The 70557-nt window shown below is 41.6% G+C and overlaps 7 protein-coding genes across 12 annotated transcripts in view; 5 read left to right on the top strand and 2 right to left on the bottom strand.

The window, feature by feature from the left end:
- The window catches only part of LOC8059875 (putative F-box/FBD/LRR-repeat protein At4g03220), a 14280-nt gene extending 9996 nt beyond the window's left edge, over positions 1 to 4284 (top strand). The window contains exons 5-8 of one of the 6 annotated variants that reach the window (XR_002450567.1): positions 21 to 165; positions 2256 to 2335; positions 2501 to 2612; positions 3508 to 3592. Coding sequence is in view for 1 of the 6 variants with exons in the window: in XM_021454900.1 (XP_021310575.1) it covers positions 3508 to 3616; positions 4084 to 4085 (111 nt within the window). In the remaining 5 variants the exon portion in view is untranslated. Of the gene's footprint in view, positions 1 to 20; positions 365 to 538; positions 2073 to 2255; positions 2417 to 2500; positions 2613 to 3507; positions 3617 to 4083 lie in introns of those variants that run through there. The other 5 variants (XR_002450565.1, XR_002450566.1, XR_002450563.1 and 2 more) reach the window with 5 other exon arrangements.
- On the top strand, positions 8299 to 17312 carry LOC8059873. Its single transcript, XM_021452548.1, has 4 exons — positions 8299 to 8471; positions 9534 to 10728; positions 11360 to 11542; positions 16739 to 17312. Exons 1-4 carry the CDS (start codon positions 8299 to 8301, stop codon positions 17024 to 17026), a joined length of 1839 nt encoding a protein of 612 aa, XP_021308223.1. The 3' UTR covers positions 17027 to 17312.
- Positions 21247 to 22771, top strand: LOC8059872 (putative F-box/LRR-repeat protein At3g18150). Its single transcript, XM_021452546.1, has 4 exons — positions 21247 to 22080; positions 22241 to 22378; positions 22509 to 22586; positions 22718 to 22771. Exons 1-4 carry the CDS (start codon positions 21247 to 21249, stop codon positions 22769 to 22771), a joined length of 1104 nt encoding a protein of 367 aa, XP_021308221.1.
- On the top strand, positions 25113 to 29066 carry LOC8059871 (putative F-box/FBD/LRR-repeat protein At4g03220). The gene is made up of 3 exons (XM_021452148.1): positions 25113 to 26274; positions 26771 to 26950; positions 28469 to 29066. The coding sequence occupies exons 1-3, from the start codon at positions 25162 to 25164 to the stop codon at positions 28781 to 28783; spliced, it is 1608 nt and encodes a 535-aa protein (XP_021307823.1). The 5' UTR covers positions 25113 to 25161; the 3' UTR covers positions 28784 to 29066.
- On the top strand, positions 29318 to 30490 carry LOC8084277 (F-box/LRR-repeat protein At3g03360). The gene is made up of 2 exons (XM_021452545.1): positions 29318 to 30178; positions 30305 to 30490. The coding sequence occupies exons 1-2, from the start codon at positions 29318 to 29320 to the stop codon at positions 30488 to 30490; spliced, it is 1047 nt and encodes a 348-aa protein (XP_021308220.1).
- LOC8084276 (L-ascorbate oxidase homolog) lies at positions 31842 to 34591 on the bottom strand. The gene is made up of 4 exons (XM_002459229.2): positions 34135 to 34591; positions 32717 to 33954; positions 32522 to 32600; positions 31842 to 32383 (listed from the first exon to the last, which is right to left on the bottom strand). Exons 1-4 carry the CDS (start codon positions 34273 to 34275, stop codon positions 32180 to 32182), a joined length of 1662 nt encoding a protein of 553 aa, XP_002459274.2. The 5' UTR covers positions 34276 to 34591; the 3' UTR covers positions 31842 to 32179.
- LOC8059870 (transcription factor HHO2) lies at positions 44626 to 46799 on the bottom strand. The gene is made up of 5 exons (XM_002459227.2): positions 46433 to 46799; positions 46142 to 46311; positions 45622 to 46024; positions 45402 to 45478; positions 44626 to 45279 (listed from the first exon to the last, which is right to left on the bottom strand). The coding sequence occupies exons 1-5, from the start codon at positions 46737 to 46739 to the stop codon at positions 45055 to 45057; spliced, it is 1182 nt and encodes a 393-aa protein (XP_002459272.2). The 5' UTR covers positions 46740 to 46799; the 3' UTR covers positions 44626 to 45054.

The raw sequence follows: 70557 nt of genomic DNA, 5'->3' as shown, positions 1-70557 counted from the left end.
ATTTTGACATCATCTTACAGGAATGCACCCTCACTGTTGTTGGTTGACCAATTTGGAAATATTTGGGTTGCAAGCACTTGGCGGTTTCATTATGGAGTGATTTCATGAGTAGGATGAATCTGATGCGCATGCAGCCTCATCCATGATCTCTCCTCCGGCTTAGAGGTTGGTCCCTGAAGCCCTTAACTGAATTGACAAGCTTATTGTCTAGCCATAATTTTGAGGACAACATGAGGGACTGCCCCCTACTGGACTTCATTAAAATTTAATGACAATGTTTGCCAAGTACATACTTCAGGAAACAAAGAAATTAAGCAAAATTACACATAGCTATCTAGCTATAATTGAAACCATAGCAATTTAATCCGAGTCATTACACACTAGATGTCCTATTAGACCCCCAAAGTCCCTAAGTTGGCTTTCTCGCATTATTAAATCAGTGAAATATAGGTCACTGCTGCAGTATGGACATTCATCATTGACGTAGAGCAACACATTAAGTATTGCACTCTCCCTTGCTTCACAACTATGATGACAGGGTCTACTAACGACTATTAACAATGGTGGAGAAGTCGATGGGTCACATCCCCTCATAGTCACATGCAGCTTTGCCTGATATCCTTCCATAGTAAGTGTTGGCAAATCATTAGCATAATTCCAATCATACCCCAATTGATGCATTGTCTAGTTTAGAATGGCTTCAAAACTGCACCCTCATAAGTGTTGGCAGAAAAAAAAGATGTGAGAACTAAACTTTCCAATAGTACTAAACAACAAATCTCAATATTATGAGTTCGGCTTCGACTATACCACATCATCTCGGTTGTTTTGAGCAATCCTTGCACAAAAGCTCACAACATCATCACACGAGTCCTCATTTAGAGCTTGTATCAGCATAGAGGTGAATGTGGGTATGGAAAACCCAATATTCGCAAGCTTATGTAAACATACCTTTATAGCTTGTTTTTCTGCAATAAACTTCTAGAGTGTTGTTCTTTCTGTATCTAAGATTTGTACAACACCTGTGCAACTATTTGTGGGGATGCAGAATCCAATTCGACATTGGAAGAATAATAGGCACACTAATGGTTTCAACATCCAACGCTTCAACATCAAAATGTTTGAGTGTCTCTTCAAGCTAAACAATTGGGTCAATTACCTATGGTACATTTAAGAATCACATATGTATACAAATCAGAAAATTAATTTATATAAGGGTATTTGACACATTATTTTACTGAAAACATATTGAGTTGCTTACTATGCCTGGATGATTCAACAATGTTACGAAACTAAGCCTACATCAGCTTCCAAATAAGAAAAGCAACAATGACCATAGCCATAAATACAAGCATGGCATCTTTTCAAGACCAAGGAGCCTCCCTAATGGCGTCTTGGTGACATTGTGTCCTTCCTCCCCACCAGCAACAGCGCCCGCACGCAGGTGGCACTACTACACAAAACTTTACTTTGGCAGGCACTATAAGAAATCCTTTAATCTATGACGGATTTCTCGTGACAGATTTAGAAAATGTCACTAACAAGAGTTTGCAGGGATTTGCTAGCATTGGATATCCAACCCAGGGCCTGAAACCTGCTTGCATATAAAGGCGTCAAAAACCCCTGACCCGAGCTGCCTCCTCTCCACCAGCCACTGCCCCTACCTCTCCCTAACTGAGTTGCCTCCTCTTCTCGAGCCACTGCCCCCATCCTGTCTGGTGCTTTCGACCCTACCTCAAGGCTCGGCGCAGAAAAGGCCAGTGCATAGCATGGAGGAGGCCGAGGGCAGCGCCCTCTACCCCAGCCCTCAGAAGGAGAGGAGGCCGGCGCGCGGCATGTGGGGGAGGCCGATGGTGGCGCTGCACCCCAGCTCCTCTCCCCACCTGTGTCGTCATGCACCTGCGTGCCCTCACATCCATGCCCAAGGTCGCTAGCACTGAAACACTAGGCGAGAGGCAATGAAAGTGCAGCTGCGACACACTTAGCTGGATCTAACTGGTGACGGCGACTCCTCTGATCTAGTTTGGCCCTGGCTGGCCCCTCCATCTCTCTTCTTGGCCAACGGCTCCCAGGTGAGTAGCACTTCCTTCTGCTTCTCTTGCAATTGATTTTTTTGGGTTAGATTTGAGCAGTGGTGCTTGGGACTAGGTTGGATTTGTTGCAGGAGCACCATAGGAGGTGGAATCGAAAAGGCATCTTGGTGCTGTCTGTTAGGCGCCAATAATTTAATATTTATCTATTTTTTTGTTTTTCAGGAAGAGTTGAGATTAGATGAGACAGTAGATTTCAGCACAGAAGGTCTATATGAGAGTAGTACTAGGTTAGAAGTACAAATGTGAGTTATAGAGATTACTGCTGCTAGAAACAAGAATAACCATTCTGGTTTCATTTAATCTATAATGTCCAGTTGTAGAGATGGCCACACTTCTACCGTTGGATGGGTATTCCTTTTCTGCAATGAACATTCAGACATTCAGTTAAGAAATCCATTAAATTACAGGTTTTGTATTGAGCAGCATGAGCATCACTTTATCCAGCATTCTGCTAACAGCACGAGCAGCAGCATAGACTGACAACCATCTCCAGAGAAGATTCTTGCACTGCTGAATCAGGTTTAGTGCTCTTTACACCGACAGAAAATGATTGTTTGTGCTGTGCAATTTACAGATCAGCTTCTTTAATTAGTTTTTACTAAATTTGCCTCACTAGATCAAGCATTAAATCTGATAAGTGTTAGCTGAAAAGATGAAATTTAGAGCTGCACATGAATGATATGTTATGAACGAGGTGGGTATTTTGGATAGATAACTAGGACTTATGCTTTGCCAAGAGCTTGAGAGATTGAGGGAGACTAGAATTGTTTCTTCATAATTCATTGCTTGGTTATATCAATAGAGTCTACAGATATTTATGTCCCATCTACTTCACCTCTTTTACTAAATAACCTATCTGGGACTAATATAAATTGCAAAATACAAAGATAACTAAACTTATAAAGATAAATGGGCCGAACTTTCAGCCCATGGGCCCTGGCAGCCTCTTGGCTGCCCATGACATGATAGCTTTCCTGGTATTTGCATGTTGACAGGAAATGCAGTTCACTGCAGTTTTGAGTTCATGTTCTGCAGTTTTCATTGAGTGAATTCTGGTTCTGCAGTTTGTTTCAGGTTTCAGGAATTTAGCAGACAGTTCAGTCAATGTTCAGAGTTTCAGTTTCTGAATTTTGTGGAGTTAGTTCAGCACTGTTAGTGCATCACTTTACATAGGTTTCATTTTGTGAATTTTCAGATTTGATGGCCATTTATTCTTTTTATACAAATGTCAGTTTTCAGAGTTTCAATTTTTTATTTATATGAAGCTCTATTGTTTTATTGTTTGCCATGTGTTGGTTCCTCTAGACTTATTGACCACAATATTCAGTGTACATGCAAATATGGTCCATGTGCCTTACATATAGTTATTGTATTGTTTATTTGTGTTACCATTAGTCCTTGCTGCAATTTTCAGGAGACAATAGAAAGATCAAGAACCAAATGCACCAAGTTTATTCAAGGACAGATAGTGTGCTACTCCGGCAAGAAAATAAGGATACACCTCTGCTATACAGTTTGCCACTGTAAGCATTCAAATACTGTTCTAGAGCCCTGCACACATCTGTGAATGCTTGTTGTGAATCAATGTATTTCTAAACCTTTGCCCTTCTAAGACCTATTAAACTTTGGATATATAGCACGCACTCACATGATACTAAAGATATTACTTTTGGATTACATAAATACATCTGCTACAATCTAGATAGATAATATGCATTCAGTTTACTGCTTAGTTTTGCGAAGAACCGAGCAGCACTATACTGCTATTCATTTTCTAATTTCAGTACTTACACAACTCTGAATCTGCTTTAGTCTTTAGTTGTCCGTGTATTGATTTCAGTACTTACATTGCTGTGAGATAGCTTTAGTTTTCTGTCTAAAACTAAAGCTGATTCATAGCCCGTCTAAGTAGCCTGATTGGAAAATCTAACATATTAACAATGCTCTGTTCTTAGTTTCTTACTAATATCATGCCAACTTTGCTTTTCAGGAACTCAGAGATGTTAGGGAGCACCCTGTAAGCATCAAGCTCATCAAGATGCTAAAGGATGCCTGATTTGAAGTTTATAAACATAAATCACATCTTTCCACCGTACTTGTATTGGATCATGTACATTGTATTTTAAGCATATATAAGTTCATATATGTTGAATCCATCATATATATATGAATAAAAAATGTCTATTTTGTACGATTTGTGTATCTTGAGATGAATTTTGTTGTATTATGATGTGTCAAACATGTGGTGGCTAGTTGTGAAGTTAGATGGGTTTAAAAATTGAAAATTGGATGAAAACTGGCTAAAAATGGTCAATCTTTGATGTTGGCTTTTAATAAATGGGCTGGACATCCACGTCATCATCCATCTAAGCATCTAAGATGATGTGGCAATTCATCCATGACGATTATTTTTGTCAGAGAAAATGGGTTTGGGTTAGGCTAACTAGGCCTCGGGCTCTATCTTGACGGTTTAAGATCCTCACAGATTCTGTTAATAAGTGATGGTTTTCATTAAACCGTCATGGAGGATAATCCATGACACTTAATCCATGACGATCTCTGAAACCGTCACAGATGTTGTATAGTGACGGTTTTTTGATGATATGTGACAAAATTTAACAGGTTTCTTTGTTAGAGTGGCTTCAAAACTTCACCCTGGTAAGTGTTGGCAGAAAAAATAGATGTGAGAACTAAACTTTCCAATAGTACAAATCTCGATATTATGAGTTCTGACTTTGACTATACCACATCATCTTGGTTGTTTTGACAAATCCTTGCATAAAAGCTCACAACATCATCACACGAGTCCTCATTTAGAGCTGGTATCAGCATAGAGTTGAATGTACGTAGGTATGGAAAACCCAATATTTGCAAGCTTATTTAAACATACTTTGTAGCTTGTTTTTCTGCAATAAACTTCTGGAGTGTTGTTCTTTTCGTAGACCGTGTTTAGTTTCTGAAGGGAAAAATTTCATGACACTGTAGCACTTTTGTTTGTTTGTGGTAATTATTGTCCAACCATGGACTAACTAGGCTCAAAAGATTTGTCTCGTAAATTCTAACCAAACTGTGCAATTAGTTTTTATTTTTGTCTATATTTAATACTTCATGCATGCGTCTAAAGATTCGATGTGACGGGGAATCTTGAAAAGTTTTGGGTTTTAGGGTAAAAGTAAACAAGGCCTAAGATTTGTATAGCACCTGTGCCGCTATTTGTGGGGATGCAGAATCCAATTCGACATTGGAAGAATAATGGCTCATTAGGTACACTAATGGTGTCAACATCCAACGCTTCAACATCAAAATATTTGAGTGTCTCTTCAAGCTAAACAATTGGGTCAATTACCTATGCTACATTTAAGAATCACATATGTGTACAAATCAGAAAATTAATTTATATAAGGGTATTTGACACTTATTTTATTGAAAACATATTGAGTTGCTATTCCTGGATGATTGAACAAGGTGATAGGTGGCGACGTTGGATATAATCCTAGACAACATACATAGTCATCGAAACCTATGGCTTTAGACAGAGGGAGATGACGTCCAACCATCTCTGCTCACTAAAGACATTGTATCAAAATTCATGTATATAAAATCTTTAAATACATATCATTTATATAGAATAAATATATCAATAAAGTTAATATATAAAAATTTTAAATGCAGACCATATTTATAGAGATTTAATTTAAAGTCTAATAGTAAGTCCACATGCTCTTCACCTATAGCAAATTCAGTGGTTGTTTGACCACTTGCAACAAGGTTCACCGACTGCTCTACGAAAAGCCTACATCAGCTTCCAAATAAGAAAAGCAACAATGACCACAGCCATAAATACAAGCATGACATCTTTTCAAGACCAAGGAGCCTCCCTAATGGCGTCTTGGTGACATTGTTTCCTTCCTCCCCACCAGCGACAACGCCCACACATAGGTGCCACTACTACACAAAACTTTACTTTGGCAAGCAAAAATACTTAATCGAGGCAGTTTTTTCAATCGCCTCAGACATAAAGGTCATGGTTAATCATGACATTAACCGAGGTGGTTGCCTGCTCGCCTTAATAAATCAAATTAAAAATCAAAAAAAAGGAAAACCGATGGATAAGCCTGTCAGTCCATCCATAGGCCTGCCGAGCCTATCCACGCACCGCTGCCATCGCTTGCCAGATCCGCGCACCCACCACCAGATCAGGGCATTTGATCGTGAGATCTAAGCATTGGCCGCCGGATTTGGGTAGTCGCTTGCTGGATCTGTGCACCAGCTCCATAAGGCCACTACTCATAGTAGGGTTGCCAGAGGAGAGGGAGAGACACTACACCACAACACTTTTATAGCGTCAGACATCTGACGCAAAATCTTTTTTTTTGCAGTTAGATGATCTGACGCTAAACATTGCCCAGAGACCATCAGACGCTAAATCTGAATTTAGCGTGCTATTGTCTGACGCTGTAGGTACTTATATTCAGAGTCTAACTATCTGACGCTAAAAGAAGGTACACCGTCCACCTCTCTGACGCTAAAAGAAGGTACACCGTCCACTCTGGTCTGACGCAATAAGTCTTTAGCGTCAGGACTTACTGCGTTAGCTCAGGACTGACGCTATATCTTTTTGCATCAGATCGTGTGAGGCTGTAACGGCTTTTCGCGTCAGACGGTTCGGCGCCTATGTTGGTGTTGTGGTGTAGTGAGAGTTGAGGCGCTGCTCCTCTTCTAGGACTGCTTCTCCTCGCCAAAGCTTCGCCACCGAGACTGCGCTGCTCAATGGAGAGGGAGGGCTAGAGGATGCCAACGCTAGATCTGGGACTATGACCTCACCGGAGGAGGGATTGTGCACCCCGTGTCGTGTCCTTGTCGAAGGAGGCGTTGTGCCACGCCCTTGCTGGAGGAGGGCCGCGTACCCCGTGCCACGCCGCGTCACCACCGGAGTGGAGAGGGATTGCAGAGGCAGGAGGCACACTGAGTGGAAAGGGAGGGAAAGGTTCATGGCTTTCTGCGCGCCGCCTAGGGAGAGTGAGCTACTAACGCTATGTTATATATCAGCCCAATAGATAATGGGTATGGGCTTTCTCTGTACTAGCTAGGACCTGGGCCACTATTTACCGAGACATGCCTTATAATGTCATCATCCGGTTAATGTATTAACCAAAGTGATTGTGTTAGGAAAACTGCCTCGATTAATAAAGAGTAAATTGCAGGGCCGGTCCTTAAAGTATTATATGGTTTTCATCTAGGTCCTCAAACTATGAAATCGCACGTCTGACTCCCTAATGTATTTAAGTGATCTCATCTAGGTCCCCAAACTACGAAATCGTACGTCTAACTCCCTAATGTATTTAAGTGATCTCATCTAGGTCCAAAATACACATAAGGAGGGTTAGAAGCTGACATAGTCATCCATATGGATATGATTTAAGCACATGACCCCTGATTTAAGCCCACGCATGCGGCCGCCGGCTCTCCCCTGCTCACCATCACAGCGCCCGGGGCATACGACCTGGTCATGTAGGCGGCAATGGCAGCTGGTTACGTTGCCGAGCAGGGTGAGGTAGACATGGGAGGGGAGGGGCTTGGTCTGCGGTCATCGGTGTTACACTCACTCGCGTAACCAGCCGTCATTGTAACCTACATGACCAGGTCGTATGTCGCGGGCGCTGTGATGGTGAGCAAGGGCGAGCCAACGGCTGCACGCGTGGACTTAAATCAGGGGTCATGTGCTAAAATAATATTCATGTGGATGACCAATATGTGTATTTTGGACCTAGATGAGATCACTTAAATACATTAGGGAGTTAGACGTGTGATTTCGTAGTTTGGGGACATAGATGAAATCACTTAAATACATTAGGGAGCCAAACGTGCGATTTCGTAGTTTGAGGACCTGGATGAAAACCACGTAATACTTTAAGGACCGGCCGTGTAATTTACTCATTAATAAATACTACTAACCGAGGCGGTCACGTTAGGTTGCCCACCTCGGTAAATCGATTTTGCGAGGCAGTTGACCGTGATCGCTTTGATTAATAAAAAATGATTGTCTTGGTTAATCTAGGCATTAACCAAAGTGGTTTAAAATCTTGCCCGCCTCCGAGCCCAATTTCAAAATGCCCCGTAAAATCTTTTGCGTGTAACAATGTGCTCTCCTCCTGGTGGTGCCACTTATGGCGCTCCTCTTCTCTCGACCTTGACCTCGGAGCGCATGGCCACTGCAGCGTCGCTGCCCCGCCAGCGATATCTCACGTATCCTCTCTGCACGCCCAGGCCCCGCACCCACCGCTTCTCGGACCCCAAGAACTACTTCGGCTATATAGACATGCCCAACGCAAGCACCTTGGACATGCCCCGTCTCTACCACGCCAGGACTGTAGGACTGTAGGAGCTTGACTTCCACCATGCCAGCCATCCTTATTTTGTCGCCGCCGTCTCTACCTGCATCAGTGTACCACTTCTCGTCAACCATTCGTGTTGCCAGCTTTGGCGGCTTTCGGTTTCCCAGATGGAGACAATGGCAGCACCATCGGGTTGCACTTGCCGGTGTTCTAGAGCAGCTAAGCCTAAGGCCTTGTTTGGATGTTGTCGGATTCACCTCAATCCACATGTGTTGGAGTGGATTGGGGTGGAATTTAGTTCAAGTTCTAGGTCTCTTGCTCGCTGCCTGCCCTGTCCTGCAGAGTTTGTTGCTAGATGGTAGAATTGGCTGCTCCCGTGTCGAAATTGTGTCCCCCAAGCTTAGAGCCTTAGACGCATCAGCATGTGTTCTGGCATCGGGTTACAACAGCTCTTCATCCAGGATGCCCCCTGTATAGAAAGGTTAAAATCCGTAGAGCTTGAATCCCCAATATGTACAAAGTAGAAATCCATGATGACTTTTGAGGATCTACACATGAAGTTTCATATCTGATGTACATGTTGTACATCTAGTATACCCTCTAGTGGAGGATTTCATAGCGTTGTTTTCAAGAATGCCACATCAAATAAAATAAAATAAAATTTGAATGAAACAACCACTCTCAATGCCACATCTAATTTTTGAATGTCAACATTGGCTTAAGTAGGACAAAGTCATCATAAACTAAATTACTCTATAAGTTTCATATATAGAAATATAGCATTCCACGTCTTCGTTTTTATAAATGTTTGATAAGGTTTTTTTTCTCTCGTTACAATGCAAGTTTTTTTTTGAACATAAACGCAAGTATTTTGCTAGTAACTAAAACCTACGTTATGTGGCATCAAATTTGTTGTGGCTTAAAATAATTCAGTTGTGCAACGTGCACGAACCGTAGAGGCCCACTAAAAAAGAACTCTAACACCATCTCTTCCAGTCTCGAACCCAATGCAAAATTCGCTCATGGGCCGTCGTCTTCGTATTTGGGCCGTTCAGATTTGATCGACGGCCCATTATCTCCTCACTCCTTTTTCTTTTGCGCTCAGAATTGCGGCAGAGCAGTTTCGCGTTCGCCTCGATCGGCCGCCCAAAATCCCAAAAATCGCCACGCTCCTCTCCATGGCGCAGCAGAGCGGCGCCGCCGTTGCAAAGAAGCTATGCTCCTCCGCCGCCGCCGCCGATGCCTACACCGGTGAGGACTGGATCAGCGCGCTCCCCGACGATCTGCTGGTGCTCATCCTCCTCCGCCTAGACACCACCGCCGAGGCCGTGCGGACCAGCGTCCTCTCGCACCGCTGGCGGCCCGTGTGGAAGCTCCTCCCGGAGCTCCGCTTCGACAACGCCCCCGACTTGGTCCGGATCCGCGAGCTGATCGACGTCCCCGTCCCCGGTCCAGAGGCTCCGGAGCTGCGCTTCATGTCCGTCACGACTGAAGGCGCCGACCCCGAATCCGCGGCGGCCTGGCTGCCCGCCGCCGCACGCCGCGTGACCGGGGACCTCGTCTTCGTCAACTATGACGTCGAGGGCGAGGCGGAGGAGCAGGAGCAGGAGAGGGGCGTCGTCCAGCTGCCCTGCTTCACCAAGGCCAGAGGGATTGAGCTCGACCTAGGGTTCCTGGAGCTCGCGCTGCCATCCGATGGCACCTTCACCCGGCTCACCGAGCTCTTCTTCTTTCGAGTCTTATTCCAAGGCCCCTGTCAGGTCGGCGATGTGGTCTCCTCACCTCGCTGCCCTAGCTTACGAAGGCTTGGTGTCCAGGTGTGCCGCGGCACAGGTGATGGGCTCATCATCCGCTCCGAGTCTCTCCATCGGATCCATCTGGCTCACCTTATTGGCTTCCGGCGGCTCACAGTAGAGACCCCTGCTCTAAAGAGGTTAGCCATGGGTTTTTGCCTTGAAAGCTATTATTCTCAGGAAGATTATGAGAATGACGGTGGCGGTGGTGGTGACGCTGATGCGGATGTTGCTGCGGTTGGCGACGGTGGTGCTGACGATGCTGCCCAGGGTAATGATAATGATCCAATTGTTCACATCACAGCGCCACAGCTTGTGTCCCTAGGTTGGGATGATAGGTATGATCCACAATATGTGCATTTTGGCAATGTGGAACAACTACAACAGCTGAGCAGCTATCTATATGTATACTTGCAACAAAACAATCAACTGAATCACAACTGCCTAAGGCTGCTACAACGATTTCAGGTCATCAAAAAACTTACTCTCAAGCTTGTTTTTCAAAAGGTGAGTCAATGGAGTATTGGAGTTCTTTTAAAATATATGTCTTTTAAAAGGGCTACATGGTATAGACATTATTTCAAAACATTAAAATGACTTATGTTGTGTTCACTCTCTAGCACAAACAATTCTTCTAGTTGAGTAAGGAGCTAGATGTTTTGAAATTACTAAATTGCAACATTTGGGGCTAGAAAGAATTGTCATGATAGTGGTACTATTTTGAAATTGTCATGCTTGAGGGGAATACACATAGTTTCATTTTGATAAACTAGTATGCTATACTTATTTAGTGTTTCATACATCTCAATGGTGGTGTAAACTTCAAGGGAACATGAACTATTTTAGTGGTTAAAACTTGAGCAATTATGATTTGTATGTACTCGAACAATATGTATTATTAGTATCAATATTTTGCATCTGGTAAGTGACTTCACACTAAACCATGTCTATATAGAGGTTGAGCATATATTCAGTCTAGATGTGCAATTGCTAATTTTGCATATAGGAAGTGTCAGGTTATAAGATCCATTTGTGTGTGGCTATCAGTTATTTGAAAATTGGATTCCTCTTTTCTTTTTCTTACCTTGACTTTACATATGAGCTCTAATTTTTCTGGTAATTTCTTATGGATTGATAGGACTTGGCACATGACTTACAATATGTGATGGAAGACATAACAATGCTCCCTAAAATTATGTCATTGAAACTACGAGTATTCAACCGAAGACATGCTTTCGGAGCTTCTTGTTTCCATCTGCTCAGGATGTGTACCAGTATACAAAGTTTGACATTTCAGTTTCATGAGACACCAAGCTTGGAGGTAAAGCTCTATTTGTTTGCTTAATTAGTTTCTAGGAAGTTACAAGCAACATTGCATTTGCTTATCATCATCATGTGTTAGGCCGTATGGCCATTCCTTTTCCTCTTAATGAAAAAACGGGCTATATTTGCCCGCTCGAGAAAAAAATCATCCTGGTCGGTCCCAATTGTTCGATTAGGAGGTCTGACTCGACCAGCTCGACTAGAAAGTTGGTCATCCGATTAGCCGATGACTAATCACGATTAGTCGTCTGACCAGGACATAGACGACTAGTTTGGTTACTTTATTTTTGGGCCTATTTAACAAGGACATGGACTTTGGTTATGTAATATGCTGGCTTCTATGGTCTGCTAAATATTAGTTATTTGCTATTGCAGCAGTGCTGCTATTAAGGTGTGTCAAGATCAAGACTGCATTAGTGTTACTGCTTGCTAATTATGACATTTCAGGCTTCCAGCAGCAAGTCAGCAAAGAAATAGAGTTTGAGACATGAATACGGACCTCTTTACAGTGCAGAAAAGAGAGGAAAACAACTCCCACAAATAAGTCACCAGCTAAACACTAATGCAGTCTTGATGCTTCATTTATTGTGTATAATATAGTATATAGAGAGAGGTATATATAGGTATATGTCCTTATATACATGGACAACTAGGGTCAATTAATCGATCTGGTCGACGACTAATCACGATTAATCGTCTGGTCGGTCCAGGTCGACCATGTTCGACCAGCCGACCTGAAAACATTGCCAAGAGGTTTTATTGGTTACCTGAAAACATTGTAAGCTTTACTTGGAGTGAAAGGGCTTGGCCCCTAAATGTAGCCCCAACTATGTTTGACCTCTTCATCTATGTGTAGATTCTCCAGAAGGTCCATTCATTCAGTTGCTCGCAAGCTTGAGGAGAAATGAGGAAATTGAAGAGAGCAGAATTTGGTTGTTCCATGTAGAACTTGAAGCTGCAATTAGGTTTCTTGGCAAAAGAGAGAAGCTGAGGGTAGATAACGTTTGTGTGCCAAAGGTCTTCCTTGAAAAGCATAGTATCCTTTGTTCACTGAGTAGCGTGCTATATTAAAGAAATCATTCTTCAATTTAAGAACATATTTCCACTAGAAAGAAGAAAGAACCTGAGGGATTCTTGGCATGGGGAGGAGTATTGTTTGAAAAATATAGTAAGTGAGGGTGACCCAAGATATGGCCTAATTGTAGAACTTGTCTAAAAACTTTAGGAGGAGGGCATTGTTTCCATATGTCAGACAAATGATCCCCAACCTTGGCCCCATCCTCCTTGGCTCTATAGGCTGCCTCCCGAGCATGATCTTGCTTGATGAATTTCAACACCACTCCATAGTGCATGTTTTATATAGTTTTCAATTTGATCTATGATATGACCATAGGAGGTAGCTTGAGTGTGCAAATATAGAAGATGGACATAGAAGAGAAGACTAAATTTACTAAGATTATTAGTCTATCATGGTAGGATAAGAACCAACTCATACCCATTAATCAATTCTCAATTTTGCTTAGGAGTGGATTGAAATTCTAAAAAGGCCTAGAAGCCCCAAGGGGCACACCTAATTCAGTTAAGGACATGCATCTAGTGGAACACCCAAAAGTTCTAGCAAGGTGTGGGAATTTCTCAACTCATAGATTAATGGGTACTAAAAGGACTTTTTGAAGTAGACATGGAGATGAGATAAGTAAGAGAAGGATCTTAGAAGGCATTTGAGACTGAACGTCTGCCATTAGCTGGGAGAATGAGAAGGTTGTCATATGCATATTGGATGATTAGAAAGTCACCTCCAAAATGATTTCCTAGGGGGTGTTTGAGAAGGACCATTTGTGTAGCTTTATTAATTATGCTTTGGGGAAGGTCAGCTACAAGGACAAAAAAAACTTGATCCGCGGTGGCTAGACAACCCCTAGGTATTCCATCTTAAGAAGAAGATCTTCTCATGTAGATCAAGAAATCCCTTGAACCCCTACCCACTGATACATAGTGGCACCATAGCCCCGTGAGATGAGCTAGGCATAGACCTATGCTTTGGATGTGAGACAGACGAGGGAGGTTTTTTGCCCATTTGGTCTCTACATCTGAAGCCTCATATAAAGTGTGACCCCTTAGGACTCAAACTCTGACCGCCCCAAGGGGGAGGTACTAAGCCTACAGCTACAAAGACAAAGAGAAGAGGAGATATGGGATATCCTTACATGACACCCCTTTTACATGGGAAGGTAGAACTAGATAAACCATTGAGGAGGATGGAGGAGGTCCCAGACTCTAGGATGCTTTGAATCCAACTAATACACTTGGAAGGGAAACCTTTGTGTTGTAGCTTCATGTATTGTGATGTGACACGCCATCTTGAGCTTCTTCGACCAGTGGGGCTTGACGTCTGTAGGAAAGTTGCCCGAGTAGTAGCGGTAGTATTTCAGCCAGCTCGGAAGACAGTCGACCACCATTGACACTGAAGAAGCAGGTTGTTCGAATAATACACTGTGCTCTTGAGAAAAAAAATTCTTTTTCTGATGAAGTGTGCTCATTTTACTTTTCTAAAAAGTGTAGGTTTTGAAAAAAGCAAGCATATTCACCGTAAGGTAAAGTGTGCCCATTTAGTCCCCGAGCCTGGTAGTAGGTGACGTAGACACGTGGTGTTAGGGTCCAAAAAGCAAAGTCCACGTAGAAATTCTGATACTGAGATGCATTGCTAGGCGTACCATACCGATGTAGTCCCTAGGCTTGCTGGAAAGCGAAGTATGAGCCTTGTAGCAAGGTCTAAAAATGAAAATCACCTCTCAGTGTATATGAGTCTAATTCATATGTAACCGAGGAGAGCAGTCTCCAAGTTGTGATCAAAGAGTGATCGGAGCAATCCTCGAGCACAGCATAGGGAGTGATTGATAATGGTTGGGAATGTAAACGTGCTCGATGGTTGGCATAGCCCCCGAGCATAGCATAGGGACTGGTCGACGAGTCCCCGAGCATGGTTGGGAACGTAAACATATTCAATGATCACAGCATTCCTCGAGCATAGCGTAGGGAATGGTCGATGAGTCCCCGAGTGTAGCTTGTTGACTGGGCCAAGCTCCTAAAAAATAAATATAGAGAATAGGTAGTACATAACGTATAAATAAACTCTAGAGAAAAAAAATCAGCACTGACATAAGTTTTTAGCTTTTTTGTTATATTAAAATTAGCATGAGTAGTTAATTCATCCTAGAGCTTACACTAGCTCTGGTCTGACCAATAATCTGGAGCATGAGGCGCTGAGCACTCGGAACGCAAAGGGCGGATCTCGTGCACGTGTGGGAGGAGTCGAAGACAATGCTGGCTCTAGAAAACTTGTGTAGGAGAAAAAACTAGATGACTAATCAAAAAGTTGTTTGAAGGATAATGATGTCAAGGACATTATGAAGAATATTATGCCAAAAATAAATAAAATAATAGAAGTGCACTTATCTTTAGATAGAAATCTGGTCGTGGTGACAAAATTGTCTAGTCTTTGAGCTTTCCGACGTGTTGGCATGACGGTGGTCGCGGTTGTCATAGCGCCATTTCTCATAGTGATTATTATTATGACGCGGTAGGTGGTCAGAGCAAGTAGACTAAACAACTTGGTCGATAGCCTGAGCAAGTCGGTGTCATTGATCTGCCTCCCTTTGTAGCAGAGAAGCGGGTGACGTGTTGTCGGCGTGGTAGAAGATATTGCTGGAGTGGTCGGAGCCGTAGCCAGCATGGTTGGAGCCACAGCCGACATTGGTGAAGAAGTGATTGACGCAAATCAGATCTGCACCTCCTCCATGGTCGTGATAGTGAAGCTGTTGAAGCCGATGGTCCAGGTGATCTGGTCGATGGCAAACGTGAGGTCGTCCGCCACGGCCATGAAATCATGGATGATGACCATCTAATTTGCTTGGGAAGCTGTACGCACACCCTCTATCTGGCATGCCACTGTCGATAAAATATGGTCGGCAGTCTATCTAGAGGTATGCCCAAGGTAGTAGATTATCGACAGACAAGTGCACAAACTACGAACTCGATGGTGACGCAAGACAGACAAGGATTTTCTCTAGGTTCGGCCACCGTGAGGACATAATACCTACGTCTTGCATCTGATTGTATTAATGATATGGGATGTAATGTGTATGATCTGTCCTCTAGGAGACCCCTGCCCCTTTTTATATACTATGAAGGGATAGAGTTACAAATAAAGTATCATATTTGGTACAATATCTTCTTGTAGCCTTGTGGTGCACGCCGACCAGCATTGTGCGCTGCACGTCTTCATCTTGTGGGTCGGGCCACCTCTAATGGTGCGGCCCATGTCGAGCCATGAGGGTATAGGGGTTTATATCCTCACACTTGGTGTTCTAGTTTGTCAAAACCTTTCGGAAAATCAAGTTTGAGGATTACAATGTCTATCTTAGAGTGGTGGCATAGGTGTAGAAATTGATAGGCTCGCAAGACAGTCATGGATTCTCCTCGCCCTAATAAAACCATACCAATGCTGATGCACTAGGGAATGAATCACTAACTATAATATGATAGAGAGATGCTTGGTGATGCTCTTGAGAGAGCAATTGATTACAAAGATAGCTCTATTGTCATCAACAGTTGATGGGTTGTTGCTTACCTTTTGATGGAACAAATGTTATCTGAGCACATTCCTAAGACAATGAGACCATTGATATGCATATGACCATGTATATTTCCACTTTGGCACATTGGCTTGTGATTTATTCATCCTATTGATAATTTAATTCTTAATGCTTCCAACTTGATCAATATCAATGCATAGTGATTTTGTCTTTGTCCATTCTTGACTCATTATTCAAACTTGATCAATGCCAATCAATTATCAATCATTTATCATGCAAAGCAATGCACTACTAAGACCAAACCTATCCAATACTCTTCCTCCTTTTGCTTATCAAATATTCTTGCTTCTTCATTTGAGATATGATGTGAGTTTCATATGAACATTTATAGCGAGGCCTATTCACAAACTCATCAAACTCATTAGACCTTTAATTATTTTATTCAATCACTAAGCTAACTATGGGCCTATATGCACTTTCATTATAGAAATTTATTGATGGTATATCTACCTATGTAGAAATTTGTATATTTATTTTACTTATTATTTCCATCCTGATTATATTTGCAAATATATCTAACAGTAATAGTTTGCTCTTAGGTACAACATTTTTGTCCCTCAGGTTGTCTTTGTGAGCAACCAACCGAGTGGAAGACCGAGAAGCTCACTCTTATGGACCTTGAAGAAGTAGTAATCATTAACACCAATGGAACTGACCATGAAATTGCTATTTTTGAACGACTATTTGATTGGGCGGTCAAGCTTAAAATGCTAAGATTCAAGTATCATTCAAACACTGAAAGCAAAGTTAATGAAGTGCATCAAAGGTTGCAAAGACTTGCTAGGCTAGAAACATGCATAATTTTCGAAGAATTGGCCGAGCAATAGGTTGTCTGCTCGAACCAAATGTCCTAGACACCGGATTGTTATTCGAACCTTTTGTTTGTCAGATCCTGGAATTAACTACTATTGAATAATTTTTGTGGTTATCAACAGTTAGTTGCTAGTTGGTTAGGTGCTTGGTTGTCTAAACAAGCAGTGTGCAACTCTAACATGTGTTTAATCGCTTGAGAGTCATCCAGTGCACTGTGATTCTGATGCTTGGGATGGCAAGTGTCGAGGACTTGTGGTGCATGTAACTCAGCTCATCGAGATTGAGTCTTTTGGTTGTAATGGTTGATATTTATTTTAGACATTGAGTCAAGAAAGGTTACCATGTTTTGCAGCACACAATTGAGTGCGCATGTGTCATTCCATTGTGTTTGTGCATGTGATTTCGAGTTCGCTAATGGATTTGTCATGCCATCTCTCTAGTGAATTCTGACTAGTAGTATGCCTCACCAGTTATGGAATCCATCATCTCTTGGTACTACTGGTGGAATCATGATCGAGCGATCAAGTGGACACTAATAATAGCACCAAAAGACTCATTAGATAAGAAAAAGTAGCAACCTGTGATGGCAAGGATAGCAACAACTCATCATCCAGTGTGAGACCAGTGAAATTGATGTTTTGGGGGAACTACTTGATCCTTTTCAAATCCAACTACTCTAAATGGTTGCTACTAATAAAGGTCAAGCTCCAAGCAAGAGGGCTTTGGTATCATCGAGAAGGGCAATGTAGAGTTTACAAATGACCAGATGGCATTGGAGTTTTTGGGTGACAGTGGCATCTCTCAAGAGCTAGTGGTTCATGGGTACCAAGAAGCTAATGCATGAGGCCTAGGATGTCACAATGATCTAGTGCTCGGATGTGAAGCATGTCTAGACGAGTGCGTAATCATGGATCATGGAGTTCTGGACAATCTCGTTCAAGGAGGGTGAGTTCGTTGTTGACTTCTCGATACATCAGTGCAGGCTTGTCATAAACTTTGAAAGCCCTAGTTTGGTTTTGGTAATTGAGTGACAACTACTAGAGTAATGTTTTCAATGGATATGATTGAGCTATGTCTACACAAGGAGTTGAGCAAGACTAGGAGCATGGTAAAAGTTATCATAACCATGATGTAAGTCCTCAACCTTGGAGAGAAGAGAAAGAAATGGAGTTACGAGCAAGCCCAAAGGTAAAGGTATATGAGTAGAACTTTGTTTTTGTTGATCAATGTGCAATAGAGTGCATGATCGGGTTTAGGATGGATAGTTGTACTTAAGAGGAAAACTCTAAAGTGGTTATGGTTGTCTAGTGCCACTTGGTGATATGCATGTGTATTAGACAAAGTGACAGGGTGAGGAAGAAAGTGAAAATGCTATGAAAATGTTTGAAAAATCTAACTCATGTGCTTAAGGTGTTTGTGGTCCTTTTGGGACACATCTGGAATTAGCACATTTGAAAAGTTGTTTGAGAGAAGGGCCTAGCACAAGGTTTTTACACTCTTTGGTGTGGTGCCCCTTAAGGCAATGCACCATATTTATCTAAATAGGTCACCAGGGCAAATGTGGCAGCTACTGGTGAGGTTTGGGAGTTTTGAAAAGGAACCTCTAGATAAATCTTTTGCCACCAGATTTCTTTAGTGCACCTCTCCTGTGCTATTGAAAATTTGTCTCTTCATGTCCATTTGTCCAGGCTTCTTTTCCTTAATCTATTGAGCTTCTTGCTTATCTTCTATAGTCTTTAGTAGTCCACTTTGGTCTTCCTTGAGGTGTTGATTCCTTCATTTTTGCTATAGCCTAGCTCAAGTCCATCTTTGCATTCTTAGGACTAACATAGATTTATACTAAACATGTGTTGACACATCCACTACATCTTTAAAGATGTCAAGTTACCTCCATAACCATGTTTTTGGTTGCTTTATCTTTCATCTCATACATCTGATAGTGACAGAACAATAGTTCCTTCAACACGAACAAGACATTCAAGTATAAAAGACGAATTGCACAAAAATGGCCTTTCGTGATGGGCCTTATACCCGTCGGTTTAGACATTTGGCCCTAAAAAGCATAACCCTAGACACTTCACTCCCACTCCTATCGAATCCACAGCCGCCTCCACTCCACTCCAGTGCCACCCCAACCCCACATCCTCCTCCACTTCGCTTCAGCATGGCGGTGACAACAACCATGGAGGAGCAACAATTTATCACGAGCGCGTGCATTAGAGTGAGCAGCGTGCAACAGAACCCGCGGCTCCAGCTGGCCTGCTGATGCAAGGTACGACCATGTTTCTCAGGTATGCATACAACACCATTCCCAACACACCCATGTCTACTATTGTGCCCCTCGCCTCTATCATCATCGTGCTACCTCTAGCTGATGGAGTCGATCGCATCAGCATTCTCTCAACGTGCTGCTCCGAAATATTATGTCGCACGTCCCCACCAAGGATGCTGCGTGCACCACTATGCACCACTATGTCCTCAACATGTTCATCATCTAGGAATGCAACCTCCACTTCTTGATCGACCCTAGCCCCATCCTGGAGGTTCTCACCCTCACCACAAATTAGACAGGGGCTTGAGTCCGGCTGATCAACTGCATTATGTGGCTCGTGAAGGTAACCTTGTCTGCCCAAGTGGAGATCACTATGGTGGACGCTCATCATCTAGAGAGGCTGCTCATGTGGATGAAAACTGGCATACAGGGTGAGAGATGCTCAAAGATCAAGATTGGCCATGCAACCAACATTGGCAGCCTAGATTCCAATAGGAGATTAACAACACCATCCTCAAGGTCCTAGTTTTAGCTTTACCTTGTATATCACTAGTATAGAAAAGCTCTATGCTGGCGGTGGCGATTTTGTTACATGTGGTTTCAATTAAAGAATGCCAGTGTAAAGAAATCGGCGGGTCCAACTCAAGAACCGCCAGTGGAAACACATTTTCACTAACGGTTTTCTTAAATTAACCGCCAGTGTAAATAGATTTGCATAGACAGTTTTCCTATCAAAACCGTCACTAAAAATCATGTATTTCTACAGGCGGCTTTCTTAAGAAACGGACACTAACCGCCTGTAGAAATAAATTGAAATTGATTTTTTTTGAGTTTTTCAAAATGACCTCGTATGAAAAAATTATCAAAATAAAAGTTATAGATCTCGATAAATTAATTACTGTTAAAAAAGCTTTCCAATCGTGGCATCTCCAATTTTTCATCAAAGACCTATCTGGATCTAAATCACCCTTTGCAAATATCAACGCAACCACATAGTGCATTGCCGGTTAGGTCAATTCTGGTGAAATAATGTATAGCATCTTCCCACCAATGAAAAACATTTCTTTTGCACTTCAAATCCCTGGATTGGTAGATTTATTTATTACCTTTTTTTTACCGGTCCCTAAAAGTTGCGGTCTGAATTTGGTCTGGTGTCACTTTTGCTATCAGTGTATCTTCAATTCGTACAGCTTGTGCATCAAAGATCATAGAATTTACTTTATCGCAAAAAAAATAATCATATAATTTATTTGAGTTACAATATGTAACAAGGGTGTCAAGGATACATGCCAAATTCAACAAGGTTTTGGGCTTCGTTTTCCTATGAAAAGCTTACACGAATTTGGAGCACACAGGGGGTGGTCATTCACTTAAGTACTCCAACAGAACATGGGTTCTAGTTTCTTGACTTCTTCGATAAGCCTTACAGCCAGTACTAGAGCTGGCTACCTTTCTGAAAGAATAATGCCTTGTTTAGTTCTAAAAAATTTTAGGAAATCAATACTGTAGCACTTTCGTTTGTATTTGACAAATATTGTCCAATCATGGACTAACTAGGACCAAAAGATTCGTTTCGTCAATTCCGACCAAACTGTGCAATTAATTTTTATTTTTGTCTATATTTAATACTCCATGCATGCGTCTAAAGATACGATGTGATAGGAAATCTGAAAAATTTTGCAAAACTTTTTAGAAAGTAAACAAGGCCTAAGAAAATTAACGTAATTTGTCACTGGAAACCCATTGTTTAACGCTGGCTATACCTTTCTGACGAAACTGAATGAGTTGAAGAACTGTCATTTTATACTGACGAGTGACGAAGCTGAACAATCTAAAATCAGCATGCGCAGCCCTTAGCCCTATCTATCTATACGGGCGTCCGAGATCGTAGGCCATTGCACGCGTCGAATTCCCGATCTTCACTCCACCAGCACCAGCCGCCGCCGCGCCGCCATCCCTGCCATGGGGATGGTCACCAGAGCCAAGAAGCGGAGGCTGGAAGAGGAAGATCTCCTCGCCGACCGGATCAGCAGCCTCCCCGATGGCGTCCTCGCTGACATCGTGTCCCTTCTCCCCACCAAAGACGGCGCCCGTACGCAGCTGCTCTCCTCCCGCTGGCGCCACCTGTGGCGCTCCGCTCCTCTCAACCTCGACCTCCAGAGCGACTTCGTTGGCATCCTCGCCAGCGATCTCTCTCGCGTCCTCTCCGCGCACCCTGGCCCTGGCCGCCGTTTCGCCATGCCTCGCCGCTACAGCATGGATTATCCCACCACGGCGACCCTGGATGTCTGGCTCCGGTCACCCGCCATTGACAGTCTGCCACTGCCGTCACCATCAGTAGTACACCGCTTCTCGTCCACCCTCTGCGTCGCCCGCTTCTTTGGCTGCAGTTTCACAATCCCAGGTGGAAACGACGATGCCAGCACGCTCCAACTCCAATTGCCGCTTCTCAAGCAGCTCACCTTTTCCCAAGTCAGCATCCCGGAGAGCTGTCTGCACGCCTTCCTCGCCGGCTGCCCTGTCCTGGAGAGCTTGGCGCTACTTCACAGCAGCGGTTTTCCTCGGCTGCGTATCGCGTCCAGTAGCATCAGAAGTATCGGTGTGCATCCCCGTTATTATGTTCATCGGGGTTCTATACAGCAGCTCATCATCGAGGACGCCCCGTGTCTAGAAAGATTACTATATTTTGGAGGAATTGAAATTAGCATCTCGGTAATGTCTGCACCAAGATTGGCTATTTTTGGGAACCTCCTTGATGGCTTTCCCAAGCTTCAGTTCGGGGCCACGGTTTTTAAGGTACATTTTTTTTTTTCTCATCTTCCATTGCATGGTTTTTCAGGTACATACATGTATCATGCATCCTCGGTCACTTTCACCTTCACGAGGGATCCAAATTTAACCCTTTTTTGCCTATATCATAAATCATGATGTGTTAATTCTTGCATGCTTAACTCAGGGATCAACCATTGTTAGCATGTCAGGAGGGGTGGTGAGCAGTGTGAAGGTTCTTGCCTTATTTGATATCAAACTTTGCGTAGATGCGGTTATTAACTTATTGCAGTGCTTTCCCCACTTGCAGAAGTTGTACATCCAGGTGAGTCTCCTACGTACTCTCCTTACCAGAGTGTGTGCATATGCATTCTTTTGTCTCTTGTACGACATCAATATTAATTAATGTTCTATTCGACACTATGCTATTTCTACGTTCACTTTGCCTTTTTCAGATAACAAGAGATTCGAGGAAAGATTGCTTTACATACGAGAACCTTACTAGTACCCTTGACATCAGCCTCAAGAAAATTGTGCTAAGAAATTACCGAGGCAACAAGTCACATATTAACTTGGCTAGCTTCTTTATATCAAACGCACGAGCGCTGGAGTCAATGAGGTTTGAGATAGAAGCCGCAAACGTTAACGCCAAATGGATTGGAAGGCAACAGAGGCTGCTCCAGATCAAAAAGTGCGCATCAAGGGGTGCTCGGTTTGACTTTGTATCTAACATAATGACTGGGTGTATTGATGACCGACATGCCGAGCAAGTACACGATTTATCAGCTGACCCTTTTCACAGGTTTCATTAGTACTCATTTGGTTCTCAGTGTCACCAATATCCAACAAGGTCTAGTCATTTTTTAATGTGTTGATATTTGCTAATTATCTGCTTTCGTTCAATGTTGTAATTTGTCAAACAATTTGGTGTTAGATTTCATTTTAAGTGGAGAAGACTCTTGAGATTTCTATTCTTATTTTCCATGCTAGGGTTTATTGACTTTTTTTTTTGCAATTTTCATATATCAGCGTCAAATATATCATTATTACTATCTAGTATGTTCAGGTTCCTCACAGACTTTTTGGTAAGGCATGAAGCCCACAACTATAATGTCAAATCTAATCTTGGTCCATGCATCTAAATGCTAGTAGGTCTTAAAAAGCAATGTTGAGATCTAGTATATTTTTTATTTTGTTTATGAAAGTTGAAACCTTGTTTTCTTTCTGAACAAGCTGGAAGTGCCCAATATAGGCACGTCCTTCTTGCTAGCTGCAGCCATTTTACCTTAGTAAACTACCTGATGGTATTTAGATATTTAGGACATGGATAAATATATCTCATTCCCTATTATCACCGCTAGCCACACTCCATCTCCGGTGGCCAGAACTGCCCCCATGTTCCCTATCGTCCTTCGCCGTTGTGTCCCCTCCCTCCCTTTCCTCTGCTTGTGCAACCTCTTGGCCACTCCCCGTACATGGCTTCCTCGATGGGCTTCATTGTCTATGTGTGCAACCTCTTGGCTACTTCCTGTACACCTACTTGTGCAACCTCTTGGCCACTTCCCACACACGGCTTTCTCAATGGGCTTCATTGTCTATGTGCCCTTCTCTAGTTGGTTCCATTGCCTATGCTGTCACCATGCTTGAGTGCAGGTGCACTGTTGTGCTCTAAGTCAATTCGCACGAAGAAGGATGATAACAAGGAAACGGCTACCAGTCAGGATTAGCTTGATGAGAGAGTGAGATATCGAAAGGAAGACAATAAAAAATGGCAAAGACTATTCGCTTGTCTGAAAAGTCATGGCTGAAAATACTATTCGCTGATATATTATGAGAAAAAATAATGATGGCTGGTAGAAAAGGTACGGCTTATAAGATAAGCGAATGGAGCCTAACACGCAAGCCCACACTCCACCTTCACTCGCTCGCTCGCTCCTTCTCTCCCTTCCTCCTTTCCTCTCTCCCTCTCTCTCTCTCTCCCTAGCGATCGGCAAGCTCCTCACAACGACGTCCTTCCCTCACCTGTGTCCCACTGCCTCACCACCACCACTCGCGTCGAACTCACCAGCCATGGTGGATCCGCCGAGGTAGGCCTTCTTCTCCTTCTCCTTACGCGTTAGGGTTTCGGCAAGCACCTCTCTTCTTCCCAAAATCCAACGGGCTTAGAAGGGAAGGGGGTTTGAGGAGGAAGGCTAGGCGGCAGTGGAGGCGACTAGGCCTGATCAGGGCGAGGGCGCGGCAATGGCGGCAAGAGGGAAAGAAGGTGGCACCATAGGTGAGCTTGGGTTTCGCGACAACAGAGGCAGTGGGTGGCTACATGAGCAAGAACCCTAGAGTCAAGGAGGAAGAAGACATTTTTTGTGACTAAGAAGCACAGTGCTATGTGGACGTGCGGGTGCACAGTCTAACGCACGGCCGTGTGTGACTTAGTCACATAAAAAAATAGTTAACACATTAGGCACGTCTAAAAAATAGTTAGATAAGTCTTGCATATCCTTAGAAAAATACAGAAGCTCTGATTTAAGACTAATGTCAAAATTTTGCTTGAAAAATTAGACATGCAAAATTAAAATAAACTCTAATTAAAATAAGAAAACTGGTTGTGGGCTTTTGGTAATTAATAAATCAAAAAAATTGTTGGAAGTTCTTTTCTTTATTTGAAATAAGTATATTAGAGTATGTTTGGTTTCGTTTGCTTTTAAACACATTAACTAAAATAAGTTAAAATAGTTTAGTCTCACTAATTACTGAAGAGTAACTAAAGTAATTTTAGTATGTAAAAGAGGGCCTTGTTTAGTTTCTTCTCGAAAAAATTCCGGGACACTGTAGTAGTTTCGTTTGTTTGTGGTAATTATTGTCTAATCATAGACTAACTAGGCTCAAAAGATTCGTCTTGTAAATTTTGACCAAACTGTGCAATTAGTTTTTATTTTTATTTATATTTAATACTTCATGCATATATCTAAAGATTCGATGTGACAGGAAATCTTAAAAAGTTTTTGGATTTTGGGTGGAAGTAAACAAGGCCGAGGTGAAACGCCCGTGAAAATGAAAATGGACAAATGCTGCGGCGGCGACTTTTCAATCCGATCCCCACCTCTCTGCTCCATGGGGCCCAGCTGCGGCGGCGGCGACAGCGACGGTGAGGTCGCCGCCAAGCAAATCCAATCCCCACCGTTCCGCTCCATGGGGCCCAGCTGCTGCGGCAGCGACGGCGGCGGCGACGGTGAGGTCGCCACCAAGCGTGCCAAGCTCTCCTCTGACGCCTCCGCCGGCGCCGGTAGCGAGGACCGCCTCAGCGCGCTTCCCGACGACATCCTGGTACTCATCGTCCGCTATCTCGGCACCCGCGCCGCCACGCGGACCAGCGTCCTCTCCCACCGCTGGCGCCGCGTCTGGGCCCTCCTCCCGGCGCTCCACTTCGGCTACGCTGAAGATCCCCGCCAGATCGGCCCCGCCCTCGAGGCTCACGAGGCAGCCCTCTTGGTCCTCTCCGTCTTGACCCGAGATGCGGACCCCGACTCCGTGTCGGCCTGGCTCCCCGTCGCCGCGCGCCGCCTCTCCGGCAGCCTCTTATTTCATAATACTGAGCCGGAGAGGAACGTTCAGGAAGGCGATGACGAGGAGGCCGCGCAGAGGGGCGCCTTTGAGCTCCCCTGCCTGGAGCGCGCCACGGAGGTCTTGCTTCACCTAGATTTCCTCGGCCTCGCCGTGCCGCCTGCCGGCGTCTTCGCTCGGCTCACCGAGCTGTGGCTGGATCGCGTTCGGCTCTACGGCCCGGGGGATCTCGGTGACGCGGTTTCCTGGCCGCGATGCCCGTGCCTGCAGAAGCTCACCGTCCGTGACGCCAGGGGGCTGGACAACCTCGCCATCCATTCCGATTCTCTCCGTCAAGTGGTCCTCACTGATCTGCAAGGCTTGCGGCAGCTCAACATTGTGGCGCCGGCTCTTGAGGAGTTGCAAGTTGCACACTGTTTCTTCTACAGTCGGAGCCAACCGGTTGCCAGCATCACTGCGCCTCAGCTGGCAACCCTTGCGTGGATGGAACCATATGATCCAAGCTCCGTCCATCTTGGCGAGATGAAACTTCTTCGATTACTGAGGCCTTTCTTCTTTATTGTTTATGGGCCTCACAGCTTTCCATACAACCAATCTTGTTTAAGTCTCTTGCGGCGTTTCAGGGTCATCGAATGTCTTACGCTCGGACTGGCCTATCCGTGGGTAAGTCCAGTACCTCTCTTACACGAATTTTCAGTGCGTACATGTTTTCCTTGCTTGTGCACGGATTTGAAAACTAAGGCATAAATGCAATCAGAGCTGTGTCCTAGAGCATCGATGCAATTGACACCAGCACAATATTCTTACATGGACAAGGAAGATAAAATTAAGTAGGAATACTATATTTAAGTCTTTGCTATTTGAACTTGAAAAGAATTTGTAGCTTCACTTCAAGTCAGGCATGCTTGGTTGGATGTTTGTCCAACAAAATTGTGGTGGTCATATACAACTTGCTTGGGACTATAAAGGATTTATGTTGGTAGAGAACTAGCTATGCAATTTTATTCTTCATACCCGCACTTAAGTTATATTGACCACCTCCTGCTTGGTAACTATAATGGTCACCTTATTAGAACTACTTAAGATGAGATGCTGTTACTCTTTGCAAATTTCAAGTATGACCCTTCTGTTTTTTTGGTAACTTCCCATGGACAAGCAGGACACAGATGACTATCACTATATGATGGAAGACATGACAATGCTACCGGACATCACGATTTTGCACCTGAATGTATTGGCACACGGACATGCTTTTGGGGCCAGCGCATTCCATGTTCTCAGGATGTGTTCTAGTATCAAAAAGCTGATGCTGTCATTTGTTCCTCCTACTTTGGTGGAGGTAAGGCTATCATTTGTATTTCTTGGCTCACCATGGCTTTATCTGTTAGTGCCCCTAGGCATTCGTTCTATATTTTGTCCGGAAGTTATGGCTCATATATCTCGTAATGTATATGTATGTATTTATGCATACACATAGCTTGTGTGATTATTCCCTAGTATGGCAGATTTTTCTGCATTTGCACCTATACCTCTTCCCTTTGGGGCTATGCAATATAGTTGAGTAGCATTCTAAAATAGGCGTATGGCGTCGCCTAGGCGTCAGCCATAAACGCCTAGGCGTTGTGAAGGGGGTCGGGTGCCGCGCCTCGCCACAACGCCTCAAAAACATTGACTATGCCAGCACTGTGCTCTATAGTTTACGGTTTTGACTGAGTGTTCTATTATTTAGGTTTCAAAATATTTGTTTTTATTGAATTATTGTCTGTCTGCCGTTGTTTCACAAAAAAATCTTCTTGAACATTATTGACATCATGTTTGCTGTACCACTTTCTCTTAGCTAACAACAGTCATATTGCCCGAAATCTGTTGGCTTCAAAGTAATGTCTGGGACGAATCCATTTGCAAATCTTGTGCTGCCTTTGATTGCATAGATCATTTTTCCAATTTCCTGTCTATTTAATCCATCCAACAATATTCTTATATTGACAAGGAAGAAAAAATTAAGTACTGAAGGGTGAAGGCATCCCATATTTAAGCCTTTCATTTTTGAATTAGGAAAAACAGTAGCTTCACTTCAAGTATGGCATGCCTGGTTGGCTGTTTGTCCAACACAAATTTTGAGGATATACGACTTGCTTGGGACTAATATTTGCTGGCTTAGAACTAGCCATGCAACTTTTTTATTCATGCTGGCAGTGAAGTTATAGCAACCACTTCCTGCATGGTGAGAGCAATGGCCACCTTGTTAGAACTACTTAAGATGATATGCTGTTGTGGGTTTCCAATTGTCATATATGACCCTTATTTTCTTTTGTGACTTTCCATGGCCACATAGTATGATAGATTTTTCAGCATTTGTACCTATACTTCCCATCCTACTATGCAATACAATTGAGTTGCGTTCTGTAATACTAATGACAACACTGTGCTTCTATAGTAACTGAATAGTTACATTGGAATTTGATCTTGACAATCAGGGGTTAGGAGATATTAGCAAGTATTGGTACATAAAAAAACAGTTGCAATTTTGCAAAGGCCCCCAATTTGTAAAAGGTTCCATATTTCCATTGCATAAGAATAGCCCTGTAGTCAGTAAAAAATCTCGTGAACATTTTTGACATCATATAGTCAGTAAAAAACTGTCTGATTTCCATCTTAGGTCAAAACAGTCATATTGTTGCAATCTGTTGGCTTCAAACTTCAAAGTGATATCCAGGATGAGTCCTTTTGCAATTATTGTCGTCCTTGATTTGCATATTTGGGCAATCAGACAGTTTTTGGAATTTCCTGTCTGTCCGTTCGACCCTACAATATCAGTTAATCTTACAGTTACAGTTTAATGTGTTTCTTGTTCCAGGCACAAGCTACATGCCCACCAGGTTGCATTTGCCATGAGCACCAAAACTGGGAAACCGAGCACTTGTTGTTGAATCGCCTCAAAGAAGTAGAAGTCACTCGGATGAGAGGATCTGAACATGAAGTTACTTTTGTGAAGCAGCTGTTCAATTGGGCGACTTCCTTAGAAAAGATGAGGGTAGTTTTCGACGAGCCGGTTACTGAAAGCGTCACCAAGGAGTTGTCCCAGGTGCTACGAAGCTTTGCTAGGCCGGAAATACGCATGGAAATCCACACGTATATGGAGGACTTTCTGAAGAACTCGAAGACTAATTAAGGCACCGGGGTTGTCGATTTGTCTCTGTAGTTTTCCTCTTTGGTATGTATGAACTTCTCATTTGCTGGCATGCTGAGGAGTGGAAGTCAAGACAGTCTTGTTTAGATCATCAGTACAATGACTCTGTAATGCACATTTACAAGCCTTTTATGTAGAATGCCCAGGATGATCTTTCTTCTATCACTAAAGCGCCTAATTAGGCTGTTGTAGCAGCAAATTTTCCCTGCAGTAACAGATAATTGTGTTTTTTTTATTTGTGCTGTAACAGAAAAATTTTCTTTTTTTTCCACTTCGTTCATTTATTTTTGAGCAATTTCCCACTTCGTTCATGAGTTTTTTTTTTGTTTTTTTTTGCCTAAAAACGGATTGGGCTGGGCCAGAAATATGGTCAGATGCCTCAGATTGGGCCAGACCAGAATCCTGGGCCCAAAAAAAGCAGATGTACGTATAACTGGACCTCCTGCCCGCTGGTGATCATCCCAGTTCACGACGTCCCGAAACCCCCACCGCCACCGGCCGCCGCGCCGCGCCGCCATGGGGGTCCTCACGACAGCAGAGAAAATGAAAGCGAGAAAGGTTGACCGGATCAGCAGCCTCCCCGATGGCGTCCTGGGCGACATCGTGTCCCTTCTCCCCACCAAAGACGGCGCCCGCACGCAGCTGCTCTCCTCCCGGTGGCGCCACCTATGGCGCTCCGCTCCTCTCAACCTCCACCTCCACGACGACGACGACGACGACCCATTGGGCCCCAGATTCCGTGCCAGCGAGGTCTCCCGCATCCTCTCTGCGCACCCTGGCCCCTGCCGCCGCTTCGCCATGTCTTTTCGCTACGCGAGCTACCATTATCCCACCACGGCGGCCGTGGATGCCTGGCTCCGTTCCCCCGCCCTCGATGACCTGCAGGAGCTCCTCCTGTTCTACCACTACCCTCGGCTTCCGCTGCCGCCATCACTACGCCGCTTCTCGTCGACGCTCCGTGCCGCTAGCTTCGGTGATTGTAGTTTCCCAGATGGAAACAACAGCAATGGCGGCGGCGCGCTGCTCTTGCCAGTTCTCGAGAGCCTGACCCTCTCCAACGTCAGCATCTCCGGGAGCGCTCTGCGTGCGTTGCTCGCCGGCTGCCCTGTCCTGCAGAGCTTCCTGCTCATTGGCACCACCTACGTCTCCTCTCGGTTGCAGATCGTGTCCCCTAGCCTCAGAAGCATCAAGGTGTCTTCTTATTGGAGAAGCCTCGAGCTCGTCATCGAGGACGCACCGTGTCTGGAAAGAATACATTTACAGTGTAAAGAGAAAACGCATATGAACATCTCGGTAATCTCCGCGCCAAGGTTGGCGATTTTGGGGGAACTCTGTGACAACACTCCTAGCCTTCAGTTTGGCACCACACTTCTTCAGGTATGGTATGGGCACCATTAATTCTCACTTTCACCAGCCTTCACAAGGGAAGGGATGATCCAATTAAGTCCCTTCTTCGCTTGATCAGGATGTTCTAATTAATCCGTTCTATGCTTGTTAACCCAGGGATCGACTGTTGTTACCATGGCGGATGCAGTAAACAGTGTGAAGGTTCTATCTTTATCTAGGGTGAAACTCTGTTTGGATGCGGCTATTAACTTACTGAAGTGCTTCCCCCACTTAGAGAAGTTGCACATCAAGGTGACTCCCTGCAGCACCATGGCCAAAGTGTGCATGAATCTACATGTTTGATCATTTACTATTTATATTGACGATTGTTTTAAAGCTAGGCTGACCATTGACACCATATCTTGTTCACATCCTTTTTCAGGCAACAAGTGTTTGTGTGGAAAATGCTTGGTATCAAACGAACCCGGAACGTATTGGCATCCTTAACATCCGTTTGAGGAAAATTGTGCTGGAAAATTATCAAGGAAGCAAATCACATGTTGACTTTGTCAACTTCTTCTTATCAAATGCGAGAGCGTTGGAGTCACTCGAGTTAGTAGTTAGAAACATTACTACCAAGAAGTGGATTGCAAGACAACAGAGGCTACTCCATATAAAGAGTGCTTCAAGGGATCCACAGGTCACTTTTGTGTCCCATAAAAAAACATAAAGAGACCAAGGAGTGCACGGGTCAGCACATGACCTTCTGCATGCTAAGCAAGTACATGGTATGTCAAGCGACCATTTTCAAAGGTTTTATTAGTAATTTAGTATACGGACATTTGGTTCTTAATTAGCTGAGACGAATATTCAGTGAGGTTAGCCATTTTGCCGTGTGTTGGCATTTGTTATCTCTTTTCTCAAATATTATAGGTTATCAACTGATTTTATGGTGATGTTATATTTCCTGTTAAATAGAGAAGGGCTCTTGAGATGTCCTTTGTCATTTTTCCAACTGGTTATCCCTAACAAAAATATATTTTTTGTTTCCTTACTAAATGAAAACCTCTTTCGTAAAGCCACGACAGTCATGCCGTTATTATATATATTATTATATGCCAAGGCCAATCTTGTTCCACGGTGAGCACTTGAAACTATGTGAACATATTTGATTTTGTATTCATATTCACTGGAAGCAAATCTCACATATTTCTCTGCATTCTCCTTCGGCTTTGCCTCTCTCTATGTTTTGTCTTGGTATTCAAACTAGACTGCTTATAAAAATATCAAGTTGCAAACAGATCCTTCAAAACATGTAAAATCTATTTATTTATTTATTTATTTAAAAAAATTGACACCAGAAATTTTAAGCATTATTTTTCAGAAGTTGAAAGCGCTTAACATCTCAATGGCTTAGATAACATGAAAGTACCATAGCAATTCATTCATCTGCTATGCATGCTATGAATGGATGAGATATGACCCCTCTGAAGCTATGTAAACTTCGATGATTGTTGTCAAGGTTTCTTGGGCTTCTTTGCAAGTAAGTAAGAACTGTTCAACTCGCAATGGAAGTGAAGTTCAGAATACTATAACCGCTACATTATTTCTACCTAATTCTAGAGTTTGGTTCACCATTTTGCAGCTTGAATTTTGGCTTTATAGACTCCTCTCTTTTTTTACTGACAGTCACAATCTCATAAACATAAACATCTAAATTAAAACCATAGCTTGTAGATATTTTTGAATCTTTCATCAACAATGCATGGAGAAGATCATTGGACACCTTCAACATTCAGCTGCCTGAGGTATTTCTTATCCACAGGCAAACTACAAGGAACAAAAATCACATACATCATCACCATCAAAGAATACTGGAGCAGCGCATTTGAGTTCTGCCTACAACAAAACACTCCTGTGACCTATCAATCTTGATTTTTCAGCTATATATAAGTAGTAGTATGGTTTATTCTACTCGACATGTACCGGGCGACGAACAATCTGACGAACCAAAGCCTTGGACAATGCAGTATGCTGCGGAATCTTGTTCTGTCAGTGTGGAAGGCCGACCGCCTTCCCACAGAGGATGGCGTCGGTCGGGATGGCGTACTCATTGGAGAAGCTCTGCTGCGGCGTCCACACCCTGAGGTAGAGCTGCTGGCCGAGGTACTGCCGGTCCCAGATCGCCGACCTCAGGTTCCACATCCCCTGGTTGTCCAGCGACACCAGGATCGCCGACCACCCGTTCGGATACACCTGATGCAATGCACGCAAGCATGGCAATTGGTTGCCATTGTTCAGTTTCAGTGTTTCAGCAATGTTCAGAGTAGTTCAGAGTTTGTTCGTTCTCGATTGAGGAATCTACTTTGATTTGAAGCTGGAAACTTTACATACCTGAACTGTGTGTCTTGCTTGTGCGTCGACCAAGTTGTATGTCTGCCGCTGCGTCTCATTCCACTGGCCATCGCCGTACCTGAAAACAAAATCCGGTGAGGAAGTCGGCAATGGTGTTTGTTTTTCAGAGTGAGCTCTGTTCGTCAATGGTGTCACTGTCAGACAGAGGAGAACGGAAATGAATGGGTCGCTCACCCTACAACCCAGAAGTCGTATCCGTCGAGGTGCCACGCCTGCAGCTCGCTCTCCGTGTTCTGGAACACGACCTCGACGAACTCGTGCAGGCCGAGCCTAAGCACGGGCGTCCCAGCACGCGGCGCCACCGCGCCGGCGCCGGCGGCGTCGGGCCGAGCGGGGAGCGTGTCCCAGTCAATGACGTCGGCGATGTTGTAGTTATCCGCGAGCTTGAGCGGCGTGTCGGGCACGACGAACGACACGCCGTTGACGGCGCACTGCCTCCGGCCGCCGGCGGGCGCGGATGAGCTGCTGGCGAGCACGAGCGTCCTGGACGTCGGGATGGCGCCGTAGTGGAACGAGCCCTGCGGGTTGGGGCGCGCCGCGCTGGCCGTGAGGTTCCACCGGAAGGACCGCGCCTGGTTCAGGGACCAGCCGTAGTCGAACGGAGCCGGGGCCGGAGGAAGTGGCCCCGGCGCGCGGGCCGTGGCGCCGGCGTAGTGCAGCGTGGCGACGGCCGTGAGCTCGGACTCGTTGTTGGTGAAGCGCGTGGACGCCACGACGGCGTAGTCGAGCGGCGGTTGGTCCAGCGTGACGAGGAACGCGAGCGACTGGCCGGCGTGGACGTCGAGGGAGTCGTAGACGTTCTGCACCGGGTGTGTCCCTTCCACCTCCACCAGCCGCAGCGCGTGGCCCTGGATCCGGACGTTGACGGAGGCCCTGAGCCCGACGTTGGACACCCGGAACAGGTACGTCCCGCCGCCGTTCCCGACGAACGTGGCTGCCCCGGACGGCGCGCCGTTGATGAGCAGGGCGTCGGGCGGCGGGAGCGCGGCGCCGCCGGTGGCGGCATCCAGCGCGTTCCTGAGGTCGACGTGGGGTGAGGCGGCGGCGTACCAGTCACCGACGAGGAGCGTGAAGTCCCCCGCGGGTGGCGGGTACGGGACGGGGATGGCGGGGCGCTGGTAGACGTTGAGCGCGCCGAAGCCGCCGGCGGCGCGGTGGAGGGCGAGGGAAGGGAAGTAGAAGAAGGTGCCGATCTGGTCCTTGGTCTGGAAATGGTAGGTGTAGTTGGCCCCCGGCGGGATGGCGCAGTTGGTGCCCGCGACGCCGTCCTGCCACGAGTTCTTGCGCTGCTTGATGCCGTTCCAGGTGAGGAGGAAAGGTTCGTCGAGGGCGTTGAGGACGGTGACGACGAGGTTGTCGTTGGTGACGCAGTCGATGCGTGGGCCTGGGAACTGCCCGTTGATCAGGATGCCCTGCAGGTGGTTGGAGACAGAGCATGGTGAGCGAGGGAGTGAGTTGAGTGGGCATGGCGGATTTGGGGGACCGGAACGAACAAGAATGCGATGCCACGAAACAGAAATGGCGGCGAGTGAAGGTTCGGTTCAGTTCAGATACATACTCACAGGAATGGAATGTGGTAGGAGCGAGCGTACCTGCTGGGTGGTGCCGAGCGGGGTGATGGGGCCGTAGGTGACGGTCCAGGTGAAGTAGCGGTAGGGGTCGTCGGCGCCGGCGAGTGACGCTGCCGCCACGGCGAGCAGGAGGAGGAATGGCGCGGGCGGAGGTGCCGCCATTGTCGCGGCCGGAGCGCAAGAAGAGTGGATCCTCTAGATCTGGCGGAAGGAGGAAGCACAGCAGCAGGCAGTGGAGTGGAGAGCAGAGCAGGACGAGAGGAAGGGAAGATGGTGAGGGAGGCAGCCTTTATAGCTGGAGCTGCTTTCGCTTTCGCTTTCGAGTGTTGCAATGCGGAAAGGAAACGCGTATTCAGTTGGAGCTTTGAATGGAAGAGGGAGGAGGCGAGGGCGAGGTGGTGGTGGTAAAGCAAAGCGGGCGGCCGGCCGGCGGCGGCGAGGAGAAGAGGAACAGCAGAGCAGACACACACAATGCGATAATGGGCGTTTCCGCGTCCGGCAGCGGCGGAAAGCCGGAGGAGCGGGACACAGAGGGACAGCGCCGGACAACCTGTCTCCCCTCTCTCCTGTCTCGGGCCTTGTCTAGGCCTGTTCAAAAAAAAAACAAAATAAATACGGTATTTAACAAATATTGTTTAATTATAGACTCATTAGGTTTAAAAAATTTATCTGCAAATTACAGATAAACTATATATTTAGTTATTAATTTTATTTATATTTAATACTTTATGTATGTGCCGCAAGATTCGATGTGACGAGAAATCTGAAAATGTTTTAGAAAGCCTTGTTTAGTTCTAAAAAAACTTTACAAAAAATTTTAGATTCTCTGTCACATCTAATCTTGCAGCGCATGTATAAAGCATTAAATATAATAAAATAATAACTAATTACACAGTGCTTGTAATTTGCGAGACGAATCTTTTAAGCCTAATTAGTTTATAATTGAACAATATTTGTCAAATACAAATGAAAGTGCTACATTATGCATTTTGCATTTTCGTTTGTATTTGATAAATATTGTCCTATCATGAACTAACTAGGCTTAAAAGATTTGTCTTGCAAATTACAGAAAAACTATAGAATTAGTTATTATTTTTTTATATATTTAGTACTTTGTACCTAAGATTCGACGTGATGAAAATTTTGATTTTTTTTTACATATTTTTTAAACTAAACAAGGCCTCACCCAACACGTGAATCGACACCATCGTACTACGTACAGAAAAGGTGACGAGAATTACTACTACACGTCCGTATCAACTTAGGATCCTAAAATTAAATGCTGAAAACACAAGTCAAACTATACAAGAAAATCTATATAGATTCATTATGGAAACATTTTATACCACCATATTAATAAAAGCTTAGACCATATTGTTATTTTATAAATATTTTTTAGTCAAAGTGTTACCGTGTCAATATATATCTAAATGGAATTTAAAGTGTAAGTGCATGTTTTTCTTTTGTGGCATTGAAAGAATGTTCTAGAATTTAGATACATCATTCTATTCTATAGCTAGCTATACTTAGCTTGGAAGACAATCGATTCACATGTAACCAATAACAACAGTGCAAAAAGGCGTAAAGGGGGCAAAAAAAAATGGTGCATCTTCAGTGCTATGGGACCACGATTCCATGAATGATGAACAATTAACTAAGTTGCTTTAGGGCTCGTTTGGTTGAGGCTTTGAGACGCCAGAAATTAATCCCGTACTCGCTTGGAATTCTTCCTTGGCTCATTTCCAGTCAAATGAATGGGGCCTTATTGTTTTATATTGCTTCGCAATTAAAAAGATAACACTAGCTATATTGAAGCTCTGAAATGTTTAGCACTAGTGTGTGGATCGATAATCATGAATTCTCAAGTTAGTACTACTTATTATTTTTATTTATGTGGAGAAGATATATGCTAACTCTTCGACCAATTAATCATTTGAAACATATTTTACATTTGTGTCAGAGTTTTACGGTTTTTAACTACTTTTTACATGTCATTTAACCTAAATACAATATTCCTAACTCAAGGACCAAATAGGCAACCATGGAGGGGGTGAATGTGGCCAACTGAAATTTCTTTCGAAATTGGCTGTTGTCCCAAATGAAACCCCCCCCCCCCCCCTAAAACACGCGGGTAGTGTCCTGAAGCCAACTGATGACTGGATGTCCCTGTGATAAGTGGAACACTCACCACAGAAGAAAATAATCAACTCTAATTGGGATGAAATTCGGTACGGAGGTAGATACATGTCACGAAGATAACCTCAAAGTTTGAAGATGAAACGAACAGCGGAACTCGAGGAATCCCACATCTTGTGCAAGAGCACGGTTTTTCTCCCGAAGCGTGTGAAGTAATGCTCTAAAAACAAACCATGAAAAAATACATTATATGCTTGGGGGCTTTGCTGTAGGGGGCTCGAGCCCCTCCCCCCTCCCATCATCGACTCGATGATAGATCCACCCCACCCTACCATCTATTGCATGCAAATGCTACACATATTGTGCATTTTGTTAGATGGTATATGCTCTCGGTCCTACACCCACTTTAGGCCTTGTTTGGATGTAGTCGGATTTGCATCAATCCACATGTGTTGGTGTGGATTGGAGTGAAACTTGAACTAAATTCCACCCCAATCCACTCCAACACATGTGGATTGAGGTGAATCCGATAACATCCAAACAAGGCCTTATGCAGGTTGTGGACGTTACCGGAGAGAACCCTCTGCTATGGATCTCTATTTCCGGATAAGGTTTTTGTCATACAAGTTTTTAATGTTGGGTGTTTACAATTTTGGTGAAATTCCATTGAAATTTTCAAAATATCATCTTTTCTTGTTGGAGTCTAAAAAAATTGTATTAGCTATACTTCTTCAATTAAATTCATCTTTCACTACAACTTTTTTTCGCTGGAGTCCAAAAAAACTAAAGATAAATTAAAGATGTTTCATTTAAGACAAAGCTACACGACATGAAAAAAGAACGGAGTGAGTACAAGTAAATTTGTCTTTGAAGCGTCGTAGTTTTCATGAAAAATACATCACTAATCTGATAAATTAAAAGACTCATCAAAAGGTATGTGTAGTAGACAAGATTATATATGTGTCGAAAACTAAACTTACCTAGCTTGAGAGAGTGACGGTGGGACAGTGCGGCAGCTGCTAAGGAACTGCTAGTCAGCCTGTCAATAGATGATGCATGCATGTTCTAGTAGGAGAAAATGAAAATGAAAAATAGATGCATATATATCTAGCCGTCTGTAATCTGCAGTATCATGCGGCAAGTAGTAACTGACAGTGGAATGAGGCTACAGAGGTTGGTTAATTAGCTGCACATGCAAGCATGATATATACAGTACTCCACTACGTATCTGCAGTACTATTTTATTTATTACATACTGTATGTATGCAGTAGCATATATTATGAACGCATGACTAAGGCATTGTTTAGTTTCCAAAAAATTTTGTAAAATTTTTCAAATTCCCTGTCACATCGAATCTTTAGACGTATGCATTGAGTATTAAATATAGACGAAAATAAAAACTAATTGCACAGTTTGGTCGAAATTGACGAGACGAATCTTTTGACCCTAGTTAGTCCATAATTGGACAATATTTGTCAAATACAAACGAAAGTGTCACTATTCATATTTTGCAAAAAAATTTTGAAAGTAAACAAAGCCTAAAGAAGTGTGCTGCATGCGGCGGTATATACACGTGGTCACATCACACACAGGATTATATTATACTACTTAAGTGCTGACTGATGGTAGGATTAGTTGTTTAAACGTGGGGTGTTTGTGTAGTGGCTGCCTAAAGCTCGAACATGAAGGCTGATCCATGACACTGACTGACAGTGACAGTGAGCTTTGATTAGCTAGACTATGGCTGCATGCATATGTGGCCGCTGAACCGTGTCCGCCGGCCTCTATGCCTCTATTGGCATTTCTTTACTGTATTTGTTTTCTTTCTTTTTTGCTTCTTCAAAATTTTTGGATTTAGCTCTTATAATATTTCTATTTTATTTGGTAATTAGTGTTTAATCATAAACTAATTAGATTTAAAAGATTTATCTCATAAATTACATATAAATTATATAATTAATTATTTTTTATATATATTTAATGTTCTATACATACGTTTAAAGATTCGATATAATAGGATGAAAGAAATTTTTAGAAACTGCAGGGCCTTTTTATTAGGCCACTACTAGCACTAGAGTACTCCTACGGAGTAGTAGACTGTAGAGTATGTCTGCCTGATATGCTTTCCCTTTTCTTTTCTTTTAGTCCCTTTTTCCTTTGATCCAAATGGAAACACGCCGCGATGTGTGCCGGCGATCACGGCATATATCTCTAGAGAGAAAAGCCTTTGGTTGTCAAGCCTTCTGATTTGCCACATCTTAAAATCGTTGGCACGTACTACTAATTATTACATGATTCACATTGGCTCTCATATCGGAGTTTCTTCAATCCTCTACCCCGCATTTCCGTTGGTCCAAGATAATCATAGCCTGATAGCCTCTCAAGTCACAGTAGTTTTATTACATCAAATTGTTACATAGCTTTATAATTTGTAGTAAAACATGGCAGTACGTCTATAACATTACATCAGTTTTTCATCGAAAACCAACATGCATGGAATATTTCTTTGACCGTGCATTGATTTAGGCCTTGTTTAGATAAAAAAAACTTTTTGGATTTTGACACTGTAGCACTTTCGTTTATATTTGACAAACATTATCTAATCATGGAGAAACTAGACTTAAAAGATTCGTCTCGTGATTTACAAGTAAACTGTACAATTAGTTATCTTTTTTATCTATATTTAATGTTCCATGCATGTGCCGCAAGATTCGATGTGATGGGGAATCTTGTAAAGTTTTGGGTTTTTGGGAACAAGGCCTTAGTATTCCATTTGTTCAATTTTTTTTCAAAAACAAAAAAAAATTAGTCAAAAAGTCCAGATATGTCTGGCTCAGAACAAAGCTAAAATTAGCTATATATATATATATATAGTTTACAACGACACGGAAGGAGTATCAGTGTAGCCAAGCTTTTTACATGTCTGTGTATTTATTCACAACGTTGTATTTTTACGTAATAACCTTATTACTTGTGACGAAGCTCGACACCGACCAGACGACAAAACCCTAGCAAACTGTACTATGGCACTAGGACGGTCGGTCTGGGGTGATAGATTAACCGATAAAAGTGACGCGCGGTCTTCATGTGTAATCATGCTTAGCGTGGGAGCGTGACTGACTATCACCTTTCACCATCATTGTTATTATTATTACCAATATATATCCTCCTGCTTGTGTACACATACTCACGACATACACATAGTATCCGTTACCACTTTCAGCACATTTGAACGGTTACTTTTGTCTTCTCCGTCCTTCCAGTATCATCATCATTGTCACCACTGTGAGTCTGTTACTAAACTCCTCCTTTTTAAAGAAAAAAAAAAGAATAAGACGTGGTTCGTTGCAGCTTAACGCTAGCACTGCTGGTAAGCTCGTTGAACGTCAGGCTTATTCAGACACGGATACAGTATCGGATGTTGAATATTCAGACTCGGATATAGACAGATCTAAACTTCTCTAAACGAATTCGGTCTCGAATACGATCGGAAAATATTTGTACCGTTTTCATCCCTAATGATGATGGATTAATGGGCTGATTCGGCTTCCTCGGCCCAACATACGAACTACTTGCTCGGCCCAATCTGTACATAGTTTACCTATATGGGCCAGAGGTTCGGCCGATGAATTTGTGTGCCAGGCTCTCACAGCCCTATTGGTTAGGGCTGTTCAATTGGTTCGCTTGTCTTTTCCTTTAAAAAAAAAAGGTTCGCTTGTCTTATAAATTATATTTTTTTTTGTTAGCGGTATTATTTTTAGCTATGATTTTTCGGATCAGCGAACGGTTTGAAGTTCCATTGGTTTATTTATTTATATCCACACACCACAAAAACAGTTATGGAGACCCTTCAACTACGACTCGGACAAGTTGTGATTAGCTCAATTTATTAGATTTTTTTTAACCTTATGAGGTCAATCTCATGGGAAGTTTCTTCGGTTTCCAAGATTTATTTACAAACAATGTGCTCTAGTTTTATCCCATACAATTCATTTTGAATCCAATAAAAATTTGGTCATCTCTCTCTTTATTACCATTGTGCCACGTAGTCACTTCACTTGTATCCCAAGAATATGGCCTATAACATGTGTGTTTTAAGCATCCAGCACTATCCAGTCATATGAGAGCAACTTACCAGTGATCCTATTTTCTACTTGGATGCTCACCTCTATTTTTGTTGTCCTAAATTTGTGTTTCCACACTAGCAATTACACCTAACACAAAGATCTTCAAATTCCTTCTCATAGCCACCGACACATAGGACCTGCCTGTCAATGAAACTCTCCCTTTCTTCTCTTTTTCTTGATGTTATGGAGGTGTTGGCCAGGGAGAATTTTTTTTATTTTTAGATCTGCTTTTGAAAATATTTTTAAAACTAGGCCGTTTGGACCCGCCACCATGCATGGCGGGGCAAATCCACAGAACCCCGCCATGCATGGCGGCGGGGTACTACTGCTGACATGGCATGGTTCAGAGGGACACCTGCTGACGTGGCTAACACGTGGCGGGGTACGTGGCAAATAGTACCCGCCACGCATCATGGCGGGATGCAACCCCGCCGCCCATCATGGCGGGGTGCTCCCTGTCTGACAAAATGGCACACTCCTGGTTTCTCTGTGTTTTCTGGTGGTACTTTCGTTCATTTGTGGTAATTATTGTCTGTAATTTGCACTAATTATATAGTTTGACTGTAAATCACGAGTCAAATTTTTTAAGCCTAGTTACTTTATAATTAGATAATTTTTATTAAATAAAAATGAAATTGCTACAGCGTTAAAATCTAAAAAGTTTTTAGATCTAAACAGTCCAGGTGTATGCGTGGAGAGAGAGGGGTCTGGCCGCGTGGGGAAGTGAGAGGCAAATGACAGTAGTATAGCGTGTTGGGCCTTGTTTAGTTTTTAAAAAAATTCTGCAAAATTTTTCAGATTTCTCGTCATATCAAATCTTTAGACGTATATTTCTAACTTTAAATAAATTTCTTTTAAAATTAAATTTAAATATCTATTTAATGATACTAATTTTATATTATAAATATTAATATTTTTAATAAATATTTAATCAAAATTATTTTTCAGAAGAAAAATAACAGATATTTACGAACAGGAAACTACAGCAGCCGCACTGTGCGCGCAGCACTGTGCGCGACTGCGCGCGTGCTGCTACACAGCAGCAGCACTGTACCTACAGCACTGTAGAGCAGCAGCAGCACTGTACGCACAGTGCAGTTTTCCCGTTCCTAAATGGTTATTTTTCTTCTGAAAAATAACTTTGATTAAATATTTATTAAAAATATTAATATTTATAATATAAAATTAGTATCATTATATAGATATTTAAATCTAATTTTTAATAAATTTATTTGAAGTTAGAAATATATCTAAAGATTTTATGTAATGAGAAATTTGAAAAATTTTGCAAAATTTTTTGGAACTAAACAACGCGCAACACCCTAGACTGTCACTTTGCCTATTTGCATGCGCAGCTCCTCTTTCTCTCTCCAGGCATATACAGTATGGCCTGACCTTGTTTAGATCCAAAAATTTTTTAGATTTTAATACCATAATAATTTCATTTTTATTTAATAAAATTTATCTAATTATAAAGTAACTAGTCTTAAAAAATTTGACTCGTGATTTACAGGCAAACTGTATAACTAGTGCAAATTACAGTCAATAATTACTACAAATGAACGAAAGTACCACCAGGAAACACAGAGAAACCAGGAGTGTGCCATTTTGTCAGACAGCTATGATGGGCGGCGGGGTTGCATCCCGCCATGATGCGTGGCGGGGTACTATTTGCCACGTACCCCGCCACGTGTTAGCCACGTCAGCAGATGTCCCTCTGAACCATGCCATGTCAGCAGTAGTACCCTGCCGCCATGCATGGCGGGGTTCTGTGGATTTGCCCCGCCATGCATGGTGGCGGGTCCAAACGGCCTAGTTTTAAAAATATTTTCAAAAGCAAATAAAATTTGAAATATGTTTTAAATTTGGGCTAAAAATAAAAAAAAAATTCGCCAGGGAGCCAGCCATGGGTGGACGCGCCACTCCGCCCCACGTTCGAGAAAATCTGACACGTAGAAAATCTGTCTGTCTTCAGTATTTTCATGTGAAATGAACGGAATCATGTGAATTTTTGTATAATTCTTATGAAATTCTTGCGTTCAAACGAGCCGCTGTTTATCGGGGAAAAAACGGAGGATCAGAAGGTAAGAAGCACAGGCACACGGCAACGTGTGTTTTTCAGCAGAGCAATGCGTAAAAAAAATGATTTTGCACCAGTGCAATGAGTATGAATATGATTTTGCACTAAGTGCAATGAACAAAAAGAATATTTATAGGAAGCTACGCTTCCTTGTTCCTTGCCGGAGCATGCATGATCATGGAACCAGCAGCTAGGGTAGAAACAAGAAGATCATATCTTGCCGTTTCTCAGTCAGAAACGAATATCCCCTCACTTTTTTCTTCTCATATTTAGGAGGTGTTTGGTTGGTGTTAAAGTTTAACAACTATTATAGTATTTTCATTTTATTTGGTAATTGTCTAATCATGAACTATTTAGACTTAAAAGATTCATCTCGCAAATTACTCTCTAACTATATTTTTAATTTCACAAATAATTTATATTTAATACTCCATACAAATATTGAAACATTCGTGAAATAAAGTTTAACTTCCTAAAGCAAAGGCCTTATCATACGTGAGAAAATAATTGAAGACGGAATATAATATTCCGATTCCGATTCCGACGAGCTTTTGGTTTGAACATTGGGTTGTCCGGTAGTGTCCACCCTCAGTCTCTCTCTGTCGAAAGTGACAGGCCGCCGCGCCGATCCATCAACGGCGGGGAATATTCAGAGCCTCACCGAGGCCGTTCATCCAAAGGAAGATTCCATTCCACATCGTCTCTCTCTGTCGCTGTACACTGCTGCTTCCTCCGTCTCCGTCTTAGAGAGGATTTCACGGGGATCCGCGGTGAAAACCGACTGAAACCGACACTCACTCACCCACACCTTGTGTCACTCCATTCTGATTATGTAGGTGTAGGTCCTCTTTGATTTTAACCTGTTTTGGTTAATTCCTGCGCCATGGAAAAAACCGGTGTAACGAGGACGAGATTGAGAGTCTGAATCTCAATCCTGCGAAGAACTCACTAACATAACATGTCGGAGTTTTGCACAGTCAGCAGCGAGCTAGTGCTAATTAATAAAGTTGATCAAGGACTGAAGAGACGCTGAGTGACACACGGAGAGAGTGACAGTGTCAGACATGTTCAAAGTAGCCGCGGGGAATGCCTGGAGAATATCCTCCAGACGCTTCGCTGTGGATAAGAGCACACAGGGACCCAGTGGCCACTATACAAACATTACTCTGACCGGCAGCGACAGGGACGCCGGAGTTGTTAATGCCGGCAGCGTGCACCGCATGCAGGCTTGCAGTACGGAGAGGAAGGAGGTCTGCATGCCAAGAACGCCCGCCGTCAGCAACGGTGAGGTTCTTGGCGTGCGTCGCCACTGTGCGAGGCTCCGGGCAACGGCTCACCTGCAGCCGCCGGCCAGCCGGCCGGCCGGAGCAGTCTCTCTCTTTTCTTGGTGCCGGTGCCGGACGGTTGGGGGAAGGCAGGGGAGGAACAGAGAAAGGCTGCTGCCGTGCCCGTGCTCTGTTTCGTCAGTTCAGTTCAGTTCCAGTTCATTCTCTTTTTCTGTAAAAAAAAACTGATGACTTCTAGAGAGTACACACAGTACAGGAACATGTTGTTGATGATGAGGAAAAGTAACAGTAACAACATGTTTGTTGGTGAGTGGTTATCAGGATTTCAGTCAGGACCACCCCTCAAGTTCCAAGGACAGCATCCAAAGTTTCTATTCAATGCTGGAGCTGGAATAGGAATATTTCAGCAGGATTTTTCCTTCCTTCCATCCTTTCAGTTGGACCTGAATGATATGCATCTGGAAAGCCACGGAGATACTGTTACCCACCACATTACAACAGTAACAGAACCAAAAAAAAAAAACATAGGTGCACTCTAGAAGCATAACCTGAATACAGCATGTGCTTGCAACAATTCAACTTAACTGTCCATTCCACAACAAATAGCAAAAAGTACTTTTATCAGAAAAAGGCACAACCAGAAACTGGATAGCATGTACCAGCAACAATTCAACTCACTCGGCGACGAACAGGCAAAAATATTTTGTTTACAAACAATTCGACTTAACTGTTCATTCCACGGCGAACAGCAAAAACATTTTATTCAGAAAAAAATGGCACAACCAGAAATTGAGTAGCATGCACTTGCAACAATTCAACTTAAATGTCAATTCCAGCACCAACAGCAAAAAAGTTTTATTAAAAAACTAGCACAATCAGAAATTGACTGTAGCCATTAAGCTTAACTGTTCAATCCATGATGAACAGCAGAAACATTTTATTCAACGAAAAGAAGAATCAAAGATGATGATAATTGACAACGACGGATATGGGTAAACTCTCTCGGGGCGAAAATTGTAGCTCTGCCCGAAACATGGATTAGCAAGCCTCAAAACTGTAACTAGTATCATCTCTTTGGGATGTACAAACCCGACAACGACGCACCATCAGTTTGATCTCGAGCGCTCAAGGCCCGATCTCATCTCATCTCCCTGTATGTAACTATGTATGTGTACAGATAGCTACACTACTCCCAAGTCCCCTCCTGATTCCTGAAGCTGCAATTGGTGGCCTCGGTCATGGCGATCCACCATGCCAAAACCCTCCCCTCTCTGAACAGACACGGATGATGCACCAGCAGCAGCCTCTTCATCATTTCCAGCCATAGCTTTCTGACCGGCCATCTTCCTCCTCGCAGCTGACGGTGGCCGCCGACGAGACGGCGATGCCTGAGGCGGTGGAGAAGTGGAGGGGCCCATGGGGAGACCCAGACTGAGAGCTGCTTTGCTCCTGGGGAATCCAGAGCCCTCCCACGAGCATAATCGGCTGGCTCACCACGCCTGATCCAGGCGCCCTTCGGTTGTGCAGCCGGTATTTCTGAAGAAACATCAGAATCAGAGAATCCATGTCAGCAATTCTCACAACAGACAAGGGCAATGAATCTTCATCTACCAGAGATGAGATGGATGAATGTCAAGGGGAGCTGCTGGATTGCTAACCTGAAGATGGCTCTTGACTTCGTCGTTTGTTAGGCCATCCACCTTCATCAGCTCCCTGATTTGCTTCGGGGTGGCAACTGCAGACACGGCATGAATGAATGAACTCATTAATTCCAAATTTATGTTTCTAATATGGCGAGCAATTAGGCAATACTAACATGTTGGTGCCCAAAACTGGCAAGAAAAATTGTGAATTTGGTATCTGAAGAAGAAGTCTCACCTTGGGGGCCACCGAGTTGATTCAAGGCGGCGACGAACTGGCGATGCAGCTCCGTCGACCAGCAACGCCGAACCTTCCTTGCCTGCTGCTGCTGCTGCTGAGCTGTCTGCTGCTGCGATTGGGACTGGAGGCCAAGCGCAGGGGCAGCTGGCGCCATGGCGGCCGCCCTCGCTGCTGCCTGCGCAAGCCCCACCACCTGGCGCCGGCTCTCCTCGGCGGCGCTCTTGGTCGCCGGCGGCGACAGCAAGGACAGATCCGGCATCCCGACGCGCGCAGCCTTGTCGTCCGTTCTCAAGCAGAGCGACGCGAACGCCGGCGCGCCGGAGCCCACAGCAGCCTTGAACGGCAAGAGAGCGCCGCCGCGGGACTTGGCCTCCGGCAAACTCCTCCCCTTGTCTTGCTTCTGCGATCGCAAAGCTCCAAACTTTTAGGCTACCGACAATCGAGCACCAGACACCCCCCAGATCCTGTCCCCGGTGAGCATTCAAGTCGCCGTATCGGTGATCGAATCGTGCCGTACCTCTGATTCCGCGTCCTCCCGGCCGGAATCGCCCGTCCAGAGCTGCGCCGTGCTCATCCACTTGCTCTTGTCCCCAGCGGCGCCGTCCTCGTCCTCCTCCGCCGCCGGCAGGCTGCGATCACTTCTCTTCGTCGTCTTCTTACCGGCCTCCTCCTTCATGACATCAATCACTGCGCACACGCCACCGCATCGCCGCGTAAGAAAAAACCGCCCCCCAAAAATGGAAAAGAAGCGAAAGGAAAAAGAATCACAGGTGAGAAAAAAAGGGGGAAGAGGTAGGTGCGCGCTCACCGTCGGCGAGGAGCCGCGCGCAGAGGGGGAGCTCCCGCTTGAACATCTCGATCTTGCCCCGCTCCTCCTCGAGGCGGCGGATGCAGGCGTCCATGTCCGGCGCAGGCGCGTCGTCCTTGCTCTGCCTCACGGCCTTGGTGGCGAAGTGCCTCAGATCCAGGCTCAAATCGGCGCCCATCCCGATCTCCACGACGTCGAGCCCCATCGTCGCGATGAATCTGTCTACGGTGGTGTCCTGTGTGCCGGAAGGGAGAAGTGCGCGGGCGGCGGATGGGAACGGAGGGAGGTCGTGGAAGGTGAGCTCCATTTATAGGGGAGCCGAGCAGAGGAGGAAAAAAAACTGAAGATGGAGTGGTAGAATCTAGGAATCAACAAGCACGAGTTTTCACGTCCATTGGAATATTTGCAGGAAGGCCCCTTATGTCTGTAGTATATTTTCAGTGCTATATATACTCTTACATGTAATAATAAAAAAGTTTTGGCTAACATTTGATAAAATATAGTCCAATGCATCTAGCCCATTAGCGGGTTTTCAAGCTTGGTTACACTAGGAAAAAACCGGGTCAACGATTGTTTCTCTATCAGTTATAATAAAAGCATACGACAAAACTTTCGTCATCATTTTGGAAGAAACTACTAGCGATTTAGTATCCCTCCGTTATAAGTTAACGTGTATCTAAATAATGTTATGTCTAGATACATAACAAATTCGATGTACTAAAGATCAAAACAACTTATAATTTGGAACGATGGAGTACATTATTTGTCATAGAGAAAGACCCTATGCATTTGTAGCATTTTTAAATTTAGTGCTATATTTGCCCTTATGTGTAATAAAGGTTGGCTAACAATTCTTAACAAGTCTCATGTTGTTTTAGCTTGATTTCGGGCTCGATTTCATCTCAAAACCTAGATCAAGCTTGGCTCTTTTTTACTCTTAGTGAGACGAAGTTTTTGTCACCATTTCAGAAAAAAATAACCTTTTAAACATTTAGTACATTATTTGTCATATAAGACCCCTTATGTTTGTAGGATGTGTTTAGTTTAGTACTATATTTGCTTTTGTAAGAAAGGTTTTTGCCAACGTTTCATAACACAAGCTTAAGATGTATTAGACAGTTTTCAAGATCACTTTCATCTCAAACCTGGATCAATCTTGGTTCCTTTTTACTACTAATAAAAACCTATGACGAAACTTCTGTCATTAGATTTAGTACATTATTTGTTGTATAGGAAAATCCCTTGTGTTTGTAGGATATTTCAATTTAGTACTAAATCTGCTCTTATAATAAAGGTTTGGCTAACATTTCATAAACAAAAGTCCAATGGTGTATTAGCCTATTTTGGGGCTCGGTTTCATCTAAAAACCTGGATCAAATTTGGTTCTTTGTTACTCCTAATAAAAACCTACGATGAAACTTGTCATTGTATTGGGAAAATAAACAATCTTTTATAGATTTAGTACATTATTTGTCTTAATAGAAACCTCTTGTGTTTCTAGGGTATTTAAAATTTAGTATTTTTACTTTCTCTTGTAATATAGGTTTAGCTAACATTTTATAAACAAGTCCAATGACATATTAGCCAATTCTCGGCTTCAATTTCGCCTAAAAACTAGATCAAAGTTGGCTCTTTTTTACTCCTAATAAAATCGTACGATGAAGCTTCTATCTGGGTTTTGAAAAAGAAATAATCTTTTTACATATTTAGTAGATTCTTTGTCATGTATAAATATCCCTTGTGTTTCTAGGATACTAAGGTTTGGCTAACATTATTTTAGGGACAAGTCCCATGACATATTGGCATGCCTTCGGGTCGTTTTTTCTTAAAAACTAGATCAAGATTGATTTGCTTACTCATAATAAAGATCTTTGACAAATCTTTTGTCATCGTATTTTAAAAAGTACCTGGCCTTTTATAAATTTAGTACATTAATTACTCTATAAATCTACTTAGATTGTAAACTCTCTACTCAAGGAACCTTCTAAGGCCCCTTCTAGAAGGTCTAATTTCTCATTATTTTTTATAACTAGTTTAGTTGCTATAGATTTTGGAAAATAAATAAAAAGATCTGAAGTCTGAAAGGGAAATTATTTTAGGAACTAGTTTAATTGGAAAAAAACGTGTCGTTTAAAAAATTTAGTACATTAATTACTCTACAAATTACTTAGATTCTGTACTTTCTACTCAAGAAACCTTGTATGGCCACATCTAGAAGGTATAATTTATCATTATTTTTATAAAGTGGATTAAGTTGCTATAGATTTTTGAAATAAAAAAAGATCTCTAGTCTAGAAGGGGAAATTATTTTAGGAATTAGTTTAATTCATACATATTTTAGAAAATAAAAAATATTTCAAATCAAGAAGGGCAAATTTAATGACGATATTCAGTTCATGTTTGGTAGAGCTCATCCTGCTCCTAATTTTTAGTGACTATTCATCCTCTAAGTTATTCTCTAAGGGAAGTTATTTTGTGGCTAAAAGCGATTCTGTAGAATAAACTCTCTGAATAAAGTGATTCTATAAGTGGAATGAACAAGAACAAACTACTTTTTCAGTTCGTAGTCTCCTAGTTCATTCATAGAATCACTTCTCAACTTGAAATTTGCGCTCAGGATCTCTGCCAAGTAGGTCCTAGAGTACTGCTAATGACTTATGTGAAATTATAGGATGATAGAGGAGTAAACATCAATATTTTTAAGCAAAAACAAAAACTCAATCTTGGATGACTTGTTGAATGCATTTGAAATAATTGATAGTGACATCGTAATTAGTTGCGTACAGTTATATGCATGGTAAAAAAAAATCTAAACATTAAACATTAATTAGCACATATTGAATTACATCGATTGTTCTTCTATTTTTTAGATTTCACCATTGTCTTTTGTATTGGTTGAATTTTGATGCCTAGTACCTCATGTTTCTTTTGTGGGTTGTTAGTCTATTTTATTCTTTAAAACAATTAATGATTATTTTTCATAGATAGTAGCTGGATTTAACACAAACAAGAATGTGATACTTATTGTGGTGGCCTTGAGCATCCATTGTTTGATTTTGAATCATAATACTCCCTTGATCTATAATATATGCCATTATATTGTGTATGCTAGTGATAACTTAATTGTCACTGAAGTTTTAACACTACTATAAATCTCATCAAAAGTGCTTAGGAATATATTATTCATTTTTCTTGAACTATTATATTCCTTAAACTTCTTAGGTAATTTTATTGTGGACTAGAAAGATGATAAGATGTTTGAAAATCCTATTGTGTGAGCACTTAATTTGACACATGTCCATGGCCTGGCCACCACTTTGCTTAGGACTATATATATCTTGAAATAGCTAAATATTGCCTGCTGCTCTCTCAAGACTAAGCTCTACGATGCATAAACCCATGCACTCAAGCATTGCCTAGACTAGCTAGTTTGGCATATATATATATATATATATATATATATATATATATTAATCAAACATATTTAGTTGTGTTTTATGCTATTCGTTCAATATTTTACTATTTGTGTTAAAACTAAAGAGATATTCACCTTCTCTTGATCCTTTGAGCTCCGAATATCCAGGCTAAGCCCAAGTATCTTTTTGGTATATATAGTCTAAACTATGCTAGGGCTGGCTCAATGCTCAAAACTCGAATTGACACTCAAGAAACGATTCGACATTCATCGTAGACATCGTGCAAATTTGGAATATACCCGTTAGCTTTTGCAAGCAAAGGAAATTTCAGGACAAGCATGCATGCATGATGCATGGTTAAAAAAGCCTTCACGACAAAAAGGACACCATAGAAAGATATGTATAAATATAAATAGGATGCCCCCTTTGAAGATGGATAGGAATTGGCTGCGCCTCTCATTGTCTTATTAGGGCAGTGACATCATTTCAACTTGGCATATGCATATGGTGCAGCTGGAATATCCATCTAGGAGATAAGTTTTGTTAGGGAAATGCCAGCAAATTGAGCACACACCTTTTACTTTTATAGGGCAGCTGCGTGTTGTGTGGTGTCATCCCCACTAACTAGTACGTATACTTGTTTGTGTGCTACTATATGTTTCCTCAAAATCAAAGGCATAATATACTCTCTTTTTTTGGAACACATGAATTTCACATAAATTGTATTTAAATTTCATAGAAAAACACACGAATTTAACATATATAAATTGTATTTAAATTTCATAGGAAAGACCAGAAAAAACATTTTTTTTTTGGTTGCAAAGGGGCCTAGCTAGCTAATAAGACTTTCTGAACAAACCAATACTGTATTTTTAGGAGCCAATAACGGTAAAATTGACTCAAAGAATAATATTTCTGTATAAAATCGGTGTCACATCAGATTTTCTCTTTTTCAAAAAGCAAAACAGCAAAGGATTTCCTTGAAAAAGCATGAAAGGAATTTCCATGTAAAAAAAGAGACGTACAATGGATAAAAACCGGTTGAGTAATAAATAAATAAAAGTAGAAAGAGAGAGAACCCCAGCTGTCCAACAATTCCAAATCCAAAGCAATGCAATCCTTGGTGACCAAGCGACAGTAGAAGGCGCCAAATTAAATAGTTGGATTCTTGGGAAGAGGATATGCCGTGCCAACTTTGGACGGCTGCTGATTCAGATTCCAATGCCCCCACCTCCTCCTTTTACCTCCAATCCAACTCTTTCACTTCGAATCCAACACACAAATGTCTAGCAATTTCAGTTCTTCTGTGTTACCAGCTGCTGATTCAGATTCCAATGCCCCCACCTCCTCCTTTTACCTTGAATCCAATTTTTTCACTTCGAATCCAACACACAAATGTCTAGCAATTTCAGTTCTTCTTCTTCTTCTCGGGTGTGGGAGCGGCCGCTCATGAGCTTGATCCGTGGCTGGGACGAACTTGCTCGTCTCGCTACGGATTTTTCCAATAAGAGAATTGTATGCATGTGTAATTATTAAGGATTTTTCCTATAAAGGAATTGGACGTGTGTGAGTATTGGGGATTTTTCCCATGATGTAATTGGACGTGTGTGAGTAGTGTGTGTCCCATAGACACGTTCTAAGATTTCTCGCACAGTCTCATTTGTACTTGAACAAGTTGTCAGAACAGGTGTCTAATACGAGTTTTACAAGAGATATGACAGTGATCTAGCAGTGTTTAAAAAAGCAGAGAGGGGTGAGGAGGAGCAAGGAAATGGAAATATTCTTTTGGCATATTTTGGAAAAATATAAAATAGTACTAGTAGTAGGTGCGGATCACATATCATGAGATGCTTTCTCCTTTGTTTTCTTGGACGTATATGAAAGGGGCAGTAGAAAAAGAATATAGAATATAGAAGAAAATGGCAGCCAGCCAAGAGGAGCCCAGGACCATCATCAGGAGAGAAGATTCCATTCCGTTCCGTTCTGTTCCGGGGCAGTCTTGTGGTTTGGTCGGAGGAGCAGGGGCATTCTCGTCACGTTCTTTGTGGACAGCTTACGCGCACTCGCTTCGCCACGTACTCCCTCTCTCTCTCCCAAAATAAGTGTCGTTTTCGCTTCCCAAGAAATAACTTTAACTAAATATATAATAAAAAAATATTAATATTTATAATACATAATTAATATCATTGGAAAGATCTTTAAGTCTAGTTTTTTAACAAATTTATTTAGAGATATAAATATTACACGTATTTTCTACAAATCGAGTCAAACTTGTGGTACGAAAACCTAAAACGATACTCTTTTTGGGACGGAGGGAGTACATAACTAGGCCGTTCTGTCCAGGTCTTGTTTAGTTGCGAATTTTTTTGGATTTTAACACTGTATTATTTTCGTTTGTCTTTGATAATTATTGTCTAATTATAGAGTAACTAGGTTCAAAAGATTCGTCTCATAAATTATAGATAAATTATATAATTAGTTTTTTTTAATCTATACATTTAGTACTCTATGCATGTGCCATAAAATTTGATATAACGAAGAGTCTTATTTTTTTTTTGAATTTTAGGGTGAACTATGGTTCCGGAACAAGCATAGCATAGCAAAGCATAGGCAATATATATGGCATAGGCTGATCAGATCAGGTCCGTCTGTTTCATGCGCCATGCAGCTACAACCTAGTTCGAGTTTGTAGTAGCATGTATGTAGGACCCGTCACCCTATATGCGAGAGATATACCAAAATCTTGGTCTGGTCATCTTCCATTATGTAGTTTCTGAATTCTGAAAGAAGGAGAGAACCATCAAAAATCAAAGATAAACAAAAAAATACTAAAAAATAGCTTAAATGACGGTGTACGCTCCGTGCCTTATTTAGTTCCAACAAAAATCCAAAAATTTATTAAGATTTTTCGTCACATCAAGTCTTACGACAGATACATTAAGCATTAAATAGAGATAAAAATAATTAATTATACAGTTTACTTATAATTTAAAGATAAATTTTTTAAGCTTAGTTAGTCTATGATTGAATACTAATTATTAAATACAAACGAAAGTGCTACGTATGGCCAAATCCAAAAAAAAAAGGATGTAAACAAGGCCTTAGCTCCAGCCGCTCCTACATATCCACCTCTAGCTCTGGCCACGGTCGGCCATCATTGCTAATTAAAACTAGCCTTCTCCGGTACCATGTCCAGCTTAGCCAAGCAAACATGTTATAAGTGTTCAGTGTCTTCTAGAATAAAATTTTGACAGGAGTCACTGGAGAAACATGGGACAAAGAAGGAACTTCAAGCAAATATTTCCCCAGAGCAGACTTTATCATGGATAGTTACCCGTTTAGTACATAGATCATTTCCGGTGGATCTGGCCATTGTTTCTCTGCTGGGGACATCTCTGATTTTGACAATGGCTGCTGATTCAGATTCTTAAGCACCCTCATCATCATCCTTGTTGTCCTTGAATTCAACACTCAAATTTCTTGCAATTTCATTTCATTTCAATTGCCCCGACGATGAGAGAGAGAGAGGGGAGGGAAGGTGCGGATCACACATCATGAGATGCATTTTTTTCCCACACCATGAGATGCTTTTTTGGACCACTAAAAAATACGTATAAACTACAGTGTGGGAGCGAATTTAAACAAGTATACATTATAAAAAAATAAAAAAAAATAGACTGAGGCTTTCCGAAGGTCGCCAAAAAGATTCCGACTGGTGGCAATTTTGCAGTTTTGGTAGAGGAGCGGGGGCATTCTCGTCACGTCAGGTCCAGTGCGGAGTGGACAGCTTATATTACACGCACCCGGGTCGCCACGTATACAGTTATAAGAAAAACTTTTCATACGTATACACAGGCCCGTCCGTTTCATACACCATGCGCCTATAATACGACCTAGCTAGCTAGCTAAGAGATTGTACCAAATCTCTCGTCTGGTCACCTTCCATTATATACGAACATACACACACATACATAATAGAGAAGTGACCGTCAAAAGTCAAAGATAAACGCTCTAATAGGTCATCAACGAAGAATTGAGTCTACGGAAATGATTTAAGCATGTTGCACGACATTATATATGTGGACGTGTTTTGATCTCGGCCACCGTCTATATATATTATGCCACAGCCGTGGCGACAACATAAAATCATGCACGCGTGCATTTGGTTAACGAAAATGAATAGGTAGTAGGCATAAAATTATACACATTTCTCACAATGGATTACGATTATCTAGAAAAAAACTAAAACGACTTATAATTTAAAACAGAGGATTCTATATCTTCATCTATTTTTCCATTTATGTGTATGTATATATGTATTGGCGTACCGCGTACATACACGTATGCATATAGCCGTACGTGCGTGCCAGCAGCGGCCCGCCAGTAGCAGTAGCAGCTACACATAATAATCTGTTGCGATCGAATAAATGATGATCCAACGTAGTACGATGAGATAAGATAACGTGCCAGATCTTTATTTGGTTCTGTCTGGCTTTTTTAATACTACTGTAGTAGTACTCAGAACTGGCTCATTGTCAACTGTATCAAAGCCGTGTACTCGCTCGATCGTACGTATTTTTTTTTCCGGGGGATACTAGTACATATCGTACACAAATAGAGTCTTGAGAATTCGTACAGGTCGACTAGCTAGGGACTCGGAGTAGTACCGAGATGCTCTATTTATTAATCTAGGACTTATTATTTAGTTCTTGAATTTTTTTGATTTTAACTATTGTAGTTTCATTCATATTTAATAATTATTATTTAATTACAGACTGATAAACTGTGTAATTACTTTTTATTTTTTATTTATATTTAATGCTTTATGTATATATCAAAAAATTCGATGTAACGAAGAATTTTTAAATTATTTGGAAACTAAACTAGGCCCTAGCTGTATAATTTTAGACGAGTTATATATTATTTGCAAGATTCATTGACACCACTGATGCTGTCATAATATATACTATTCTTTATATAACGTACGTGTCGACGTTCTTGCCTGCCACGTGACGAAGCAGCTTGGCAGCTTGCTGCATACAGTACGGTGGACAAGAGGCTTTAAGTAGTATTTTTTTTTTCTTTTAAAAAAAATAATTAATAATATTTTCTATCGTGCAAACAAGCGAGGCGGTATTAGGCGAGAGAGATTCCTCCTGGGTAGGACTTATGGTGTAGTATTTTTTTTTCTTTTAAAAAAATAATCAACAATATTTTCTTGGAGGAGCAGCAAGCAGCAGTGGGGGCAGCAGCTAGCTAGGCTAGCAGCAGGGTTCGCCGCGTCGCATGCTCGTTGCCTTGCCTTGGCACATTCTCCAGGTCGGGATAGAATTTAGAATCTCTAACTTTCATCATGAATAAATAAGAATCTATCGTCTTCTTCTGCTTTATTTGGTCCGCCCTTTTACCATCCGCAATCTATCCCTCGTCTGTCCCTTTTGCCTGGCTGCAAATAAGCTAGTTATTCTCTTAAATAAATTTAGGAAAACAGAAGCATCGTCGACTACTTAAACATGTATAGATCAACAAGAACTTAATCAGCTGATCATGGTACATGGCTATCTAATCCAACCGTACCAAATATGTCTTTCTTTCTTTGCACTACAGGAGTAGGGCACCAATCCACGATACTCCCTATAATTAACAAATGAGTGGTGTTTGAGGTCGTATAATGTAAGTTGACTATTTCAATCTAATTATTTTTTTTGGCATAGTGAAATTACAGATACAACAAATGTTATTTCAGTAGGAACTATTTTTAAGACAATTTTCGGAATGGTTGACTTCATATAAACTCCAAACTGTCATTTATTTGTGACTAGAGGAGGTATTCTATTTGCTAGATAGTTTTTCATTACTGAGGATTGGACAACTACATCCCACTCCCACCTCACTGCTTGGTCACCAAGTTAGAATGGTTTCTTTTGCTGAAGTGATGGTGCGCATGCATTTTCACCCCTGCTTCGATCCTCTCGAGAGAGATAAGATGCAAATGAGAGAAGGGGGAAGGTCAACATCATACCTGCCCTCCCTTATCCACACCCTAGCTAGCTAGGATGCTGACATTGTTCACCACTAGTAGAGAAGACATGTGCTTTGTAGCCACCTCCATTTATGATAATATGTACTAATTTATGATAATGTCAATGCATATTTACAATAGTTGGATTACTATAGCACATCAAGATATTTACCATAATGGTATAATAAACCACTTAGTAAGGAGTTATTGTAATCTTATAAATTAACATAATAATTATCGTAAACAGAGATTATTACTTGGCAATCATAAATAGAGATTATTGATGTACTGCTCAGGTGTTGTATGGGTCTTAGTTATACTATATGTGGTACTAAAAGTATGCTAGCTATCGCGCCAAAAACATGTATACACTATTTTAGAAAAAAAAACAACATTTAGTTCTGTAAAAGCTCTTAGCTTGGAAATTTCAGTGAAAATATATTTTCCCATGTCATGTTCTAGAAAAATGTTAGCTATATATATGCTAAATTAAGAAGGGTCATGTAGAGTGTATGTAAACTTTAGCATCCCTATGGCTCAAATAAACATTCTATTTTATCCTAGTGTTGTAGTCAACAAATTAAACTTTCGTAGATGACAAAACCTGTGAAGGAAAACATAAAGATATTGCAAGATACTACAAAGACTAACTAGGAGTATGTACGAATAAAGAAAACCCAACTAAAAGAAAGAATCTTGGACAACATGATGGTATCTTTTCCCACCTTTCAAAGTGGTGGATTCTAAGGCAAGCAAAGAGGAGGGGCAGAGGATATGAGCACTTTAGAATTTGGATGTGTGCACTTGCTGAGGAATCTCTGCCATCCCACCACCCAAAAGGAAGCCATATGCAAGGAGAAAGCCACCACCAAGGACACACTGCATATATGCATGTGTGGACTATGCCCACAGGATCAGCAGGAGAGCAATGCAAAAGCTACACGCTATTAGATTAGTGGTGAATTAGATTCCCACTTATTATTAGTAAAAAAAAGCACCTTTCTGTGATGCCAATTGCAGTGATGCGTGGATGAGGAGCCAATGGTTTTGATGCCCTCCTTTGGGGTGATGGCAGCCTGCTGCTTTGGGCTGCAATGGTTGGTCCCTTTCTTGCTAGTGCATTGGAGGGATTCGGGGATTCCTCTCTCTCTCTCTCTCTCTCTCCAAACATGATGCCCATATGGTTGATATTAGTCCAGATAAAGAGACAAACTTATATGGATTTGTTGCAATTATTGCCACCGAATTGATCACATCTTCCATTGCAAGCATGTCGCCACTCAACTGTGTACTATTCCAATCTTGATATAGATGATAAACTATATATATCTGGGTCCATGGAGGAACATTATCATGCTATAAAGTGATGTACTTCCTCTGTCCAAAAATAAGTCAGCATTCTAAAGAATAGACACGAAAACCAAGATGAAGGGTTAAAATGACAATACTACCTCTGTATGTTTCCGACATTTTCCTTTTTTCAAGTTGATTTTTATTTCTTTGGTCTTGGTCCGAAGCTGATCACAAGCCTGGTATGTGAACTGTGATCTGCTACCTGCTACTGTACGTGGAATCTCATGCCGTTTGTTCATTTATTTGAGGACAATTTTGAATCGCAAACATGGGATTATTTTGAGACGAAGGGAGCATGTTTTATGTCTACTCAAAACGTACACCTATTTTTTTTAGCTGAATAAGACTTGAACTTTTATTTTGGGGAGAGGATTCATCCTTAAGTATTAAGAAAAACTACTCACTTGGTTCCTAAATAAATAAATAAACTTCTATAACTATTCTAACTCAAACTTTTTAATAATTTCAACAGAATTTTATAGAAAAATATTAATATATATGACTTCAAATTAGTATAGTTAGACACAGCATAAAGTTTATGTTTACACTATACTTCTTTTGGGGTCTTAGTACAATTGTATAAGATTGGTTAAACTTAAGAAAGTGTTTTAGAATAAGTCTAAAAATTGATTTATTCTGGAACTGAGAGGGAGTAGTAGCAAAACTATACTTTCGGGCTTTGACCAATAAGCTATTGAGTTGAATGCATGGAAGGACAGAAATAATGCTGTAATTTTCAACTGGATCCTGAAAAAATTATAATATCTCTTTATAGGGAATCTAAAACATACTCTTAAATATATTATTACTACATATTCTAAGAACAAGGGAATTTTGTCGTCCGCAAAGACAGACCATCCACTTGGCAGCAAGAGATTCCTATTCCCGTTCATGGTGATGCTGATTGCAGGCCAAGTTTTTTTTTTTGTGTGTGTGTGTGTGTGTGTTGTGACCTGATGAAGAAACATATGGGCAGCTTAAAATATATCTAACCAATAATTGATGCGTACCAAGAGGCTGTTTGGATTAATTGACGCCAAGATCCGTGTTAGGCTTAGGCACAACACAACACCAGCTCACTCGCTCGCTCATTTCGTGCCACAGAGTGTGGTGCTCGAATTTGCCACCACATTTGCAGCACCGTCGCAATTCACCATAGCTGAAGCGTGGTAAATGATGGGCTAGAACCAAACAACTCCCTAATAATTCAAGGCGCGCGCCCCCTAGGAATATTCATCATGAGGTCAATCATTGTTCTTCCTTCACGAGGGACCCAAAAGCATATAAAATCCAAGGAATGGATGCAGCTGGGGCTGTTAGGCCTTGTTTAGTTCCTGAAAAAAATTGCAAAATTTTTCAGATTTTCCGTCATATTTTGAATCTTGCGGTATATGCATGAAATATTAAATATAGATTAAAAAATAACTAATTACACAGTTTGTCTGTAATTTATGAGACGAATTTTTTGAGAATAATTAATCCATAATTGGATAATATTTGTCAAATATAAGCGAAAGTGCTACAGTGTCTATATTGTAAAATTTTTTGCAATTAAACAAGGCCTTAATAGTTGGCAGCTAGCTGCATGCAATTTTGCATTGTACTCCCTCTGTCCCAGAAATAATGTGTCTTACTTCTTTTTCTGCCCATAAATTTTAGGTTTTGATTTAAATTAAGCCTTGTTAACTTTAACTAAGTTTGTAAAATAAATTACCAATATTTAATTATAACTTCAATAAAAATATATTATATGACGAAAGTATGACAAGCATTGTTTTCGCTTTATGTAAATTTGACTAGAATGTTTAACTACTGCACTTCAATTGTATCTATCTTTTCTTTATAGTTTAAAATATATACATACTATAAAATTGTGTAATGGATTTAATAATATATGTTTAATATGATAAATATTAGTATATTTTTTATGGAAAAATGATTTAATTTATTTAAAAAGTTCAACTCAAACTACACTCTAGTATTATTGTACTCGCTCTGTATCGGATTTAGAAGTCATTTTAAACAATTTTGGGTCAAATATTGAGAATATAAATCATCAATAACTTTTAAATTGTTGAGTTTACAAATGTGAAAATTATATGAATAGATTTGTCTTGAAAAATATTTGTATAAAAATGTAAATATATTATTTTTTTCTAAATATTTTATAAAAAATAATAGGTCAAAGTTGTATTTTAGAGACCGCTGTCGTGAATAACTTCTAGATACGATACGGAGAGAGTATCATTTCTGACACCGGCACTAGACAGGATAAGGCCATACGTCCAGCTACCAGCTTCCTCATCGAGTCATCCTGCTGGCTTTCAAAACGGCTCCTCGGCGCCTCGAGGAGGCGCAGGGGTATCTCCAAGATATCTGACCCCTCCACGTGGCCATGCGCCAAAATTGTAAATATATATTATTTTTTTTCGAAGAAAATATGTAGTAGCACACGACCTGTACTAGCTAATCTCTTGTTTCTCTCTCCTGATTTGTATTGATTGCCTGCTGTTCCACGATTGAGCCACTCTGTCAATGAGATAGGGGAGAGAAGCTTCTCATTGACAGCTACTATCATAGCTTGAAGTTGACAGTTTGTGTTTACCACTCTAGCTAGTGCATTTTTCTTTTTGTTCTAAGGCCTAACTCTGATGAGCCTTTGTGGTACGGTATATACTATGTGCAAATTTGAACCTAACTGTGATTAGCCTTTTGATCTTGACAATATGAACAACTCAAAATACTCTCTATCCAATAATACTTGACCTTCTAGACTTCCACAATTGTTCCAAAATACTCCTTACGTACCCATAAAGAAAGTCGTTTAGAACAGTGGCATGATCTTCAAAGCCTAACTCTGACTCTTTGTTTTTTTATAAAAATATTTATTAAAAAAGTGGTATATGTATATTTTTATGAAAGTATTTTTCAAGACAAATCTATTCATACGTTTTTCACATTTTCAAACTCAATAACTTAAAAGTTATTTATAATTTATATTTCTAATGTTTGATCCAAACCTTATCCAAAGCGACTTTCTTTATAGGCATGGAGGAAGTAGTTGTTATTCTCACTTTCTCAATGTGTCTCTCTTTTTCTAAAACATCTCTATCTCCCTCTCTCGTTTCATATGCACTATAATTTTACCCTCCTTAGGGCGTCCCCAACGGGACCTGAAATTGTCAACACATATTATTTTTTAAGCCATGTGGATAAGAGAGAACGCGAATAATAGTCGAGTCATGAAGCAGCTATCTCGCACAAAATCCAAAAGGCACCCTATCTCTGACCCGTGGGTCCCTTCTCATCTATCATATCTAGATAATGTTTTCTTCAATATTTTAACTTCCTATCCCTTCTCCTTGCTAGCGATTTCAACTTGTCTGTTGCAGACACCCTTAGTTCTCATAGTCAAAGATAAAAAAACATTTATTATGAGACAAAGGGAGTACTCATCAACAACGTAAGATATAAGGCATAGGATAGAGTCATATATCTAGATACACCTGGACACCTTGTTGTAAATAGGTTAGGACACCAATAACATAGCCATATTAGGCGCCTAGGTGATCCCGTAGAGACCAGAGGATCTATACAAAGAAGCTATACAATCCACCAACATAAGACGTAGAATATATTATCTTCTTGTGAGGGTCTAAATCTGTAAAATTTGTGTCTAGTGTGGCCATCAAGCTATAGATCCATCATCTAGGAAACACCTGACAAATGGAATAGTGCACATAATCAATTTGTCATGTTTCATGTTTGAGAAAGAAAAAACGACAAATAGAATAATGCATAGAATCAATTGGTCCTGTTTTATGTTCGAGGAATAACCATTTCCCCCTCTTCTATGAAAACTTTTTTTTAAAAAACACCTGCAAAATATCCAAAACGTTTTTTTCCTGAACCTTTTTTTTCAAATGCATGGAGTAAATAAATATAAGTTGTCAATTCAGCACACTTCACAGGGTTAGGCACTGGTCGCTGAATAATTATCTGAAGGAGGACTAGTCTGCTAAATTTGAAATCGTCAGGGTTCACTAGCTAATTGCCACTGGTTTGTGATTGGCCCCCAGTTGCACCCAGAATCAGAATCTTCCGATCGGAGTCCGGAGGATCCGAGACACAAATTCTAGTCCCATCAGCCGCGCCGCTTTGAACAGTTGAAGTGGCCTTTAGAAACCATTTGAGTCATTCTCTCTTTGGAATTTCGGATGGTTGTGTTGACCCGGATGCATGCATATGCTTACTGCATTGTTATCAATCAATCAATTAATTAATTAAACAGATGATCTCAATGCGAGATTCTGCACAGCGACAAGGCGATAGCAGTTTAGAGTTTTCTAACCTAGAATCACGAGAATATCTTGTTGAGATTCGATCCATGGCCAGCGAATTCTTATTCATTCATCATACTAAGAACGAAGGTGATGAACTACTATAGTAGTATATCATCATGACTTGTTTTAACTAATTTATTACATGCATCAAGAAAGAAATCCTGGCTCTTTGACCAAGCTTATTGGCACATTTCCCCGTTTATATTGTACTATATATATATATACTACTTCTGGAATTGTATATATACACTAATCCGATATCACTAGTACGTACTAAGTACTACTCCTATATGAGAATAGGAATAAAAATCATTTCTTAAGCGATGCAATGCAAGCGTCTATTTCAGAATGAAAATAGTTTAGTGGTGACGGTTAAGCTGCTCTAGCTTGTTAATTGCCTGCCAGTGACACGTGTGAGGTCCTCTTGTTTGTTTATGTTAGCATTCTTCTTCGGAACGCTCCTCGTGCCCCATCCAATTTTTCCTTCGACCATAGTAAAAAAATTCTTTTGTCAAGATGCGTATCTTCGAAACGACTTCAATTTTCTAGCTGAGTAATGAGTAACTAATGAATCCGCTACAAACAAATGAGTAATACCATATGTGAAGTAAATAATTTAAACAAATTGGAATCGAAGTGGTTACCTAATAAGGAATTCATCAAGGCTGCATCCATATAACCATTTTAGCATCCATGTTCATTCCTCTTATTTACATCAAGAGCTTAATACAAAGTACTTACACTAGTAGAAACTCGAATACTTCTGTGAGTGATGAATTTTTCTGTGCGTTTTTCACGGTACGCATAGAAAAATACCAATTTTTCTGTGCGTTTCACTATATACCGACAGAAAAATACAAAAACGCACAGAAAAATTGCATGATTTTTCTGTGCGTGACAACTCACACACGGAAAAAATATATACTCACAGAAAAATGTTAATTTTTCTGACGGTTTTTCTAAAACTCACAGAAAAATACTATACACACACGGAAAAAATGTTAATTATTCTGTGGGTTTATATAAAACGCACAGAAAAAAGAAACACACACAGAATAAAAGAAACATGTACTCTCATACTAACTTGATATGAACAAGCAATTTTTCTTTTTAATCTCTCTAAAACTTGTATCTAGTCTTTCGTTCTCATACTAACTTCAAATTTGATGATTTTTTTTCCTAAATTTTTCTAAAATCATGCTCTATCGAGTTATTGTCTCTTACAGCTATTCATTTAGTCATCTTTTCATATAACTTTGTTTTGTCAATTCAACATTTGAATTTTAAAAAATAACAACTTTGTTTTGAAATAGTAAATGATTTCAGCTGAAAAAATTGTGAACATAAAAGTTGTTGAGCTCATCAAGATCTACAAATTTTATCTTGGTGGTTGCTTTATCCAACAAAGTTTTAGTAATATTATTCATAAATTGACACATGTTTCATATAGTTACATAAACTATGTGAGGGATTTATGGATTTGTGAATAATGTATACTACTACTTTGTCAAATGAAGAAATAGCTAAAATAAAAGTTGTAGATCTTAGTGATTTGTATAACTTTGTTGGTGATAACTTTTTCAGGTGGAATCATTTGCTATTTCAAAATCTTATTTCAAGTTGTTAATTTTTGAAATTCAAAAATTGAATTGTTGAAATAAAGTCTGATGGAAAAATGACCAAAATAAAAGTTGTAGATCTTGATGAGTTTTACAAATTTGTTGTTTGTGACTTTTTCATTTAAAGTCATTTGCTATCTAAAAATTATGTCATAGTTCTCATTTTTAAAAATTTAAATTTAGAATTGTTCAAATTAACTCATATGAAAAATAATGGCCCAACAGCGAAAAATGGCTTGAGGCCCAGTCCCCCCCAGCACGCCCAGGCCGCAACGTGGGCTTGGGCCGGGAAACTTCCCACCCGCCTGGGCTTAAAGAAGCCCAGCGCTGTCCTAGCGATCTCGGCCGTCCATCTCAATCCAACGGCTAGGAACAAAATTTGGGTGGAATAAAATCCCCAGGCAGCCGACACCCAAACCCTAACTTCATTTCTATTCTTCCCCTTCCTCTCTCCACTCAGCAGCCGCACGGCAGCAGCGCTGCTCTTGGCGACAGCGCTCGATCCATCACCTCTCCCTCTCTCCCATGGCAGCCCTACCCGAGGCTCCTCCCTCCTCTCTGTTGTGGAGCTCGAGCTTAGCACGAGGTGGCTGGCGGCGCATCTCTCTCCATCTCCTGTGGTGCTCTCTCCTTCCAGCTCAGTCGACACATGCACGGGGAAGTCGGTGCACATCTCTCTCCCCCTCCCCGGCAGCGCATCCCTCTCCCTCAAGCACGATGGTGGATCTGGCCCCCATGCAAACGGATCGAGCCCTGCAATTTTGGCGGCAGTGCCCCGATGTCCACTGGATCTACTGGTCGTGGAGGAGGCCAGCCTTGATCCGCTCTTTGACACAGGTAAGATCCACTCTTCCCTCCCTCACTCACCATAATTCATTGCTCCTCTCCCTCACTCTCTTCCTCTCAGCCGGGCTGAGGACCCAGCAGCATGGAGGTGCACATGCTCTAGATCCGACATGGAGGAGGCCGCCCGCACCCGGATCTGGCGAGAAGGAGGTCGGATGGCGAGAAGTATTGGTTGAACAAGAAAAAATAGTTATCATATCTGTATATTCATGTTGAACATGTAGATGACTAGATATCATATCTGTATATATGATATATTTGCTGATAGATCATACTGTTATTCAATTTTTCACGTAAGTGTTGACTCCATTAATGATGGACTACTAATTATGTATTATTTGAATGAAGCCTTGTTGGTCATGCACATAAATTACTATATAGACAATATACATTTTAATATGTTCTTGCTACTGTTTCAAAATAAATTATTTTTTTGTGTGTTTAACTCTTTTTTCTGCGAGTATGGCTACACAGAAATATTGTTTTTAGTCTAAGCAAAATAATTTTTTCTGTGTGTTTATTTCTTTTTTCTGTGTGGATATCCACACAGGAAAGTTATTTTTTTGTCTGAGGGAACAAAATTTTTCTGTGCGTGCAAGACCGACACAAAAATTATTTCTGACGGTGAACCCACAGAAAAATTCAATTTTTCTGTCATTCTATTTCTGTGTGTATTTTTCTGACGGTACACCGTCAGAAAAATATTTTTCTGACGGTATTCGCATTGTTCTGTGGGTTTTTGCACACACAGAACAAATCGAGTTTCCAGTAGTGTTATATGCATATTGCTCGCCACAGATTTCGGAGCTGTTCCTGCGTGAAACAAGATAGCCACAACAGAGTCTCGCCGCAAGTGCGGCATGCCATAACTCACCACAGTTTAGGAGGGATTAATGTTAACTCAACATATTGGAGGTAATCGGCTGATCATTCAATCTGATTGCATGGAAGTAGTAGAAGTCATGAAGAATGGGGGCTTCACAGCGAGCTCAGCGGCTGCAATATATGATGAATGCATCACTGTTTGGGGAGGATTCCAAGAGATCTCTATTGAACACTTAAACAGGGAAGCTAACCAGGTGGCGCATGAGCTAGCTAGGCAAGCTTTGATTACGAAAATGAGTTGTATTTGGGACAATGATCCCCCTACTTTCATTGTTCCGATTTTATCAAACGATGTAACTATTCTTGATCAATAAAGTTTGCCAGATTGTCAAAAAAAATAGGTGTGGCCAGTAGTGGTCGGTATCCAAATAGGCCCACAAGAGTCTAATAAACCTGTAAAAATTCACGTCTTATAATTCACGTCTTATATGACCATCGAGCTGTATATCTTGCGCATACATTTTTTTTATAATGGATATAAAATCCGGTCTCTACATCCGAGGATGTACACAGCCCAACATTACAGAGTTTAAAAGGAGATAAACAAAGAGAGCCATAGCCCTATACAAGGACCGGGGTGCTAGTTTAAACAATATAAATGTTTCCATCCTTTATTCGATGTCTCTAAAGCAATTACTTCTAATTTCTTGTTTATCTTCGAGAGCACGTCCTTGGCTGTCTCATCATGCTGCAGCTGAGCCCAAAAGCGTAACCAGTACCTACATAATAGAGTTAGTTTTCATTTTATTAAAAACATAATCATTGCGGCATCTCCAGATAGCCCAAAGCAAAGCAGCCACCCCCACCCAAATCAGATATCTAATCTTTTTATTTTGATTATGATTAGATAGCCAAGTACCAAACATGTGGCTGATTGATCTAGGTTGGGACAAACTAGTAGCAAAGAAGATAAGCCTCCAGATCATTTTGGTAAAGGGGCAGTCAAGGAATAAATGTTGAATAATTTCATTCCCATTACAGCAAATGCACTTCTGACACCCTTTCCAATTTTTTCTAGCAAGGTTGTCTTTGGTTAGGACGACACACCTTTGCAGGAATCAAAGAAAAATTTTAATTTTTAGAGGTACCTTTATCTTCCAGATCTTCCTATACCGAAAGGGTGTATGTGTATCTATAATATTGAGATACAAGGAACGGACAGAGAATAACCCTGATCTGGTTAAACTCCATCTGAAATGATCTGAACCATCCACCAATTCGATATGGGAAATCTTTGCCACTAGACTTAGCCATTCTGTAAGTTTATTATCCACCAAGACCCTCCTAAAAAATATGTTCAGAGGGTTTCGTACTCATAACTTTTGAGACTGTGGCGTGAGGGTCTCTCACTATATTATATAAAGATGGATAGCTAGCTTTCAGAGGCTTATCCTCTACCCATGTATCATCCCAAAACCTAGCTGTGGTTCCATCTTTGATATGAAAAGGACCTTTTGCCAACACCTCATCTTTGATACGCATGAGGCCTCTCCAAAAATGGGAGTCATTGGGTTTAGGTGTCACCTGGGATAGGCTTTTGGAGTTTAGGTATTTATTCCTTAAAAGCGTTTGTGATATACCTTCTGTATTCAGAAGATTAACCAGCTATTTGGCTAGGAGGCACTTGTTTTGCAATTGTAAATTTAGGATACCTAAGCCTCCTTGATCCCTAGGGCGGCACATAGTCCATTACCGTCAATAACCGCCAATTGGAATCATCAATTTGTCCTAGCTTGTTTTATACTCCCTCCATATCCATAAAGAAAGTCGTTTTGGACAAGGTTTATTGAGAATATAATAAATTATAAATAACTTTTAAGTTGTTAAATTTAGAAATGTGAAACCATATAAATAGATTTGTCTTGAAAAATACCTTCATAAAAGTATACATATACCATTTTTTTGATAAATATTTTTTATAAAAATAAAGAGTTAAAGTTAGGCTTGGAGACCGTGTCGTTGTCCTAAACGACTTCCTTTATAAGTATGGAGGAAGTATATGTTCAAGAATAATAACCATTTTTCCTGAATCTTTTTTTTAATACATGGAGTATAAAACTGTCTCCTCTTCAAAGGATTAGGCACTGGCCACTGAATAATTATCTGAGGGAGCTAGGACTAGTGTCGGCTAGAGTTCAAGCCATTAGGGTCCCAGTAATTGGCACTTGTTTCTGATTGGCCGCCGCGCCCCCAGAATCAGAATCTCCTAGGCCAGCACAGCAGCTTCCAATTTCCATGCATGTTGGAAGCTACACCTTGGTCAGTCACATATATATAGTACTGTATATGCTCCGGTCGGAGTCCGGAGTATCCGAGACACAAATAATGCCTCTTAGTTCGATCCTCCGCACTAAATATTCTAGTCCCATTAGCCGCTTGAAGAGTTGAAGTGGCCTTTAGAAACCATTTGAGCCATTCTCTCCTTGGAATTTCGGATGCATGGTTGTGTTGACACGGAGGCTTTGCATATGCTTATTGGCTTAATTAATCTGCATTGTTAAACAGATGATCTCGATGCAAGATTCTGTGCGAACAGCGACAAGGCGATAGTTTAGAATTTTGTAGCCTAGGATCACGAGAATATCTTGTTGAGATTCCATCTCTGATGACATGGCCAGCCAACTGGATTTTATTGATTCATTCATATTGGAAGAAGGTGATATATGCACTATCGTCGTCAATTTTTCATCATGACGACCTGTTTTAGTTTGTCATCAAATGAAGAAAGAAATCTGCAGCCTCTTTGACCAAGCTTGGCACATTTTTCAGTCTACATATATATAGTACTTCTTGAATTCGATAGCACTAGTATGACTATAAATTAGTAGTATATATGAGAATAGGAAAAATATACTTCTTAAGAAAGCGTCAATTTCAAAAAAAAAAAAACTTTGATGGTGGCCGTTAAGCTCCTCTTATTTTTTCTCTCAAATATGCATGAGTGTGCGTATCATTGTATTAGAAGGAAAAGGAACCGCAAAACAACGAGAGTGCCGCTCCCGGCGTTAGTGTTTTGGTGAGGTTTACATTTTTGCAACACACTCCAACCCTACTAAGCTGCCCTTGTTAATTGCCTCCTCTCTGTGACACTTGTGAGGGTATCTTTGAAACGTGTATTCAGTTCCTTGCTGTTGCTAATTAAGTGAGTGAATCATAACAAATCAACATTCATCAAGGAGGTTAATTATATTTATAATTGCCTTGTTGGAACAAAAAGGTGGCCCTTTTTCTAAGTTGTGGGTGATTATGCTGATACAAATAAATGGATGATTATACCATATGTGAACTAAACTTGGAATGGAAGCTAGTGGCGTACACCAAAGTAAGGAATATATGAGGCTGCATTCATCCTGCACTTGACCATTTTAGCATCCATGTTCACGTGTGGCCTCTTATTTACATCGACCATGAATAATACAAGTCATATACTCGTATGCATATTGCAGATGTAACACCCAAAATGTGAATTTCAATTAATAGGAATTTGTTGGATTTGTTTAAGTATTTTTGTGAGCATTGAATCTAGCAAAATAAATAATTTTGTGCAAATTAAAATTTACCATAAATTTAGAAACATGCTTTTGCATTCATGCTGAGAATAGCATTTATTTTGGGGTGTGTTTCTGTTTTTATCTTTAAATGTTTTGCCCAAAACTCTTTTGGAAAAAGGATTTGGAAAAAAAAAAGGGAAAGCCCCTGGGAACTGGCCGAGGCCCAGCTTCCCTCTCTCCACCCCGCAGGCCGCAGCCCACCTAGCCTGCCTGGCTAGCCCACCCCACCAAGCTCTGCTCGGCCCAGCTTGCGGCCCAGGGCGCGTAGGCGTGCTCTCTCCCCTCTCTTTGTTTGGCTGACGAGCGGGCCCTGCTTCCTCTTTCGCTGACAAGCCGACCCCGCAACACAGAACCCTGTTCTTCTTCCCCGCGTATCCGACCGGGACTCTTTCCCCTCCAACGCCGAGCCGATCCCGAAAACCCCGGGATCTCCTTGCTATCTTGTGCACCAAGCGCCTATAAAAGCTCAAGGACCTCCCCGCGACTTCCCTTTGCAGTTTTCCGCGTCCCGGGATCCCTATCCGTCACGTTCATCGAGTTTTGGATCTCGCCGTGTTGAGAGCAAGCCATCGCCACGACGCGCCGCTCTTGCTCCTCCTCGGGTTAAGCAACTCCCCTAGGTGAGTTCGCAGTGCGTTTCTCCATCTCCCCATGCGCTCGGCTTGAACTTTGGTGCACCAAATCGAGAAACAGGTGAACTCCGGCGAGGTGGGGTGCTCCCGGCCATGGCGCCGCCGTGATGGTGCCCTGTTCCGGCCGGCGTTCATCCCTCCTTTCCCCCCCTGAATGGATCAAGACCCTCCGCTTCTAATCCAACGGCCGAAATCGACCGATACCCCTTCGCGTGGTCATTTTGCTTAAGAGCCCCTGGGAAATTCCATATTAGAACCCGCCATCCAAAGCGCCTTCTCGAGTTTACGCTTTTTATTTTCAGAAAACGTATTCTTCCTCGGTTTGAACTGGAATACGCCTTCTGCTATTTACAAGTTTGCCACTGATTTTAAATTGCTCATAAAATATTCATTTTAATTCCGTTTTTGTCCATTCAAATTCCGTTAGGTTCGTAATTACATGCTCTACATGTTAGGAATGTTAGTTTACTGTTTTGAAACTTTTTAATTTCCTGGTACTATTTAATTAATTATTTCTCTATAGGAAATCTTAGAAAATTCATAACTTCTACGTTTTAAATCCGATTTTCGTGAACTTTACGGTTGTGTGATCGTAGCGCTGCGTAGAATATTTTGATAAACTTTTGCATTTGTTTTACTACTATTTGGTGTATTGCTCTAATTATATCTTGTTTGCTTCGTGTATGATTGTCTACATTGGAATGCGTGTTGTTGATTGATGATTGGAATTAGACGGTGAGCCGTACGTTGGTGACCAAGACCAAGCAGTTGAAGACCAGCAGGCTCAGGAGAGCTTTGATCAAGGCAAGTATAACTTGGGATCATCCTTGATACCTATTCACTTATATCTACACATATATATCATATGCATGCTATCACCTTGTCGACCTTAGCAAAATCATAGATGATTGTTACCTGGATTCCTTGTTACCTACTTGATATGCATTTGGTGTAGATGTGCTAGTGCTTGATATAATCCATGATCTTGTAAGATGATTAATAGCTATGCAATGAACATAAAAGAATGACATATAACTGTATGAGATTTTGTCTGTAAGTGATCACCGGGACAACAGTGCAACCATGAGGGCTATAATGGCTCTGGCTTTAGCTCAGTATGAAGCACTTTTCTAGCTTGTTAGAGGTTACCCGAAAGGGCGGAGGGGCTGAACCGTTTTGGGTATAGTGTGGCCTCTGTCTGTATGAGTATAGGCTGCGAGTCATTGTGCCATCGGAAGGGGGGCTCTATATCTGCGCGCAAAGGAAACCTTGCGGCCCTAACATGTTAGACGAACTTTTGAAAGGCTTCATAGTGGTCCCTGCCGACCTCCCTTGGAAGGGGGTTAAGAGATTAGCTACCTCGGGCGAAAGGGTAAATCATGACTCATGGATAAAGATGTACAACCTCTGCAGAGTGTAAAACTGGTATACTAGCCGTGCTCACGGTTATGAGCGGCC

This window comes from Sorghum bicolor, chromosome 2, assembly GCF_000003195.3.
Source record: "Sorghum bicolor cultivar BTx623 chromosome 2, Sorghum_bicolor_NCBIv3, whole genome shotgun sequence".
In the NCBI taxonomy this organism is placed as follows: Eukaryota; Viridiplantae; Streptophyta; class Magnoliopsida; order Poales; family Poaceae; genus Sorghum; species Sorghum bicolor.
This window is presented reverse-complemented; position numbering and strand designations above follow the sequence as displayed.

What these genes read in the sequence shown, in the direction of transcription:
- LOC8084276 (XM_002459229.2), bottom strand. Translation starts at nt 34,275, where the DNA reads ATGGCGGCACCTCCGCCCGCGCCATTCCTCCTCCTGCTCGCCGTGGCG. An exon ending in CGCTCGGCACCACCCAGCAG is followed by an intron (nt 33,955 to 34,134) that starts GTACGCTCGCTC and finishes AACCACCTGCAG; the next exon opens with GGCATCCTGATCAACGGGCA. An exon ending in TACGACTTCTGGGTTGTAGG is followed by an intron (nt 32,601 to 32,716) that starts GTGAGCGACCCA and finishes TTTTGTTTTCAG; the next exon opens with GTACGGCGATGGCCAGTGGA.
- LOC8059871 (XM_021452148.1), top strand. Translation starts at nt 25,162, where the DNA reads ATGGGGCCCAGCTGCGGCGGCGGCGACAGCGACGGTGAGGTCGCCGCC. An exon ending in TCGGACTGGCCTATCCGTGG is followed by an intron (nt 26,275 to 26,770) that starts GTAAGTCCAGTA and finishes ATGGACAAGCAG; the next exon opens with GACACAGATGACTATCACTA. An exon ending in TTCCTCCTACTTTGGTGGAG is followed by an intron (nt 26,951 to 28,468) that starts GTAAGGCTATCA and finishes TTCTTGTTCCAG; the next exon opens with GCACAAGCTACATGCCCACC.
- LOC8084277 (XM_021452545.1), top strand. Translation starts at nt 29,318, where the DNA reads ATGGGGGTCCTCACGACAGCAGAGAAAATGAAAGCGAGAAAGGTTGAC. An exon ending in TTGGCACCACACTTCTTCAG is followed by an intron (nt 30,179 to 30,304) that starts GTATGGTATGGG and finishes TTGTTAACCCAG; the next exon opens with GGATCGACTGTTGTTACCAT.
- LOC8059873 (XM_021452548.1), top strand. Translation starts at nt 8,299, where the DNA reads ATGGCCACTGCAGCGTCGCTGCCCCGCCAGCGATATCTCACGTATCCT. An exon ending in CACGCCAGGACTGTAGGACT is followed by an intron (nt 8,472 to 9,533) that starts GTAGGAGCTTGA and finishes TTTTGCGCTCAG; the next exon opens with AATTGCGGCAGAGCAGTTTC. An exon ending in TCAAGCTTGTTTTTCAAAAG is followed by an intron (nt 10,729 to 11,359) that starts GTGAGTCAATGG and finishes ATGGATTGATAG; the next exon opens with GACTTGGCACATGACTTACA.
- LOC8059872 (XM_021452546.1), top strand. Translation starts at nt 21,247, where the DNA reads ATGGGGATGGTCACCAGAGCCAAGAAGCGGAGGCTGGAAGAGGAAGAT. An exon ending in TCGGGGCCACGGTTTTTAAG is followed by an intron (nt 22,081 to 22,240) that starts GTACATTTTTTT and finishes TGCTTAACTCAG; the next exon opens with GGATCAACCATTGTTAGCAT. An exon ending in ACATCAGCCTCAAGAAAATT is followed by an intron (nt 22,587 to 22,717) that starts GTGCTAAGAAAT and finishes ATGGATTGGAAG; the next exon opens with GCAACAGAGGCTGCTCCAGA.
- LOC8059870 (XM_002459227.2), bottom strand. Translation starts at nt 46,739, where the DNA reads ATGGAGCTCACCTTCCACGACCTCCCTCCGTTCCCATCCGCCGCCCGC. An exon ending in GGGAGGACGCGGAATCAGAG is followed by an intron (nt 46,025 to 46,141) that starts GTACGGCACGAT and finishes TTGCGATCGCAG; the next exon opens with AAGCAAGACAAGGGGAGGAG. An exon ending in TCAACTCGGTGGCCCCCAAG is followed by an intron (nt 45,479 to 45,621) that starts GTGAGACTTCTT and finishes CCGTGTCTGCAG; the next exon opens with TTGCCACCCCGAAGCAAATC.